The following is a 67644-nucleotide window of genomic DNA, read 5'->3' as shown; positions in this document are numbered from 1 at the left end:
ATGGTTTCGATCTAAACGGGGTTCCGGATGATATCAACGATGAAGGCACGAATGACAATGGAAATGCTTATGCGTCTTCAGTTGGGAACCTAAGTCGAGGTATTGTCATACACAATGATCTTGAGGCCCACATGTCGATTGTAGATCCCAATGCGACGCATGCATCTGAGTTCCCTGAGTGTCTCGATATACTACCTGCTCATCGATTGGCCATAGATCCTAAATGTGAGGAGTTGTTTGTGTTGGAAAAAGGGGTTTTGAAAACATAACGAAAAATAAATTTAGGGAAAAACTAGAGTTTTAAATTTTTTCTAAAACAAGATCTTATTTGTGATATTTAAAGTAATAAACACTTAATTAAAATTGTACACTTAATTAAAAATAATAAATACAATTAATTTTTTAATTAAATATATCTGAGTAATTTATATTATTTTCTAATTTTAATGTAACTTTTAAAATTTTAATCATGCTAAAGAACTAATTTGCATGCTATTTAACAAAAATCAACAAAATTAACGGCTTAGTGGTTAAAATGTTATAATGTAATAATGTAAATAACTAAAACGTAACATTTTAAACATAAGTAACTAAAATATAATCTGAGACAAACAAAATTAATTATTTTAATAGTTTAGCCCGTATGTATATATATATATATATATATATATGAAAGTTGAGTTTAGGTTTAATTTTAGGGTAAAAATTACATAAACCTTGATTTAAAACCGGACCGTTTGGGTTGAACTGCTGCAACGCTGCACACGTGCCTCGAGACATTTCCTTCCTTGCTAAGAAAGTTAGTGGAATTGCTTTTTCGTACATTTTCTTTGGAAAGAGGCAGAAAAGAAAAGAAAGGGATTTGTTAAAAGTAGTGTTGTCTACGTGGTAATTTAGGTTTGGGTTTGAAGAAGGTATTTTAAATTTAAATTAATATTTTGTTTCAATTTAAATATTTTAAATATTTCATTATAAAATAATTAATTTGTGTCTATCAGGACTTAATTTAAATTTTAGTGACATTCAACTTGACTTTTATTTTACCAACAATAAATCTATCAAAATATCTCATGATTTCAAACTACTTTTATTTTGCTCCTCTACACGCTTGACTTTTTTTATATGCTGTTCCTCCACACTCTAAATTTGAAACGTCAATTCCTTTTGTAGCTATCTAATTTGAAACTTTAGAGAAAGAAGTTGTCTTCTGATTTATTTTTTTTTAACAAAAGGATGGTATTTGCATGTTTAAATAAATGCTAATTTTGATCTTTTGATAACAATTAATTATATTTTTGCATGCATTTGATACTAGCTAAAAAATTTTGTGAATCGGGTTTAGGCCATATTAGTTGCTCCTGTTGTAATACATCATTGGTTGGGAAATTTTCCAGAGAACTTAAGGAAGAGACATGGAGTCGACTCAGTGGTCTACCCGTGGGAGAATGAGATACTTGAACATGTTATGTTTTTTTCCCCTTATGCAGAAGCTGTTTGGAAAGTTTTAAGGTTGGGTTACAGTCCAAGAGGGGTTTAAAGGATTCAGACATTGGTTGTTGGAGATTTTTAATTGGTTGGGAAAATGGGTTGTGATCTGAAGTTGGTTTGATTGCTAAAACTTGTTGGTCCCTTTGGAAGGCATGGAATGAGTTGATCTTTGACCATTGTGCTTGCTATCCGGTTGTGACTTGGAATGGGATTCGGGTTCTCAAATGACTGTTATTGCAGCAATTGCAAGAGATTCTAATGGAAAAATTCTTGACGAAGTCAACGCAAATCTGTACAAGTAGCTGAGGCTTTGGCTTTAAGGCTTGGTTCGGTTCTTGCAAAAAGATGGCAATGGGAATCCATTATCTTTGAATCTGTCAACAAGGAGCTGATTCACTCTGTGAAGAACAAATCTTTTTAACTGTTGGGGATCACTCGCCATTGAACAAGATATTGTCTCTTTGTTAAATTCTGTTTCTGCTTGCTTGTCTTTCATTCCATCGACTGCTAATAAAGCAGTGGATTGGATTGCTCAAGGTACTAGAAAAGGAATTGGCCCTCTAGACTGAGTTTCTTCTGTACCGCCTTTTCTTTCTAGTATGCTGGAAAGAGATGCTCTTGTTTCCAACCTATTAATGGAGATGTTCTTATGTCAAAAAAAAAAAAAAAGAATTGTCCTTTGTTTGTGATAGCATGTCAAGATACTCAGCTAGAAGATAGAATGAATTGCATATGTATTACTATGAGAACAATCAATCAGTAGTCTATTTAATACAGTGGAGTAACTCTTAACTAACCCTTAACTAATACTAACTGTTATAACAGACTAACTAACCCTTAATACTACTTAACTCTTTATTATTTACATATATCATAACATTCCCCGATCAACTTCTTCTCCCTGGTAAATTTCCATCTTCTTTGGACAAAACCCGAAGTTTGCGCCGAAACTTATCAAATAAGCCAATGGACAGAGGCTTAGTCAAAATGTCTGCAGCTTGATCTTGACCCGATATATGTCCCACTTGAAAAGAGCCATTCGCAACCCGTTCTCTCACAAAAAATAAATCTAACTCCACATGTTTAAACTTGGAATGCATCACAGGATTGTTTGCTACAGCAACTGCAGCTGAGCTATCACACCAGAGTAATGCTTTATGAGTAACCTCAATACCAAGTTCAGATAGTAGAGACTGAACCCACACAATTTCAGCCGTGACCTGAGCCAAACTCCTATATTCTGCCTCTGCGGTGGAACGTGATACAACAGATTGCTTCCTACTACTCCAAGAAATCGGATTTCCTCCCAGAAAAACACAAAAACCTGAAGTCGACCTGCGATCATCAACATCAGACGCCCAACTTGCATCGGAATAACCCTCTAGGAGCAATTTCACCATTGGAGTGGGGGATGGCTTTGATTTGGCCATGGAGGCACGTTGTATTAAGTCAAGAATATATTTCTTTTGACTCAAGAAGACACCATGCGACGTGCAAGTAACCTCAATACCAAGGAAGTAGCTCAACTGTCCCAAATCTTTCAAAGAGAAAGTATCATGTAGAGTTTTGACAAAATCCTCAATATCACCCGAGTCAGTTCCTGTGACTATAATATCATCGACATAGACAAGCACGTAAAGGAACTGAGTGCCTGTTTGTCGAATGAACAGTGAGCTGTCAGCTTTAGAAGCTACAAACCGCGTGTTTAACAAAAAATCCTTCAACTTATGAAACCAAGCTCGAGGAGCTTGTTTAAGGCCATAGAGTGCCTTGCGTAGCCTACAAACAAGTGGTTCCCCATCACCATTGTGCTGTTCAAACCTGTGGTCGTGCCATGTATATTTCTTCATGTAAATCTCCATTCAAGAAAGCGTTGTTGACATCCACTTGCCTAAGGGACCACCTCGAGAAGCAAAGAAGGGCCAAGATCACACGAACCGTTGTTGGCTTGACGACAGGATCAAGGTTTCATAAAAATCAACTCCACTTCTTGAAGATACCCTTTGACAACTAAACGACCTTTGTATCGGCAACCGACCCATCAAGATTACGCTTAACCTTAAAAATCCATTTACGACCAACAACCTGACGACCAGCGGGTAGAGGTACCAAATCCCATGTGTGATTCGATATTAAAGCTCCATATTCACCTTTGCGGCAGCAGTCCAAGCAGCACTTTGAAAAGCCTCATCTATAGTGGAAGGCTCCTTCTCATCTAAGACAGAAGAAAATACTCTAGGTTTGAAAATACCACTTTTCGACCGTGTCTGCATTGGATGACAGTTTGCAGGAGAAGATGATCGCTCAGGGACAGCAGATGGTACATCAGAAGAAGGTGATTGTGCATGAGATGGAGGCATAGTAACCTCTGCAAAGTCTTCTCCAGGTGAGGAGATCATACTTGAAGACCTCAAGACAGAAGGAGAGGCAGATGAAACTGGACTTGGACCAGGAACAATTTGTCTGGAACATGACAAACCAGAGTCGGAGCTAGTCACTGTAACTACTGGCACACTAGAATGATGATGACGGAACTGGACAGGACCATCCCCTTTTAAACAAGAAAAACCAGTTCGAAAGGGAAACTCCAGCTCATCAAATAAGACATGTCGAGAGATGTACACACGACCATCAACAGCAAGACACCGATATCCCTTTTGATGAGATCCAAAGCCAAGGAAAACACACTTACTAGAACGAAATTGGAGCTTGTGTGGTTGAAACGGTCTGAGATGAGGAAAACAAGCACTGCCGAAAACACGCAACTGAGCATAGTCAGGTTGAACCTTGTACAATTTTTCATAAGGAGAAAAATTCTGCAACACAGGAGTAGGAAGTCGGTTGATTAAATGAACTGCATGAGAGAAGGCATCAGACCAATATTCCAAGGGCATAGAAGCTGTAGCCAACAATGTCAAACCCATTTCAACTATATGACGGTGTCGGCGCTCAACGACCCCATTTTGTTCTGAAGTGTAGGGGCATGTGACTCGATGTTGAACACCAAGCCGAGCAAGTTCAGTTGAGAGAGCACGAAATTCACCTCCCCCATCGGTCTGCAACATTTTGATTGACTGGCCAAATTGCACTTGAATCATCTTGTAGAAATGAGAAAAACAACGGGGAACCTCTGACTTGGTCTTTATGAAATACAGCCATGTATATCTACTGTAAATATCAACAAAGGAGACATAATAAGAATATCCACTGGACAACACATGAGACGGTCCCCAAACATCTGATGTTACTAATTCAAATGGATTTGAGTACACTGTTTTTGAAGAAGTAAAAGGCAGCTTATGAGATTTGCCTATTTTACAAGGTGTACACCTAAGAGGCGCACCATTATTCTTGCAGGAATATTACACGACCAGTAAGACACGAGTAAGTACATTGGAGCGAGGGTGTCCAAGTCGACTATGCCAAAGATCGAGAGAGGAATGAGTTTGAACATTATACAGCAACGGAGAACCAACCTCACACGAACCAGCTCGAGACAGATCAAACCGGTACAAGCCATCATGTATGCGGCCCACTAGAAGAGTCTTCCTTGTCTGAATGTCCTTTACAAAACACAAAACAGGATGAAACTCGAAATAAACATTATTGTCCTTGGCAAATTGCCCTACATTTTTACACACTGTAGGCACATGTAAGACATCCCTTAGACGCAACAACCGAGAACCAGCCAGAATATTGGAAGAGCCTACGTTATCAATAGAAACCGACTCACCATTGCCCATAGACACTTGACTGTACCTATGTAGGGAGAGACATCGATGGGTTGGTCATAGTTGGAGTGACATGGTTTGTTGCACCGAATCGGGATACCGATCTTTGTGTCGGTAAAGCGGTTTGTAATGGTCGAACAACCGATGAAGAGCAAGAGGAAGATCGTGAAAATGTCCACAACATGGAGACGCAGAACAATGAGTGAGGATTCTCATCAAGATGATGATAGTTGGTAGACGGTGATAAATTCGAGCCAAGACCGAAAAGTCTCATCAAACCTATGATAACATGTTTGCACCATATGTCCGATTTTACCACACAACCGACATTGTGGTTTTGACCGTGACCACCTCGACCGTAACCACGGCACGACCACGGGACCATCCACGTCCGAGACTCTCGAACCTTGATGAGAGCCACGATTGGTGCCAAACCCTCCTTTCATAGAATCTCGATTACCTTCTTTGGGACACCAGATTAACTTGCAAAGGAATATCAGTTAACATTGCTAGTTGACGTGCTTCACAATCCAAAAGCATTTCAGTAACCAACTCAAGAGTCATGGGTGTAGCAGTAGCAAGAACCCGAATAGACTCAAATTCAATGGGAAGACCAGCCAAGATTATACTCACTTGCTCTTGTTCAGTGACAAGACTTCCAGCAGCAGTTAAACTATCACTGAGGCTTTTAACCTTAGACAGATAATCTTTGATAGAAAGATTAGACTTCTTGATCGAGTATAGGTTATGACGCATACTCGAGATTTTAATACTAGATTTGGCACCAAACCGTCTATTAATAGTTGTCCAAATATCAAGACTCGTTTTAGCTGTAGTCAGATGAACTAAAATATCATCCGTGACTGTGGACAACAGCCAAGAAGCCAAGAACTTATCTTGTTTCTTATGAACCAAAAAAGCTGGATTTTCAACAAGTTGAGCATCATCGCCTGATATAAAAGGAGAAGGAGTAGGAACCGTACCTAACACAAACCCTTCAAGTCCATAACCTTCAAGAATGAATAACAACTGATGTTTCCAAAGAAGAAAACTAGTTTCATGAGCTTGATAGTATCATGCTTGGAGAAATATCGCATGACGATAGAAGCGGTAGTACCAGACTCATGCGAGTGAACTGCTGTACCACCATTTGTAGACTGTCGAGGTGTATCAATAGTAGGAACACCCTCTGTTTCCATGAACACAGATGAACGAAAGAAAAGAAAAAAAAAAAAATTAAGCCAAAAGAACCTGGGCTCTTGATACCATGTCAAGATACTCAGCTAGAAGATAGAATGAATTGCATATGTATTACTATGAGAACAATCAATCAGTAGTCTATTTAATACAGTGGAGTAACTCTTAACTAACCCTTAACTAATACTAACTGTTATAACAGACTAACTAACCCTTAATACTACTTAACTCTTTATTATTTACATATATCATAACATAGCATACCCTATGCCACGTACAACCATAGACGTTACTGCTAAGCATCCATGGGCATGCGTCATCGAAGTGGGTGCCCTACTGTCTTACTATCATACAGGAATGTATTTAGAAAAATCTATTATCATTTATAAATTTGTCACATGATAAGGAATTACAAAGAAAGATGTTTCATAGGGATTACAAATGCCCAAAGAATAAAAGAATAGTTTAAACAAACTAAGCAAATAGATCTAAGTTTGATAGTGTTGAGCGAGTTGTTGTAGAATGGGTGATGATTACAAACCCCTTGAGGATGGCGATGAAGACGAAGATGGGGATGGCTCAACACCTTGAGGTAAATCGGAAATGGAGGCGAGAAGACGACGAATGGACAAGGAACGAGGGGGCTTGAAGCTTAATGATGTCATCATCAACTTGTTATTGGAGAAAACATTGGAGGATTTAGAAAGGATGAGATAGACCAGCGCTTGAACAATGAGGAACATGAGAACCTTGAGTGATGATGAATCTGCCATTGACATTTCTACTTCCATGGTTTCTTCAACAACTTAATAGGATTTGTGATGATGAGGAATTGGGATGTTTTACAAGGTGTTTAGAGTTGGAAAATGTGAAGATAAAATGGAAAGGAAGGGTGGATTTATAGTATATAGATAGGGAGGAAGCAGATTGGAAGGCTGGCATGTTTCACTTGTAGCCGACTCCTCCACTGGAACTCATATTTTGACTACAACCCCATTTGGTTGACCTACTTCTCACTTCCACGTTATTATTTAATTCAAGTAGACTGGTCATCGGTGCTTTCAGTTTCCTGCTGCCTATGAATGGTGTATTTATTTACTAGTATTGTAAAAATAAAGATGATTATGAGATTAAATAAGTTTAACATAATACTTAGAATGTGAACTTAATTTAAACAAATTTCACATTAGTGGTTAAAAAATTTAATCGAGAAAAGTTAGGTGACTAAAATAGAAATACTCTCATAATTGGATAACTATCTATATAATTTATCTAATTAATAAATAAAATTAAATAACGACAATTTAAAAACAAAAGAAATTCCACATCTTTTTCACATGTCAAACATATATACATTAGTTATTTCTACCATTCATAAAAATTAACATAGTTAATATATTGAAGTAATTTGTATTATGTTTGTCAAGTTTAAAATTCATATTGGAAAAAAAAGCCTTAAATATCAAATTAAAAAAAGAAAATGTTAAATTTATATATAAATATTATAAATGTTTTAAATATTGAAATTTGAATATAAAACTTACACTAAATGCTAAAATTTAAATGTAACTTGAATGATTTTATTATTTAGAAATAAAAGTATTAATCAATTAAATAGAAAATTAAAGAATGATTTATATTTAATACATTATACATGAGGATCAACCACATTTCAAAAAGTATGATTATCATTATTTATTTTTAAAGGGTATTAAAAATTAAAAAGAAAAATAGGAGTTAATGTCAAGGTTGACCATCAAAATCCCAAATTCAACACTTGAACAAGGTTTTAATGTAGACATCTTTTCTTCCATCGAACTTACTTGCTCTTTTTATTGTTTAACTTTATAGAAAGAAAATTCCATAAAACTTATCTATTGGTCAGCTACCACCGACTTAAAAAGTTGTCGGCAATTTATAAACATTGTAGGAGTATTGGTTTCTTAAATTTCAATCTTGACGTGCTAAGCTTTTAATTCTATCCCAACCACTAAAGGGCTAGGTTTCTATATATTGAGAGTGACTTTGATTAAATGCAAGTGTTGATATAATGTAAAATAAGGGAGGTAGAAAAGGAGATTGTGGTGGTGCAATGGAGGTCGATTTATTTAAAAGGGTGAGAACTGAAATAAGGACAATAGGACAAACTGATTAAGAAAATTGCTCAGAGTAATTTTAGGGTGTTGAAAGAGCAATCCCTTTTTTATTGTTTGTCAATGTATTTATAGGGAATATCCTTTTGTCCATTGGTATGACGTGGCAGGATAAGCATTCAATCCGGCCAAATGCGTAAAGGATATTCATTAGATTTTATTAGTAAGAGACCATGTCACCGCCAAACCCCCCAAAAAAAAGACGCCATTTTCCATTGTAGAGGTAGTAGTGGAAGAGATCTACTAGCCATAAAATGACTTCATGTTGTTCCAATAGGGTCGGAAGCGTGTAAATTATCGTACTAAAAAATCACACAAAGTTCAATTCCCAGGGAAGAGAGGTGGATCACATGGATCTCTTAAATACTAAGTCTTTCCTTAGTCAGAATATTCCTTCTATAGTAATTTAATAGCACAATTAAATACTACTATTATACCCTCAAATATTGAAAGAAAAATAGGACAAGAAAAAACACAAGAGTTTTAACGAGGTTCGGTAAATTATACCTATGTCCTCGGGCACTAACACCAGATGATAACTTTTTTATCTCCAAAATATTACAAACAAATAGAATTCATTAAGAATTCTCAAATGGGAGAAGAGAGAAAACTAAGAGACAAAGATTGGTTGGGATGATTGAAATGAGAAATGAGAAGGCCTATTTATAGTTGAGGTTCAAGGACCAAACAATAAATAGCCCATTATCTCAATGACCAAAAAAAAATTATCCCATGCCACTTTTTCAAAGTCAACTTTAGGGTGCTAAACTTGCACCACTTTGTATTGTTTGCCATTAATGTTGTCTCCCATTAATGTTAACAATCTCTACCTTGAAGATTTGATTAGGATAATCACATCTTCACACACTTCCTTCAACTCCCCAAATTCGATAAAGCTATCTTTTGTAGTGCCTACAAATGCGTTCTCGAACGCCATACACCTGAAGGTGCTCAAATTCTCAGGATGTTAATCAAGTTCAAACAATGATTAAACTTGATTGTTGTTACCTCCTTGGTCATCATATCTGCGGGATTATCTGCTATCGGAATCTTCTGAAGTAGAATTTTTCCTTTTTCAAAGACTTCCCGCACAAAGTGATATCTTACGTCAATATGCTTGGTTCTTGAATGATAGACTTGATTTTTCGCTAAATGAATAGTGCTCTGACTGTCACAATATAGACTAATGTGACTTCGAACAACTCCCAAGTCTTTCAACAATCCAAATAGCCTCCTTAACAGCTTCTGTAACTGCCATATATTCTGCCTCTGTAGTAGACACACCATCATGAGATCGTAAGGTAGACTTTCAACTCACTGGGGCTTTCGCAAGAGTAAACAGATACCCCGTAGTTGAACGACGTTTATCTAAATCACTAGCAAAGTCGGAATCAACATATCCAACTACAAACTGACCAAGTGCTTCATCCTTCTCAAAAACTAAACCAATGTCTATGGTTTTTTGAAGATACCGTAGAATCCATTTCACAGCTTGCCAATGTCCTTTTCTAGGATCGTGCATATACTTGCTCACAACTCCAACAGCTTGTGAAATGTCAGGCCGCGTACACACCATCGCATACATCAAACTCTCAACTGCATTAGCATATGGGACTTTTGCCATATATTCTCTTTCTTCTTCAGTTTTCGGAGATAATTGAGCACTAAGTTTCAAATGAGAAGCAAGTGGGGTACTTACATGTTTTGTGTTTTCATTTACACCAAAACATTGTAATACCTTTTTCAGATATTACTTCTGATTCAAACAAAGCTTGCCTCTCTGTCTATCTCTACTTATCTCCATGCCGAGAATCTTCTTGGCCTCACCTAGATCTTTCATCTCGAACTCTTGATTCAATTGAGCCTTCAACTTATCTATCTTTTTTTGGCTCTTCGAAGCGATTAACATATCATCAACATACAAGAGTAGATAAATGAAAGATCCGTCATGAAGCTTCTGCAAATACACACAATTGTCATATTTGCTTCTTGTGTACTTCTGCCTTTTCATAAAGCTATCAAATCGCTTGTACCACTGCCTCGGGGATTGCTTCAATCCATATAGTGATTTGTTCAGCTTACAAACCCAATTTCTACCACCAGCATCTGTGTATCCTTCGGGCTGAGTCATATAGATCTCCTCTTCTAACTCACCATGCAAGAAAGCCGTCTTAACATCAAGTTGAGCTAACTCCAAATTCAACTGTGCTACCAAGGCCAACAAATTCTAATGGAGGAATGCTTCACAACAGGGGAAAATACATCATTGTAGTCAATTCCCTCCTTCTGAGCGTACCTTTAGCTATCAATCTTGCCTTGTAGCGAACATCTTTCTTGCTAGGAGATCAATCTTTCTTTGCGAATACCCACTTGCATCCGATTGCCCTTTTACCTTTCGGTAATTGTGCCAACTCCCAAGTATTGTTCTTCTGGAGAGACTGCATTTCTTCATCCATGGCACTTTTCCATTTGTCACTTTCAAAACTTTGGATTGCTTCTTGATAAGTGACAAAAATATCATCATCAAGAACGGGAATGGCGTAGGCCACCATATCAGTAAATTGAGCAGGTCTACGAATTTCTCTCCGTGGCCTTGCAACTGCAACTGGTTCTGATGTACTTAACGGTTCTTGGGTCAGAACCTCTTCAACCTCTAATTCCTCTATTGTGGCTGAAGAATTAGACTTATTAATTGGGCAAATCCCCATCTGTTCAAACTCCACCTGTTTTGGAGTACACTCCACCTGCTGTGGAGTATTGTTCGTCTGAATATCTTTATCTGCTACCTTTTTCAATGTGGCAGATTCATCAAAGGTAACATCTCTGCTACAGATCATTTTCTTTGTGTCTAAGCACCAAAGACGAAATCCCTTCACTCCAGAAGTGATTCCCATAAAGAGAGCTTTCTTTGCCCTCGAATCTAACTTTGACTCCTTCACATGGTAATATGCAGTGGATCCAAACACGTGTAAGGAATCATAATCTGTAGCTGGTTTTCCAGACCATACCTCCATAGGAGTTTTTCTTTCTAATGCAGATGATGGCAAACGATTAACAAGATGGCCAGCGTATGTCACAGCCTCAGCTCAAAATTGCTTGCCTAACCCAGCATTGGACAACATACATCGAACTTTCTCCAGCAATGTTCGATTCATACGCTCTGCCACTCCATTCTGCAGTGGTGTATCCCTAACTGTGAAGTGTCGAACAATACCATACTCTTGGCACACATCGAAGAACGGATCACTATTATATTCCCCTCCATTGTCCGTCCTAAGCCGCTTGATTTTCTTGCCAGTCTGGTTTTCGATCATAGTTTTCCATTTAAGAAAAACTCCAAGCACTTCATCCTTAGTTCTTATGGTATACACCCAAACTTTTCTGGAAAAGTCATTAACAAAAGTAACAAAGTAGTGTTTTCCTCCCAACGAAGGTGTTTTGGAAGGTCCCCACACATCTGAGTGAACATATTCCAAAATACCTTTTGTATTATGGATAGCAGTGCCGAATTTCACTCTCTTTTGCTTTCCCAGAATACAATGCTCGCAAAATTTTAATTTGCAAGCCTTTGCACCTTTCAACAATCTTTGCTTTGCCAGAATTTGCAAGGATTTTTCGCTGGCATGTCCCAACTTCATATACCACAACTGCATTGGGTCCAATTCTTTGTTATCGGAAGCTGCAGCGACTGCTCCAATAACTGTACTACCTTAGTAGTAATACAAGTTATTTTTCCTGATGCCCTTCAATATCACAAGTGCGCCAGATGTCACTTTCAAAACCCCATATCTCATAGTAACAACTGAACCATTGGATTCCAAGGCTCCCAATGAGATGAGATTTTTCTTCAAACCGGCACGCATCAACATCGGTCGAACTCGGTTGATCCATCTTGATTCTTTAATTAGATTGAACCTATCCCAACAGTTTTACAGGCATTGTCATTGCCCATATAAACAACTCCTCCATTTAGTTCTACTAAATCAGAGAACCACTCCCGGTTAGGGGACATATGATAGGTACAACCCGAATCCAAAATCCACTCATCTGAATGGAACGATGATGATGATGCAACCAGTGATAGTTCAGAGTCACTAGTATCATGCTTTGCAACACAAGTATCTACAGCAGCTTTTCCCTTATTCTTCAGCTTTGGACAATTTTTTTTCTAGTGGCCTTTCTCATGACAAAAGGCACATTCATCTTTCCTGAGTCTGGATTTTAACTTTGATCTCCCCTTCTGAGTTTTCTTCCGAGTGTATGAACGACCTCGGACTACTAAAGCTTCTGTATCTCTGATTGAGTTTTTCTGTTTGTCCTTCTTTCTCTGCTCATAATCAGTATAAGGCCGCATGACTTCGCCGAGATATATCACTCCGCCATGAAGTAGAGTAGTTTCTAGGAACTCAAACTCCTCGAAAGTGACCCCAACAAAGATTAAAGCCAAATCTTCATCTTTGAATGTCTCATCCATATTTAGCAAATCAGTGACTAACTGATTAAATTTGGTGATGTGATCATTCATTGTGGTACTTGGGACGTAAGTGAAGCGAAACAATCTTTTCTTCAAGTGGAGCTTATTTTGACTGTTTTTCTTCAAAAAATTTTCTTCAAGTGCCACCCACGACTTATTTGCAGAAGTCTCCTTTGAAAAAGCATACCTCTGCTCTCGAGAAAGGCATGATCAAATTGTGCCACATGCCAACCGATTGATCGCCTTCCAATCTTTCTCCTGTACATCATGTGGTTTCTCTTCATTAATGGCAATGTCTAGACCCTGCTAAAAAAGGGCATTTAGAACCTCACTTTGCCACATACCAAAATGGCCTGTGCCATCAAAGATCTCAACGGCCAATCTTGCATTTGCAATTGTCGGTCTTGTCCACATGGACGATGTTGAAGCTCCTAAACCGACCGTTTTCTCCATAATCTTTCAATATACCTAAGAAAATCTTTTCTGATGTGGAAGATCAGTTTAAGCTACAACCACAGAGCATACTACGATTAACCTTCAGCTCTGATACCACTTGTTGTTCCAATAGGGTCGGAAGCGTGTAAATTATTGTACTAAAAAATCACACAAAGTTCAATTCCCAAGGAAGAGAAGTGGATCACATGGATCTCTTAAATACCAAGTCTTTCATTAGTCAGAATATTCCTTCTATAGTAATTTAATAGCACAATTAAATACTACTATTATACCCTCAAATATTGAAAGAAAAATAGGACAAGAAAAAACACAAGAGTTTTAACGAGGTTCGGTAAATTATACCTACGTCCTCGGGCACTAACACCAGATGATAACTTTCTTATCTCCAAAATATTACAAACAAATAGAATTCCTTAAGAATTCTCAAATGGGAGAAGAGAGAAAACTAAGAGAGAAAGATTGGTTAGGATGATTGAAATGAGAAATGAGAAGGCCTATTTATAGTTGAAGTTCAAGGGCCAAACAATAAATAGCCCATTATCTCAATGACCAAAAAAAAATTATCCTATGCCACTTTTTCAAAGTCAACTTTAGGGTGCTAAACTTGCACCACTTTGTATTGTTTGCCATTAATGTTGTCTCCCATTAATGTTAACACTTCAGCCATCAAATAAAAGTGTTTGGTGCAATGAAACCTAAGAACTATTGGCAACAAAGAGACAAAGCTACGACGACATCTAACAAGGAGTTCAGGGGCTTGCTAGCTATTGGTGGAGAGAGATAGCGTTGCAAACAAGTGAATGAGATATATCGGAAGAAGACGAAGAAGAAGACCGGAGCAAATTCAATAACATTGAGCACAATGGTAGGTGGTGGTTGGTTAAAATGGGAAAAAGGAAATGTGGTTGATGATAAAGTTCAACAAAGAAAACAAGTTGGGAGAATTTTAGAGAGAGCTTTGAGAATTAGAATGCCAAGTGCCAAAAGTCCTTTCACCAATTGTGAAATGCTCCTATCTATAGTGTCTCAAAAAATGAGAGTTACAAAGTTGACAATTAATAGGAATAATGGAATAAATTTTAGTTACAATTGCATTAATGGTTAAGAAGGGATGATGAAGAGTTTTGTTGGTGATGATGATGGAAAATAGTGAAGAAAAGCTCACTATGTTTCAAAAATGAAAGGAGAAACACTCAATATTACAAGAAAAGGTTAAGAGGAAAACTTCTTAACTACCTCCATATATAATCCACCAAGCCAGGCACTCCGAAACATTACAAGAGTGAAAATAACCCAATAATCTTGCCATTTGTCGGGGTTACTTCCATTTCTTCTACTTTGGTGAAACATACCATGTGAAACATTTTTCATGGAACATCTTTTGAAACACAAGATGATGGTTGTTTTTGGATAATGGTTATTATGACTTGTTCTAAATTTGAATTGTTTTCAACATAGTTGTTTTTAATGTAGAAGTTGTTACGAACTTTAGTTGTTCTCAAATAACAATTACACTGGATGGCAATCGTTCTAACTAAAGCCTTGTTCTGGACATAGTTATTCTTGAATAATAGTTGTACATCTATTCTAAACAAGAGTTATTGTTTCGGAAAATATATTAAATGAAATGGAGATGTTAGTAGTTCTATTTAGGTAGCCCAATTTTTTGAAATATAATATTATTATCTAAAATAAAATAAAATGATAATAGCCAAAACTGAAAATCTACACCGGTCAAAGCCAAAGCTTAAATAGAGAAACACTACCCTCTTTACGACGATGGAAGCCGAGGAAAAAAAAGAGGGCGAGAATTGTAATTATTATGCCGAGAATTAAAGAGGGAGTAATTGACTAATGAAGCAAGAATGATTGCTCTGCGAGTGCTTAATCACACTTAAGGTTGTAGATAGGCCGTTGCCTCTGCTACCAAAGGATTTACGGCGCTCTGGTTTTGATGCATGCATGCCGCCTTAAACTGCTCTGCTCTTCTCTTCATGCTCTCTGTCAATCATCCCCGCACTTGCTTTATATTTAAATTTAAAGGAGAAGACATCTACTTGTTCTTTTAATTACCAAGTAAAAGGTGTAATCATAATCCAACCATATATGTAACTATTAGTATAATCCCTACCTTAGTTGTTTTTAGTAGAGTTCCAACAACATTCCTTTTTGCATATATACCAAGTTTATGAAAGTACTTGGTCAATATCGACATACATACTAATACTGCGATTCATCGAAAATGATAATTTGTTCTAAAAGTCATAGTTACATTGATGTTTAGACATTGTTCCCATACCATTGGCTGCATGTTATTACCATTTCCATCTCTTCCATCAAAATTTGGCCTCACCTAGAGGTGTTCAAGGGCTGGGCCGAGTCGGGCCAGACTCAATTAAAAATTAAGGCTCATTTACTAGGCCTAGACTTAGCTCGAAAAATGGGTTTAAAATTTTACCTAAGTTCTACCCGAATAAAAATGTTAAAACCCGGGCTCGACCCAGCCCGCTCATATTAATTTTTTATATTATTTTTATATAATTTTAAATATATATAATACATTAAAAATACTAAAACTATCAAAATAAATATTTTCTAACAAATTAAAAATAAATTTTAAAAATATATAGACTTAAATAACACTAAGATAAATGTAACTTAACAAGCAAATGACTCTAAAATAGTAACAAAATTAATAAATGCCTTTAAAATAATAACAAAATTAACAAAAAATAAATTTTATACAATATCCAAACAATAACAAAAATAAATAATAACATAATAGTAAAATGGTAGCAAAATAGGAAGAAAATAACAAAAAAATAACATTAAAAGAAAGAGTAAAATTCTAATTGTCTTTTAGTGAATTCGGATCGGACTTGGCCTGTGCCAAAATGCCTTATCTGAGGCGATGCCTATTTTTAGAACGAATCTTTACGAGGTTTCTAGCACTATATTCCGAGTCTACATTTTTTTCAAATTTCGGCGAGTTTTCGAACCAGGCTAGATGGCCTGACCCATTATCAGGTCTAACCTCAGCAAACGCCCTTGTAACCTCAAGAGAAAGATGGGGGTTGCTAAATGCAAATTCTTCATACTTCTGCGACAAAACTATGCTCTTCATGTTCCGGACGATGAAGTTCAAAGTTGTTTCCTTCAGTTTCTTCTTCGAATGCAAATTCGATATATCTAAAAAATCGAGAGCGTTCGATGCATTCAAGGAATTCAGCATGTATCGCTCGCACGACTCTTGTAAGTACGGAATCTCATACTTATCAGCTGCAACACATAACGCATAAACATGCTTCTTAAACTTATCGGCAGGCAAATCCCCAGTGTAAAGAAACTCTAGGAAGGACTTGAGCTCTTCGGTGCTTAACTCTGATAGAGTGATCGTATCAGTATCGGTCAGTGGAGCCTTGCAGTCGTCTGAGTTTAGTATGTTCTTAAAGATTTCTGATCTTGCTGCCTACACATCGGTCAATCCATGATCAATGTTCAGTCCGAGGAGTCAAAGTAACATAATCTGAGAAAGAAATAGTTAGGGCCTGTTTAGTGTTTACCAGTAAAGATTTGTGCGCTGAAATGCAGGGGCCATTGTTAGGCTTAAGCTTTATATCAGTGTGAATTTGGTCCTTGAAAGCAACCATAAATCCACTTAAGAAACTTATTCTCTTTATCAAATCATCTTCAGTATCGATCAATGGTTTCTTGAAATATAGGCAGAAATAGAGTAAAACAAGATTGACAAGGATATTAATTATGTCGCAAAATTTGAAAAAGAGAAGAAGACATTACTACCTCGTTCACGGGTGTAGTGACAGTTGACTTTGCGCTGAGATAAGCGAAGAAAGAAGACAGTAAATCGCGGAGGGAAATCCCTTAAACACACTTTTTTGGACGCCATGAGGCAATTAGTTAACATTTGTGTTAGCTAACAAGCAACGCAGGGGGACTATCAAATATAGCAACAACAAAGAAAACAGACAACAGACATGGACAATTCAACAAACATAAGCTTATTAACCCCTTATATGCATGTAATTCTCTATTTCTTTCAAAAAAAAAAAATAGGGCAACAAGAAGAGGGTGACTAAAGCAGCAGCGAAGGGTTACAAAATGCAGCAGCAGAAAGTTAGAAAGTAGAAGGGTATAAATACCTTCTACTGGGTGATGATTGGGAAGAATCTCGAAACCCAAACCCAAAAGTATCAGTTGTTCCTACAGACATAGACAACATTAGCTAAAATAGAAGTTTATGAAAATTTTTGCAAGACATGTTGTGAGGTTGTAAGGCAAAACCAGAAAAGCTTGAAGTTGATGAAGGGGGTCCAGAGGCGGATGCTAAACCTGAAAGGCTAAAACCGGAGCCGGCAGAAGATGAAGAGCCGAATGATGGAGGAGGAAACATTTCTTTCTCTTTTTTATTTCCTACTTCCTTCCGATCGTTTTAGATTAAAAAACAATAACTCTTTGCAGTGGCTACTGCGGTTGTGGGGGCTTTTATAAGTGAAACTCCTAAATGGTTAAAATATGAAATAAGTTTTTGTATTTTTACAAATTTAGAATTTAATCATTATATTTTTAATTTTAAAATTTATTCTCATTACTTTTAAATTTTTAAAATTTAGGTTAAACTATTAACATCTTTTGTTTGATTTTATATTGAAACTAAAAATATGTCTTAAATTGCATGTAATATTCACAAATTTAGAATTTACTCACCTTATATAAAAAGAAGCATAATATACTTCAACGCATTCAAACCCACATTCTCCTATACTAACAATAATGTTGATTTCAATTGAGTCACCTTAATTGGTGTTGAGCATAATTGACATTATCATTATTGTCATTATAGGAGAACGTGAGTTCGGATGCGCTGAAGCACATTAATGCCGATGCTCAACAATAATGTACTCTTAATGAATTTTAAATTTAGTCACGTTATATATATTTGGATTGGATTAATTTCAATTCACCATCTTTTAATAGGTTTAATTTCATATTTAAATTAGAATACATATATTATCATAATTTTAGTTTCATAAATACAATTAAAATTTTTTAATTAAATAATTTTGAGTGATTTATATTATTTTGCTAATTTTAATGTAACTTTAAAAATTTTAATTATGTTAAAGAACTAATTTGCATGTTGATGTTTAAAATTATTTCATTCTCTTTATAGAATCAATAATTTAACCAATTTGATATGTACCAAATAACCAAAAATAGAAAGAAAGCGTTGTAATCCTGCCAGTCCTCTCTTGACTATCGTTAATAAAAATTAACGGCTCAGTAATTAAAATGTTACAATATAAAAACATAAATGACTAAAACGTAATATTTTAAATATAAATAACTAAAATGTAACCTAAAACAAATAAAAATTACTATTTTAATAGTTTACCAATATATATATATATGAAAGTTGAGTTTATGTTTAATTTTTTACATGATTCTAAACCGGACCGTTTGGGTTGAACCGCGACAACGGTGTCATGTGCCTCAGACATTTCCTTCCTTGCTAAGAAAGTTAGTGGAATTGCCTTTTCTTACTTTTTCTTCGGAAAGAGAAAGGAAAAGAAAAGAGTGAATAATTGATAGCTTTAAAGCTAAAAAGGGGATTTGTTCATAACTAGTGTTGTTGTATGTGGTAATTTAGGTTTGGGTTTGAAGAAGGTATTTTTAAATTTAAATTAATATTTTTGTTTCAATTTAAATATTTTTAAGTATTTCATTATAAAATAATTAATTTGTGTCTATCAGTACCTAATTTAAATTTTAGTGACATTCAACTTGATGGAGTTCAAAAGGAATTTTTTACTAAAAAATTAGTATTTCTTCAATCGTGAGTATATCAAAGACAATTTTAACATTAAATAATTATTATTTTCAATTTTGAATGATGTCTTTTTAATGGTTTAGCAGTTCTTGATAAGAAAAAGGAGAAATTTTTTTGTAGAAAAGGAGAAAACAAAGAAGAATTCACCAGTTAGTATAACATTAATTTTATTTTATTATATTTTTTACAAGAGAATCTTGTTTTTCAAATAATTATTGAGAAATTTAATAATTTTTACAGATTTAGTATTGAATATGGATAATCAATTCTTCATATGTGTTTATTTCAATTAAGTAATTTTAACAACAACAGTTGGTTGTATATTTGAATGTCGCCAACAAATAGCAATAAGACTTAATAGAAATGTGTTGGTTGATGATATAAAAGAAATGATCAAAGCAAAAATTGTTAGACGTTGTGGGAGAAGTATCTCAAAACTATTCTACAAATTCTCAGTTTCGTCAAATCCCATCAAATTTATCGAAATGAAACTTATAGACGATGAAGACGTGGAGACAATGGTCGCACTTTATTGCTAGAATCGAAGTGGCCATACTGAACTAATTTAATTGTTTGCTGAGTTAACTAATGTGGGGCCAGGTGAAGATTTCACTCCATGAAGTGAAGAATATAAAGTTTAAGATCCGTGTACAAAGATTCCGAGAGCGTTGATTGAGATCGATGCAGATGGTGAAAATGAATATGATAATAATGGTTCTTCTGATCACGAGGTTGAGGAATATAATGGTTCCGATCTAAACGGGGTTCCGGATGATATCGACGATGAAGGCACGAATGACAATGGAAATGCTTATGCGTCTTCAGTTGGGAACCTAAGTCGAGGTATTGTCATACACAATGATCTTGGGGCCCACATGTCGATTGTAGATCCCAATGCGACGCATGCATCCGAGTTCCCTGAGTGTCTCGATATACTACCTGCTCATCGATTGGCCATAGATCCCAAATGTGAGGAGTTGTTTGTGTTGGAAAAAGGGGTTTTGAAAACATAACGGAAAATAAATTTAGGGAAAAACTAGAGTTTTAATTTTTTTTCTAAACAAGATCTTATTTGTGATATTTAAAGTAATAAACACTTAATTAAAATTGTACATTTTCGATTCATCTAGGATGAGAGTTTTGACCGAGTTGTCTTCTCTACTATCTTCAAGCTCACTTTTGCTGAGTGTGGGCTTGCTTCGAATAAGAAAATTTTTCACAAAAATTAACAGTGGGGTAATTTTGTAATTTCTCTAAACTTTTGAGTCAAGCTGTAAATAAAAAAAATATCTCTAGAAATTTTTTGGAATAATCTCTTTAGAAAATTTTCTCTATATAACTTTTTTGAATTGAAGTGTGTGTAAATAAATACCCAAGACTCTTTTTATATTAGGAGAATTTAGAGATTGCAACTATTATTAAACTTAATCACTTTAATATTAAATTAATATAATATTTATCAAGATAAATATTAGAATAAATATTAGATTAAATTTAATATTAAATCTTATTAAAATAATAGAGTATTAATCTACAAGATAAATATTAAATTAACTTTAATATTAAGATAATCACTTTAATATTAAATTAATAAAATACTATTAAGATAGGTATTAAATTAAATTTAATATTAAACTATTAAAATAATATTATTTTTGAAATAGTTAATCTGAAATTAAATTCTCTAGTAAAGTCCTAGTAGGAGTGTAACTCTTTCATTGCTTAACCACATATTAGCAATCGCCCGCCGGCTATCGGAATGCTACCGTCACAGCCACCAGCTCCACATTGTCTGATGATGCAAATGCGACACCCTTATGACACCCCGAACTAATTCGGCTGCTGCCGGTTCGGTCCAAGTTAATGACAACCCGACCAATCCACTTTAGCCACTGGTTGGACCATCAATTGATTTCACATACCGAGCCTAGTTCGACTAGTTTTTGGGTCTCGGTCTCAATTTTGGGCTCTTGGATCAAATTTACGATCTCAGGTCCAATTTTCAAGTTCAAATGCCCATTGGGCCAATTGTCTAACTTGAAAATTAACTTCCAAAAATATCATATTAATTTTAATTGATTTGATTAATTTAATTTTACTTGATCAAAATTAATTTTTCTAAAAATCACTTAGATTTTCTAAATTAATTTTTGAAGAAAATTCTTTAATCAAATTCTCTAGTTGAACAATTCTTACGACCACCTAATTTAATTTCACATCGAATAAATCAACTCAATTAAATTATTTCTGAAGTCATAGAGTTTTCTTCTGATTCAAATGTAGTCCGATTGAACTTTTGTTGAGCTAGCGGAGGGACCAATCGAACATATATAATTAGGCTCTAGTGATTGCAATTATGTTCAGAAGTATCGTTCTGATAATTTGCAATTACTTAATCATGGAGTTAGTCCACGAGAAGTGCCATGATTAAAAACTGCTTATTGTATACTCTTTACGAAAGCAATTCATCCAACTGTTTTGTCCAATGACCTCGTCATGTGTGTTTTACCCTCATATGATATCATTGATTCATTTGACTTAAATCCGTTCACTTAATACAATCCTATTTTATCTTATTGTCACCATTGTGTCTTCTTAATGATTAATATGACCACTGTCAACAAATGACTATGATAAATTGCTCATTCCAGAACTAACAACCCGTGGCCATGTTCCATATTTATCAATCCACACAATACCAATGATAGGATATCATTAACTCTTTAATTGAGTTATGAATTCCACAGTTGCTAGTAAAGCTATGCCATACACAAGTCATGTACCCAACATATCGGCTATGGGCTCGATAATCTTTAGAGCATAAACCTCCACTTATATCAAAGCACATGAGTTGCATACGCATGGTTAGTAACTAACTTAGGATTTAGGTAAATCATACTATGAACGTCACAAGTGAATTAATTCACAAACATATTTAGAATTAATTCATCTTGGGTCCAGTCCAATGTATCATTCTACCAATGAATACATATATGTCTCTACTCGTGGAGTCAACTGATCCGATAGCCAAGACTAGTTATCTCTCCATTTGGAATTGTAGACGACATAATAATCCTCTCAGTATATGAATCAAATGCTCACTTTGATTCTTTTACGAGATTACAGACTCATTTAGATTATCTATTAAAGTACGTTATTTTTCTCGTAATGAAAACGTTCTTTGCAATGTCACTTATCTTCAGTTTGAACTTTAGACAATCAATGAGCTAATATTTGTTTGTCACAATTTCACCATGCATGCAAAATATAAAAGACAAAAAATACAAAAGACATAATAGTGAAATGTAAAACTAACTTTATTTATTTATTCATCATTCAAATAAACAGAAAACAATTACATGTTTACTACAATATGGATACATTTCCTAGCAGTTTGTGGGCTAAAAAATCGTGATCAAGGAAGACTACGTATTTAACATTAAGGGATATGGCATGAATGTGTCAATTGACTACAAAGTCGCTGTGTCTAAACCAACATTGTATTTTGGGGAGTGTTGGAGGTTAGCAGAAAGATGCAATTAGCGGGTGCGAGTTGTATTTATCTAGAAGACGCAAACGTGGAAGATTAAAAAATTTGTTAAGCCTTAAACATGCACTTCTGCACATATGACACAAGATCATTACAAACTTGATGCAAAAATTATCTGCAACTGTATCATGTCAATGATGAAGGACATGCCGACCATTCTTGTACCGCTACAGATTGCTGAAATACAAGAATAATTCCAATATTGAGTGTTATACCAAAAAGCATGGATAGCTAAACAAATGGTCATGGAGCAGTTATATAGATATTGGGATGCGTTGTACAATGAACTACAGAGGTGGATAGCCGTCGTGTAAGAGTACGTGCTAGAAATTGTCATTAAGTTGTAGACACGACCTTATAATAGCCCAGACGACCAACTACAACTAAAAAGAAGAATTTTTCATTGGATGTTTTGAACATTCGATCCATGCGTACGTGCCTTTCCCCATTGCAAGCTGCTTGTGCAGTTTGATGGAGCCTAACTATATGAAAAATATATGCAGATCCTACTTATTGCAGTTACTCAAGATGGGAATTGGAACTTGCTCTCAGTAGCGTTTACCATTGTGGACTCGGAGAACATGGAATCATGAGAATTATTCCTGACGAACTTGCGGACGTATGTTGTTAGAGAAGACAATATTTATATCATATCCGATAGATCGAATGGACTAATTACCACGATTAGGTGTTTTGGTGTTTCGTGGAGACTCGTTTATTGCATCAACCACATCACTTCCGACTTCCACCAAGACTACAAGAATGCGGACTAGTGCAAACAAGTAGTGAACATGGGCAAATTTTGATTTCAACATATATATATATTTAAAATATTCTTAATATTTCCACACATTATTTCGAAAAGGTAACATGTATTTTCGAAACACATATGCAGCATACGAGCTAGAACAACACCATTTCAGGCAAAAACTGACCAGATTTGAAGGTGATATGTAAGGTGAAATGAATAATCCTTTTCAAGAGTGGTTGGACACCATGGAGCTATGAAAATGGACTCAAAGTTTTGATGATAGATCTTGATATAGTCATATAACCACCAACGTGGCAGAGGCAGTTAACTCTATCTTGAAGTGAACACAACATCTTCCAATTTCATTTATTTTCTCAGCTACGTTCTACAAGTTGAAAACCTTAATGCCAAGAATAGGGCTGAAACAAGTAAACCATATAGAGGTGGGACATGTGTTTGTCCAGGAGGTCAGGAAGGAAATGAATGCGAACAAAAAGAGAGCAAGGTCGATGGATGTAGAAATATATTCTCGACAGTTAAAAACTTTTCGAGCTACGAAGTCTATCGACCGTCGACTTGGTATCCTACTTAGGTTATACGGAGTTGATCTCCGAAACAGGTAGTGCAACTGCGGGAAGTTCTAGACACTTCGTTACCATTGTACGCACGTCGTTGCAGCTTATGTTCATGTCTCGATCAATGTTGAACAATATATCGATGAGGTGTACACTTTGGAATACACATTGTGTATTTGGGGGAACGACTTCCCTGTCTTGTGTGATGTGTCAACATAGGAAGCACCTCTACCAATTTTCGAGCTTGTTCCAAACAAGGGGTTATGTAGAAAGCCGAAAGGTCGCTTGCACATCACTAGGATTCGTGGTGAAATAGAATTGATGGAGAAAATCAACCCTAAACGTTATGGTCTATGCAGAATAATTGGTCATAATCTGAATAAATATATAGTTTTTTCTACGTTAGGATATTAAATTTTTACCCTCTTAATAGTTTTTATGTACAATGATAAAATGGTAATTTCATATAGCGAAACAAGTTGGGGCAGGGCAAGCAATTACCATAACTATTCCAAACCCACTATCCAAAAGAAAAAATCCACCACATATCCACCTTTTCTAAAAAAAATTTGTGCTCCATTCGGAGCGGATTGATTCAAAATTCATCTAGTGGTTCGGGTTTTGCCATCCCTATAGCAACATTGCCAAAATGTAGAGGTTACCAATGAGTTAAGAGCAAATTGAATTCCCTTAGTATCAATGAGATGATGAGGTTGCATCATCACTCAACATGCAAAGATAACATCAAACCAGTCACCAGAATACTAGTTGCATATAACCATTCCCCAATAATACCATTAGACATTTAGGCCTTAAGGCCAGATGTGAAAGACATGGATTAGGTCTGTTGCTTTAACAACGTCGTGCCCTTAAGATAATATTGTTAAATTGTCCCAAAATTTTAAGCTCTCCAAAGAATTTTATAAAGGAAACAATGATCTATTTGAGTATTTGATGCAGTATATATATTACATTTGAATGCTTCTAACACTCTCAAACATAAATCCTTTGTCAAGACCTTGAAAACAAATGCAAAAATTAGTACTTGTTGCTCCCTAAAGATTCCATACATAATTTTAAGCAACTAGGTTGCCTATTCTTGGGGTGCTTCCGCATATATTAAGTGGTGTTAAAGATGCCTACTAGTCTTTGAGTGTTGTCTAAAATCATTGTAGTGCCCTTATGTGCCATATAAAAAAATAAAGCTCTTTTGGTGGATCTCACTCAATGGAGACACGATATAGGCCTTGGGGAACATATCAACAGAGGCCTCTCCCCACTTTGACAACATTGAATAAAATATGCTATTAAGTCCAACCAAGAGGTACCTATCAATTGCCTAGGTGCATTACCATATAAGATTAAAACATCTACGAGGAAGGGATGAAGAGGTAAGTGAAACTCTGCCTCAAACACGTATAATGAGAGTAAAACAATAAGGCGAACCTTCACCCTCTACTTCGCTAAAACGATGCCTCTCTTCTGGCACCAAAAAATTACACTTAAAGATTGTATTAATTTCTATACCCCTACACTACAGCAATGCTCCCATCTCCTCGGTTGTTGTAGTACACTCATACAAGTCACTTTCAGTGGTTGCATCCCCAGGCCTTGTGGGTGTTCTCTTATGCTTAGAAACACCTCTTAATCAAATGATTGATGGATAAAGTGAAAATCAAAATACCTCTATTTATATGATAAAAGATGACCTTTCCCATATCTAGGTTGCATAATGGTTAAACCACCACATACGTTTCTCAAAAATGTATAACGAAACCTTTTCTTAATCACCCACGTGAAAGATTCGTATCATTATCATTAATGATCAATTATCTTAGTTACTTAAAAAATGTGTCGCCTTTCAATGTATGTTTGTACATATTCATCTTTACGCTTAAACTTAAAACCCATAAAAAATCATAGTAACCCACATTTCTAAAATCAAAATTTGAATTACCTCCCACACCTCAAAATCTATTAGGCTTTTTCAAAACTCTAATGTCACCAACAATTTTAACAAGCTTATTAGAGGCCATTTTATAACCTCCCCCTTGCTTGGGGGGTGATTGTTGCACGACCTTTGTTACATCTCCACTTGCCACCCACGAGTGTCACATCAATAAGCATACCTTCGTTAAGGACCATCTTCACCAGAGGCACCTAGGGCTTCCCAACTGTAATAGGACACCCATTGATTGTCAAGCCACATGTCACGCCACCATCTACATGGACACACCGCTACCTTTATGGGGAGAGAAGATGTGACCTTACTACCAATAAGATGCTTACACATGACACTGCTATTATATCATGTATTAGCCCTCACACTTGAATAGTAAATGATATAACCCTCCAACTCCAACTCTCTCATCCGGTCCATCTCTATCTATCCCCTTCCTTTATAATCTTCTCTAGCGCAATTCGCGACGACTCTCTACCCTCTAACTCCACTAAATCTCCTCTTTGTTGATATCTTCCGTCAACCAATCGCAAACCAGATGGGTGAAACTCATATTGAGAATCAATAGCATTACTCTGCATACACCCACGTTGGTTGCCATACCTTCATAACCATTTATTTAGTAGTGCGGATTCACAAACCGCAAGCTCGCCGAGCTTCTCCGACCATTTAAGTTTCATCATTGATATTTACCAAAGTTGACTCTCAACTTTCCAGATCTAAATGCACTTTGTTCTTCTCCTTGTAGGATAAAAAGACATCGATCCATCAACCACTTTTCCTTGTCAAGCAAATTAATCTCCCATGGAATATTACTCACAAATACAATACACACTTTCTCTTTGAGAAAATCACTACTGTAATAACAACATATAATCTATAACAAATTATTTATGCCATACAAAATAAATATATATATATAAAATAAAGGATAATAAAAATGATTTTATTTATTAAAAAATTGATAAATTCTTTAAAATAACTTAACATATTTAAATAATATATAATGTATATGCTTACTGTTTAAATTTTTAAAAATAAAGATAAATTTTAATAAATAACTTCAACAATTAATTTTCATTCTCTTTTAAGCTCAAGCATGTACATTGTGATAAATATATGATTATAATATTCAATCATGTAAATGTGAATTTCATTACATTAGCAAAAATATATAAGTCTATGAAATTCATCATTAAACATAAATAAATGAATTTAAAAGTAAAATCATGAATGTATACTTAAAAAATTTATACTAACTTTAAAACCTAAAACCCAGTGCAAACCTTATTACATATGAGATGCAAAGGATCCCTGGTTATTCCCCATTTCTTCTTCAACATTACTTGCCTGAAAATCACTGATAGATTTCTCAGAAAACCCTATTTTTTTCTGAAAACCCATTACTCTAGCTCGACTAAACTTTTCATTTCTGGCATTCATAAAGAACTCCCTTGTAATCTGCATGCAAAGTTGAGGGTTCTTCGCTGCCAAAGCTTCATATTTATCCGATAAAACGACAGCTTCCGCATTGTTAAAAATAAAGTCTAGGGCGATCTCTTTTAACGCCGTGTTTGAACAAGCTTGTGATGTCTCTAAAACATCAAGAACATTGGATGCATTCAACGAATTCAACATGTAACATTGGCAAAACTCTTGTAAATATGGGATCTCGTATTTTTTAGATGCGATGAACAATGGGTGAACGTGTTTTTCCAGTTTCTCCAATGGCAAAATGCCATTGTAAAGAAACTCCAAGAGGGACTCGATCTCTTCAGAGTTTAGCTCGGGAACTCTAATGGTATCATTCTTGAAACAGTTCGTTTCCAACATATCTTTGAAGATCTCAGATCTTGTTGCCTACATCAAACATTATGAAACATTATACTTATATATATACGTACTCATATTTGATATTCATGGTAAAAAAGAAGAAGAAGAAGAAGAAGGCATTACAAGTACGACTCGGTGTGCTGGAATGGAAGGGCTGCCATCACTAGGCTTGAGCAGTGCATCAGAATGAGTTTCTTCTTTGAGTGCTTCAAATAGTCCACTTAAGAAACTTACTCTCTTCTCTTTCAAATCATCGATCCATTTTGTTTGATTTGCTTGTGGCTGAGCCTATCAAAATATAATTTCAATTTGTTTGAATAATTGCACACAGATCAAGAAATGTATGAAAAAATATATATACAAATTTGAGAGTGAAAAAAGAAAGAAATAAGATGGTAAAGAAAAGACCTCATTGACAGAACTATTGACCCTTGAGCTAATATTGGGAAAGCAAGAACAGCATACTGAGAATATATCCGAAAAGAAGGTAGAGCAGGTGCTGACAGCCGATGAACTAAATAATGTTCGTAAAAATGGTGGGGTTTTTTCCACTGGCATTTTTAGAGATCGACCCATGCTTTCCTTAGGTAAGTATGATTATATGTGTATATATTAAAATTGCTTTCTTTAGGTAAATATGCTTATATATATATATATATATATTTATCTTTTATAAATATCTATCGGCTATTTGAGGTATGAGTGGACTATTTTTCTTTAAAGATAGTTGTGATAAATGTTAATATTTAATATTTATCATTCTAACTTATAGGATAGAGACCGGATGAAATATAACCTTAAAAATTAAATATCCAAATTGATAATTGTTATACAGTGATAATAATTTATATATATTTATATTTTATATTTTATTATATAATAACCTGACTCGGGATCTGATCTGAAAAACCGACCCAAAAACTCTCCTAAAATACAATTTCAAAGATCCTTTTGAAGGGGGCTTCTTCCTCTCTGATCTGGAATAGGGGTGAAGTTAGAAATATTTTTTAAGGGGGCAAAATTAATTTGTGTATTTTTACGATAGTAAAAATAGAATTTCACTATTTTAATATTTATATTTTTATAATTTTTAAAGGATTAAATCAAATTTTTATCATTTTTACGGCCTCCAAAGTGTAATTTTATCTTTACTAATTTAAATTTTATAAACTTTAAAGGGACTTAAATAAAATTTTTTTCATTTTTACAGGGACTAAGACCCCTGCCAGCCTCCTGAGTACGCCCCTATCCTGAACTAGAAAATTTCTCTTTTTCTTCAGTACCGTTGATACTATGTATCAACAATAATCAACCTCAAAAATTAAAAAAAACCCATATACTAAAGAACATTCACTCTTACTATTAAATTTTAGCGTAATTAACAAGTAAATCAAGAGATCGTAAATTAAACATTGAATTAAATATGTAATTAAGTTTTATTGCTCTTTGAAATTCCATATTATATACTCAACACATAAATTAGGACTTAAATTATGTCATTTTTTCATCTTAATATTTAATTTTTTTAATCACAAGTGATATTTAAATTATATTTTTTTCCTTAAGTTGGTATTTCTATTAATCAAATTGCTAACATTTTACACCAAAATGTCATATCCGCTTAAAAAATTCAATTAATAATATTTTGTCACGTCATATAAACTTAAAAATATTTTAATTCTTCTTTCATTATTTTTTCATTTATATTATTTTCTCTTTATTTTTCTTCTAATTTTCCTTTTTTTTCTTTCTTCTTCCTTTATTCAAATTTGCCCTCCCGAGATCTAGACGCTAGTTATTAATTTTGCTTTCGAACTCCACTATCTACTTGCTCGACCTAACAAGATTGAAAAAGTTATTGCATCGATCCAATTCAATATTTTCAGAAGTAGACCAAATCGACCAGTTGAATCAAGAGCCAATTTGGTGACTAGTTCAGAGATTGGGGTTGAACCGATATAGATTAATAGAACCAATTTTTTCTATTTTATAAATTTTTAATAATTTATTTGATCAAACTGAACGAACTGGTTAAAACAGAAATTAGTGGCATAATTGGTTCAACTATTTATCCAGTTCTAAAGAATATATATATATATATGTAAGAGAAAATATTTTTTTTATTTTTATTTTGCCACAGGTCAATTCTTTATTGGTTAACCCTTTTAAATAAATATAATTACTTAATAAACCGTTAAACTAAACAGAGGTACCAAACTTAATCTTTGTTTTGTTGTGGTCACATTGGTTTTAATCTTTCTTTTATTTTTAATTTAAGTCTAAGTTATTATGATTTTTATCTATATTTTCGTAATTTTTTGTCCACTCTATTTTTTTAAAAGTAGTAGTAAATTTAGTTTTAAATTCTAATCATGTTTTAGTGTATATATAAGATTTGCTTTGATAAGAGTGTCGCAAATCTATTGAGAACCATTTTGAAGGAACTTATTATAATAGAGGACAAAGACAGTGTTTGTAAAATTAGAATCATGAAATGATAATAAAGAGGATATAATTTTTTTACGGTTTAATTAAAGTAATACATCTGCTATCGTTAGTGTCAATTTATTTTATCCTCTTTTAAAAGTATTCAATACAATTTATTGTTTCTTATTTATTATTTGTACAATCTTTATATTCTTATTATTAATGATAATATTTTCTCAAAAGGAATGGAGACTTAATTTGAAAGAATAATCCAATTTTTTATTTGGCTAGATCTAACAATTAACATTTTGCCAACTCAAGCAAGCTACATAATGCACTTTTCTTTAAACTTTAAAGAAAAAAAAGAAAAAAATTGTGATAAATCTGTTGGTATGATAACAAGACTGTTAACTGTTTCAAGTATGGTATAGATTCAAATTGTATTAGTTGTATTGTTGTTTGACTTCGTTTTATAATTAAAAAAAAAAAGATTTTTATATGCATAAATGAGAAACTAAAAATGGAAAATGGATTTTATTGCTTTTCATCTGTGCATAATTGCATGTAAACATGTATTCTATACATTAATTCCACCATATATATATATATAATTTTCTTCAAACTCCATTAATTCTTTTGGTTTTGGCATCCATTAAAAAAGCCCTGGTAATCTGCAGACCAAGATGGGGATTCTTGGGAGCAAAAATTTCATACTTAGGGGAGAAAACAATATCCTCCATGTTCCTAACGATGAAGTTCAAGGCAATTTCCTTTAATGCTTTGTTGGAACAAACATCCGAGATCTCTAATATCTCAAGAACATTGGAGGCATTCAATGAACTTAACATGTATCTTTCGCAGAAATCTTGCAAGTAGGTGATCTCGTACTTGTCGGCTGCCAGGAACAACGAATACACATGTTTCTCCAGCTTGTCCCAACCCAGGTTTCCACTGTAAAGGAACTCCAGCAGTGATTCCAGTTCTTCTGTGTTCAACTCAGGTAGTGTAATTGTATCACTTGGTGGAGCTTTGCACCCATCTGAGTCTAGCATGTTCCTGAATATCTCTGATCTTGCTGCCTATTTTTCACATCATACTATTTGTTAATTTTTAGTTTACACAAAACTTAAACAACCCTAACTAATATATATATATATATATACATACATTTGTGATTATAAATAAAATGTTAAAAAGAGTATAGAGACTAACAGTGTATTTTAACGTAATATAAAATAAAAAGCAATAATAAATGATAATAATGGAGAGGGAATTACATACAAGTAAAGCCCTGTGAGCTGGTATGGAAGGACCATCGTTGCCCGGCTTGAGCTGAATATCAGTGTGAATTTGATCTCTAAAAGCCACAATAAGTCCACTCAAGAAGCTTATTTTCTTGTTCAGATCTTCTTCTATCTCCTTCATGCTTGTCATCCATTTGCTCAGATTTCCAAGTGGCTGTTGCTATCATCCAAATAAAACAACACATACTTTTTTTATATCTTTCAAAATTAGTCAGATAATAATATATGGCCATTGAATTGTTATCTAATTTAGCTTATTAATCAATAATGAAATTGAAGAACAATAAAGGAAAAAGAAAATGAAAGAAGAGGTTGCTTGCCTTACAAGAATTGGGTGAAGAAGATGGAGCAGGAATGTTATGAGTAGTTTTATCTGTAGATTTACAATGATGATCAATTTCAAGCTTGTTCATCAAAGTGATTACATTTCTTGCACCTTCATAGCAAGTCCCACATATTGTATTCCTCGGAGGTCTTAAGATAAACGGCATTGAACTACAAATTGAACAATCCATTTTTTTTTCTTTTCTGAAGAACAACAAAGCTGCAGAAGAAGATAGAAGGCGGCAACGATTGAAGAGATTTTGAAGAAGAAGAAGATGATGATGATGAAATTCCTTAACTTCAACTTTAAATTTTAAAAAAAAAAATTGTTGAATGATAATGATAGAAGTTTGTTATACCATATTTTATTGATGTCGATTAATAAGATAAAGCAACTAACATATGACGGGGGCTTACCATATATATATATTTTTTATTTTATCTTATTTTAAGTCAAATGACAAATCCACCCTTCCAAAAGGTTGTATAAAAAGGGTGTCTAGAAAGATGGTTAATGATTACAACCAAATGCAGAACTGGTTAACCATGTTTCAATAATTCTATATATCATATTATATTTAAGTTAAAATCTTATTACGGGATATTAGATCAACACAGTTAGAAGTTTAAATAATAACAGATGAAATCAATAATTAGTATAAAAAATATTGGGTGACATCAAGTTATGAGTTAGACACTCAATCTCATATTCAAAGCTACTAAGTCAGTTCTAAATGCAGGTTAAATTAAATAATAAATTCTAAAGATTGTATTAGAATATAGAAAATGGAAAATGATGGAAGTTAGGGGCAGAAGAGTCAAAGAGGGGGGTGATTGATATTATAATGCAAGAAAGAACGGAAAGAAGGTTAAAGTGAGTAGTTGTTGTCAATCAAAGAATAGATGTGAAGCTGGTTGGAAATGTGTTTGGAGTGAGTTTCAAAGAAAGCCCTTCAAATGGCATAAACATTTGAGTTGTTTTTTAAAAATAAAAATAAAAAGAATGTTAGGAAGAAGAAAATGACTTTCCAACTTCACAACAGCAAGGAAGTGTTAGGCTATCAATCTTAACCAATATAGATTATTGGGTTTTGGTTTTGTTTTGTTTTGTTTTTTTTTTTTTGTGTAGGACAACCTGGCCAACTGCTATTACATTCATGTCTTCTGTTCTTCAAAGGGCGATCGCAATGATTAAATTTCATATGAAGTGGTGGCCATAAAGGTTGTAATTGCAACTTATCTACTAGTTATTAGAATTTTTATTTTATATATATATATATATATATATATAGAACCCCACTAATAAAGTGATAAGTAGTCAACTTTAAAAATATGTCATTTCATGTCTTGCCACAAATAAAAATTGTTATAATAAAATTGATAATGACAATAGAATGATTGTAATATATATATATATATATATAAATTTCACGTAAAAAACTATTCTAGCAAAAAGTTACGAACAAATAAGGAGAAATTTACTAATGTTAAAAAACGAATGATACAAAAGATGTTCTGACTATATCTATTTAAATGTTGAAAACCCTTATTTTAATCAAAGTCAAATAGAAGAAGAACAGTTCTATATGGATTCAACTTGTGCTTCGTACTGCGGGGGCTCCACCCGTGGTGCAACCCCAATCCAGTTTTGTGCTTAATAGATTCGGCCTTTCACCTCTTAGATCCCCTTATTTTGCCATTATATTTATTTCTTCAATAAGTGAGGGATTTGGGTCACACAATTTCTAATAAAATTTATCTATCCAAATAAGTTTGAATTTGGAAAAATGTTTATACAAATTTAATTTAATATTAAAAGGTTACAAATAAAACTAAAAGAAAGAGACAAACTATTCAAATTATAAAATACATAATTGAATTGGAAAAAAAATTTAATTTAAATTTTTTTCAAATTTTATTTTACTCAAAATCATAGTAAAACAATTACAGCTTAATGAATATAGATAAGGACTTTTTTACCTTGTCAACTGTCAAATTGGGTGATATCAAATCAAACCATCGATAAGAGTGATTAATCCTCTTGCCATAGAGGCTCTCTAAAGAAGTAAATGGCTGGCCATTAAATATGTTCGATTCTCATAAGGGAGGATTAAACCCCCAACCACTTGGTTAAGAGATGAGGTGAGTGACCACCACATCTCATGGTTTTATAACTCATATTATTCCTCTAACACATATAAACAAAATATGAAATAGAATCTTATAAGATTTCGAGATCAAGACTCCAAATCTCATTTGACTAATTAGTAAAATGACTAATTTTCATTTTAAGAAAAAATTGAATCTAGATCTGTTCAATAGTCAAGCTACCCACCTAAGCTTGAAAGTTTGTTTAAAACTTGGAAAATTTTGGACAAAGATATTAGGTATGAAATGTAACACCCCGTACCCGAGACCGTTGCCGGAGTCGGACACGAGGGGTTTGCAGACTTAAATCACTTGCTTTCACAGTCCATTTTAAATATTTCCAGGCAGTTGGCTAACTGCGTCACTGTCACTTTAAAAATCATATCTTGAGTTCCAAAACTCGAAAATCAGTTTCGTAAATTTTTTTCCTGAAACTAGACTCATATGCCCATCTACAGATTTTTTTCTAGGATTTTTGGTCGGGCCAATTAGTACAGTTTATTAGTTAAAGTCTCCCCTGTTACAGGGTGTGACTACACTGACCTTCATTCATTACGATTCGGATATCTCCCTGTACAGGGCTTCAATACTGATGCCGTTTGTTTCTATAGAAACTAGACTCAAAAAGGAATCTATACATATATGGGATGACTTCTAAATGTCTCTGGTTAATTTATAATGAATTTACAAAGTCGGAACAGGGACTCCAGAAACCGTTCTGGCCCTGTCTCACGAAGACTTAAATATCTCTTAACATACTGTCCATATGATCGTTTCGTTACTTTCCTATGAAAATAGACTCGTCAAGGTTCGTTTACATAATTTATTCGCTATTTAATTCCATTCCTACTATTTTTAGAGATTTTTCACATTCACATCACTGCTGCTGCCGGCATCAATTTTTTTAAGGTAAACTTTACCTATCTCATGATCCTCCATGGATCAACTAGAGTTTGTCATACATATACCAAAAGTGATCATGAATAACCATTCCCATGACTAACCGTTACCAACATTTCCATACCTCTCGACGGACGACATACAAAATGATTATAATGCTATGATCAAAGTATACTTAAAGCCATTTTCGCATGGCTTATATACATTAACCAAAATATCCTCCCACTACTAGTCTATTCTATACATGCCATAAGATAATCCAAAACATAGCAGTACCAAACAGTGGATAGTGATAGTGTGACTAGTTGCTGACGATCCCGAGCCCAGTAGCTTCCAAATGAGATCTATAAAACAGAGGAAACAAAGTAAACGGAGTAAGCATTACAATGCTTAGTAAGTTTTAAGCAGTGTCAACAGATACAACCAAATTATAACATAGTTGTTCGTATTTTTATTTCACTCTTCCTTCAGGCATACCATCCCTTTACCGAATATGCACATCTCATCATATATAATAGGCAGATAAATTCTCACTTGATAGTGATCTCTTGTAAACATAGGTACATTACATATTTTCACCTAACTTTCCACATCGACCAAATGCACAATAATCATAGAACAGTCTTATTACTTTACTCACATATGCATCATATAACGACCTTGTGATTTAGTCCAAATCAAGCTTAAATATAATCTCAAAATACATACCTGACCAACTTAACGCATTGAATGTATTTATTACCAATTGTTACTGTGAAGTCGTATAATCTTACGCTTTACTCGAATCTTCAGCGAAACCTTTAGTTCGGGGCTTACCCGGACAAAATCTCCACCCGTGGTCATCGGGTCTTACCCGGGAATAATCTCCACACGTAGTCATCGGGTCTTTAGAGCTCGGATATAGTACGAGCACGGAGCTTACGGACATTAATCAGGATAATATTCTCGCATAAAGCCTGCGGGGTTTTAACCCGGATATAGTACTGACACAAATGCTCTTCGGGACTTATCACATTTATACACTTTCACATCCATCACATTGGCCACTCGGCCTTATCACATATATACACTTTCACATTCATCACATTGGCCATTCGGCCTTATCACATATATGCACTTTCACATTCATCACATGGGCCATTAGGCCTTGTCACATATATACACTTTCACATTCATCACATCGGCCATTAGGCCTTATCTCATATATGCACTTTCACATTCATCACATTGGCCATTCGGCCTTATCACATATATACACTTTCACATTCATCACATCGGCCATTAGGCCTTGTCACATATATACACTTTCACATTCATCACATCGGCCATTAGGCCTTATCACATATATGCACTTTCACATTCATCACATTGGCCATTCGGCCTTATCACATATATATATCTCATACATATTTCATATTTTTCTTGTACATCAATTTCAGCAATAGCTTATAAGCAACTCAAATAGTTTCATCAAAGTTTACAACAAAATCACATATTCACTACAAGCAGTTTTCCTGAGCAACAGTCACTAAATTTTTTATAACTGGAGCTACAAAACTCAAAATCAATTGCCGTTAATTTTCCCCGAATGTAGACTTATGTATCTTTCATCCATAAAATTTTCAGAATTTTACGTGTGGCCAATCAATACCAGATTTTTCTTAAAGTTTTCCCCTGTTTCACTGTTCGACTAATCTGACCACTCCTCACTACGAATCAGATTTCTCATTGTACAGAATTCAAAATGTGTTATATTCAATTTCATTTGAAACTATACTCATTAAGGAGTCTAAGCATATAAATTTTACCTTATAACCATTTTTGTGCAAATTATAACGATTTTCTAAATATAAAACAGGGGATTTCGGAGTCATTCTGACACCGTCTCACACAACTTTAAATATCTCTTTATAGGAAATTTCTTTGCTCACACGACCTCTTTTATAAGGAACTAGACTAATTAAGCTTTGATTACATATTTTATTCAGCCTATAATTCCACACCAACAATTTATGGTGATTTTCTAAAATCACGTTACTGCTGCTGTCCTAAGCAAATTATTACAATTTGCTCTTAAATTTCCAAGTCCAAACACTTATGAACTTACCATTTGAGTTTAAAACATATCATGGCCACATCATATCTTATTAAATCAACTCATTATGTTCTATTATGATTGAATTTACTCAACGGTTAATCACTTAAAACTTACCTCGAAAGTGGTCGACGACTAGATATCCACGGCTATTCGCTTACTTCCTCTTTTCCCTATCCGACTTTGATCCTCTTTGCTCTTAAGCTTAAGTAAAACAATAGATTTGCTTAAGTACATAACTAATATTATTCACTTAACAATCACATTTGGCAATCACATATCATTTAATCTATATCTAAAACAATAGATTTCAATATGTATCATATTTATGGTCAAACATAGCAAGAAAACTAAATAGGCTTTACTAGCCACACTTAGTTCTATTATAACATAACTCCACTTACTTATATGCACATTCGCACAAGCAAACTTCATTTCAATTTTGCCACTCTTGAACTTATCCATAACATCCTAAGTTCATTTAATAGCTAGGCAACAATTATACAAATCAACAAGCATTTAACAACAATGTACTTAACCAATCCTTCAAGCATACATTCGCAATATATATATATGTTAATGACGAAAACACTTAGGCCAATTCTAAAACTTCCACAAATCTTCATGCTTACATGCCATAACCGTATGGTTCTTATCACACTTGGACCACAAAATGCATAAATTTCCCAAATTCTAATTACTATCATAAGCTCAATTTAGCACTCATTTAGCACTTCAACATAGCCGATTGTCATTAAGCAATTAAGCCACAACTATTCAATTTTTACCAAGCTCAACTCATCTATAATCAACCTTCAATACACTAAAGCATCAAAAACAACATCAAAAAAAATACAAACATCCATGACCAAATGTCATCTTCATAAATTTATAAAAACATTTGCCATGAGCTAGCTTCTATACTTGATGACCACTCCAAATATACAAAGATTTTCAATGAAAGAGCATTAACATACCTTAATCCTCTTAAAGGTGACCAAATGCCTTAACTTCAATTTCTCCCTTTTTCTCTTTAGGTACGGCAATGGAGAAGAGAAAGATGAACCAACTTTGTTTTTATCACCCATTTCTTTTAATATAAGTCCATACTTCATATTATTTATTCATTTAACATTTAATTTATTAATATAAAAGGCATAAAATGGCAATCATCCACTAGCCTTGCCGTCCACTAACTTGAGGGAGGGATATTTGACATGCAAGTCCTCATACTTTAAACCATACAATATTTGGCCACTACAAATCAACCTATCACATTTTCAAGTTTCTCACATAAGTCATTTTTAATAATTTCACATTCAAATGACAAAATTAAAACACGATACTTTCACACATGAAACTTTACATATAATAAACATAGAAAAGAAAATTTATATACTTTTGTGACTCGATTTTGTGGTCCCGAAACCACTTTTCGACCAGGGTCAAGTTAGGGGTGTCACATGAAAAATGGGTTTGAGTAAAAAAAAATTAGATTCATTTAAAATATGAGACGGGCTCGAGCTTTGAATATTGGAGCTTGAATCTGGCCCGACCTACTCATTTTTAAGTGTACAATATGTTGTTTTTCATTATATATATTATTTTTATTTGTTTCATATGAAAATTAAATATATCATACTATAATGTAAATATAAAAAGGAAATGATGAATATTTTATGTTTAGAGATTTAATAATTTAAAAAACAGTATATAATGGTAGTGAAAGATATTTTTTTTCTGAAAGTATCACTAGTACATAGATAATACAATAGAATTACAAATATATCTTCGACCAACTATAATATAGACAGCTATTTAGGTCAACTCGACTAGTTCCAGTAGCTAAAGCTAATGTCACTACGGATGTTTACTTATGTCAAGTGAAGTAGGTGGAATTAGAATTGTTGGGTTTAGAAAATGAGATTATTATTATTGCAATACTAAACAAAATATGATGATGATTGAAGCCAAAGATGTGTTGGGAAAACCTTCTTTCCCTCTTTGTGTAATTGAAATGGGCAATAATAGGTAAAAATTAAAGACAACAAGAACACACAAAATTTGTTGACATTAAAAACCCAAATGGGAAAAACCGCAAGAATCTAGTCCTGTGCAAACTTGCCTTCTACTATTATATGAGTAAGATTACATTTAATATCTCATCTAGTTAGGATGGTTTACAATTATCACACAATGGTGGCTCTCTCTCTATTTTTCTCTATTGGTGTAACTCACTTGTGATTGTGCTTGATGCTTTTCCCAACCTAAGCTTTCCCAAAGCCTCATATTTACAGTAGAGAAATAAGGTTCCCCAAAAACGTAATTCATAACTTTTAGACAAATCCACCATAAATGGATGAACTTTGGAAATGAAAATTTGAGTTAATAACATACATGAATGTGGATGATTCATCCCCCAAACATGTGATACACCTCCTTTGTAATAAGGTTCATCTCCCTAATTCCCAATTAAGGAGGGATGCACCCAACAAATCTCCCCATTCCTAACTTAATTGGGGGGAACAAGCAAACCGGATCCTTGACAATATTCTTCGAACTTTTTGGTCGGAATCACATTTGTCATTATATCAGACTAGATATGACTAGTGTGAACTTTATTTAGTTCAAGCAATTTTTCTTCTAATACATCTCATATCAAATATAATGAACATCAATGTGTTTTGTCCGAGAGTGATAGACTGAATTTGTAGCTAAATGAATAGCACTTTGATTATCACATTTGAGAACATACTATTCCTGCTTGTAGCCCAATTCTAGTAGAAAATTTTTCATCCATAACATCTCTTACACTCTTCAGTTGCTGCAATGTATTCTGATTCAGTGGTTGATAATGCCACGCATTTTTGGAGCTTTGACTGCCAAGAGACAACTCCCCCTGAAAAAATAGTCACATACCCTGATGTTGATTTTCTTGAGTAAACATCTCCAACATATCTGCATCCATGTACCCTCTAAGTTCTGGCTTCCCCCTTTTACCAAGCAAAAACATCTCTTTGATGTGGCACGGAGATACCAAAAAATCCATTTCACAACCTCCTAGTGGACTTTACCTGGATTAGAGAGGGATCGACTCACCATTCCAACAACATGGGTAATGTCGAGTCTAGTACAGATCATGACATGCATAAGGCTCTCAACTGTGGATGGATATGAGACTTTTCCATTTCTTCTTTCTCTTTCTCACTTGTGGGACTTTTCTTTCTGCTCAACTTGAAATGTCCAACAAGTAAAACACTAATTGGCTTGGACTTGTACATGTTGAATCTTTGAAGAACTTAATTAATGTATTGTTCTTGAAATAGCAATAATAACTTATTGGAACGATTTCTAATTATTTTAATTCCAATGATTTGTTTTGTTGGGCCCAAATCCTTCATGGCAATGGAATTTCTTAAGACCTTCTTAAGAGCTGCAATTTTCTTCTTATCTTGCCCAACAATTAACATATCACCAACATAAAGCAATACTATGATAAAAGTTCCACTATCAAATACTATGATAAAATTTCCACTATCATAACTTCTCACAAAGACACAATGACTAGTATGAGTCTTCTTAAACTGATGCCGAGTCATAAAAGAATCAAACTTATTGTACCATTTTTATAGTGTTTGTTTAAGACCATAAAGGCTCTTTTTGAGTTGGCACACTAAGTTTTCTTTTCCTGGCACTATAAACCTCTCAGGTTATTCCATATAAATCTACTATTCTAAATCACCATGGAGAAATGTCGTTTTTACATCAATTTGTTCAGTGTTTAAGTCTAGACTAGTAGCTAGACCAAGTATAACTCGAATAGATAACATCTTGACCACAAGTGAAATTTTTTTTTCAAAACCAATTTCATTTTTTTTATTGCAGCCTTTGACGATAATTCTAGCATCGTACTTGGTATTCTTGTTGTTCTCTCCAGTTTTGAGTTTGTATACCTAATTGTTTTTCAAAACACATCTTCCTATGGGTAACTTCATAAGATCATAAGTCTGATTATCATGCAAAGATTGTATTTCTTCTTGTATGGCTTTTAACAATTCATCTTTATGATCATCATACATTGCTTCATCAAAACTTTGAGGCTCTCCCTCATTGACGACTTTCATATACTCACTTGAAGGATATTTATCCGATGGTCTACTTTCGTACATCAATCTCCTCATTTTAGTTGAGGTGTAACTTCTGGTTCACTTATCTCAATAGATTGATCTTCATTTATTTTTATTGATGACTCCTCTACTGATGACTAATCATTTTCATTCTGGTTTTCAACATCTCTGTCTTCAGTAGTTTCGTGTCTTACCATTGTTAGTGGATCATGAATAATAAGAGTATTGACCTTAAACACAGGGCTCCCCGGTTGCATAGTGTCTTCCATGGTTTGGTCTTCGAAAAATACAACATATTGGCTTTTAACAATCTTGTAACACCCTATACTCAGTTCGGTCGTCGAACCCGAGCTATAAAACACCACATTAGCCACCAAAGTGACTCTCTATCAACACCCAACCTACCCAACCTATCCTCTAACACACCAATAGTTTATACATAAAAGATGCTTAAGTTATCAAAGTGTAGCGGAATATCATATAAGTACTTTTATAAAAAAAATTTAAGACTAGCTCACACACAAAATACGATGGTTTACAACTCTCACATAATAGTGGTTCTCCCTCTTTTTTTCTCTCTTGATGTAACTCACTTGTGATTGTTCTTGATACTTCTTCCAACCTAAGCATTCCCAAAGCCTCATATTTGTAGTAGAGCAATGGGGTTTCTAAAAACTGAAATTCATAGCATCTAGAAAATCTACCATAAATGGATAAAATTTGGAAATGTAAATTTGAGTTAATAACTTACATGAATGTAGATGATTTATCCCTCAAATATGTGATACACCTCTCTTGCAATAAGGTTCATATCTTTAATTTCCAATTAAGTAGGGATGTACCCAACAAGATGGTTAAAGTTTACTTAACATTTCAAGGTTGAAGCAAGTAAAGATCTAATGTTTTTTTAAACAATTCAAGTGGATCAAGAAAATCGAATGATAAAGTTCTTTTAGAGACATGGAAAAACAAGAATTATGATTTATTCAGATATGTTGTAGTTTTTTACACAACTTATAATACCAATAGATGAGATATGTTATGGTTTTTGTGGGGATTAATCATCATCGACAAACTATAATGTTTGGGTGGCCTTTTTTGTTAGATGAGACTATTGCTTCCTTTTCATGGTTGTTCAATTATTTCTTGTAATTAAAGGGTAATCAACCACCAAAAACTATAATTATTGATCAGGATCATGCAATTAACAAAGAAACCAAATAAGTCTTTCTTGGTTCATGCTACATCTTATGTTTATGGCATATTTCTAGGAATGCTCCTTTACATCTTCATAGTCATGATGAAAAATTTGATTTTCATGCTTTGTTTCATAAGTTCATGCAAGGTTGTGAATTAGAACCAAAATTTTAGAAAACTTGGAGAAAATGATAAATGATCGTAATCTTCAAGATCATACATGGTTGAAAGGTTTCTACAAATGTTGTGAAAAATAGAGAACTAATTTTACCATTAATATATTTTCTTCTCAAAGGTTGAGGTTACAAATAATGTTTTGCATGGTATTTATAAATCCACTACTTCTACCAAATTTATTTTTGAATTTGATAATTTAGTGGCAAGATATCGTCCTTCCGAAGTTGAAAAGAATTTTCGATGAAAAATTGCTCAATCACATATGAAATTAAAATTGTGGTAATTTGACTCATGCATCGAATATTTATACTCATGAAATATGCAAATGCTTTAAGAAAGAATTCCTTGCTAGTATTCCATTAATATGAAGAGAAGTTGCACAAAATGGTACAACTTATACTTTTGAAGTGATGATAGAAGAAAATAGTTCAAGAGTTTAAACATTCTAATTTAAAACAACTACTACGGAGATTTATTGTACTTGCAAGAAGTTCGATTTTTGTAGCTCTCTTTGCTCTCATGCTTTACATATTCTTAGTGTTAAAAATGGTAAGAAAATTTTTGAGCAGTATATCTTTCTGAGATGGGCTAGAGATGCTAAGAAAAACATGCATGAAGGTAATGTTGTTGAGTTTTCACAATAGTATAGTATAAAGGTTGAAGTTGTATTCCATAATTGCATGATTCAATTTGCTTATAACTTGATTATAAAAAGTCAAGAAAATGAAAAAAACAAGACAACTTTGTCAGAAGATTTTATATGAAAGAGACATAGAAGTTGATAAAGATTTGAGAAAGTTATACGTCTCCAAGAATCATGAGCTCAAGGAAAATGAGACAAATGCAAGAGCAGTCATTTGATCTAGTAAGTCATCAACGTAATCAAGAACTTACTGCTATATGTTTTTATTACATAAATGATAATTATTATTTTTGTTTAATTTATAAAATGTAAGGAGGTCAATATTGAATAAATATCAGCCAATGTTGTAAAAAAGGGTGAAAATAAAAGTTCCCCAATCTTAGGTCAACCATGCATTAGGTTAAAAGGGGTCTCCAATGTTAGACTTAAAGGTCATCTTGAGAAAAGAAAGCCAAAAGCATCCCAATTGTTGAAGCTTAGTAAGTAAGTTTACTGTAAAGTTACACTTTAAATCTTTAGATGTACTCGTTGGCTCTACTCCAAGTTAAGAAATTTTTGTAGGTGTAAAAATTAGTTATTTATCATATACTAGAAACATTTTTAATTCTTGCCAAGAAGTGGTAAGAATGCCTCAAATCCTAAGTTTAATCTTGAATTTTTATAAATTTTTTATCTAATAATAATCTTGCAATCGGTTAAATGATCTTTATCGATTTTTCATCGAATCTTTCGATACTCTTGACGAATCTTGAAAATAATTATTAATTCTTGTATAAATGATGTTTGAAGGACTCGATTTAGGTAGCCCAGACTAGATTTAAGCACAAGGAACAATGTTTGAGATCTCGGAGTCAAGTGTATATTCTTTTACAAGCGAATCAAGGAAAATTGAGCCTAGAATAGGGCTACATGGCCAGCTATATAGGCGTGTGGGCCACTCGTGTAGACCACATGACCTCTTACACGACCATGTTCCCTTAAAACCCTAGGTTTTTCGATTCTCACATGACTTTAGTCTGTTAAACGGCCTAGCCACATGGTCGTGTACCCCTCCAAACAGTCTAGAGCTTTCCAAACGGCCGTGTGTCCCCTATTTTTCAAATTTTACAGTTTTCCTCTACTTTTAAGATTTTACAGTTTTATCCCATATTTTACAAATTTTATAGTTTTACCTAGAATTTTATGATTTGTTTAGATTAGTCCATGATTGTTTCACGACCTGTTTTTAGTGTTAAATTTATTCAATTAATCCATTATCTAAATGACTGAAATAATATTATACTTATATATATTTTTATGAATTGTGAATAAATATGTTTAATGTATCGTATTTGTGATTGTTCGTATAACATACTTTATGATACAGCTAAATTGGATCCTTTGGAAAACATATGTGTTAGGCTACCGTATCGATTTGTTTAGATTAGTCCATGATTGTTTCACGACCTATTTTTAGTGTTAAATTTATTCAATTAATCCATTATCTAAGTGACTGAAATAATATTATACTTATATATATTTGTATGAATTGTGAATAAATATGTTTAATGTATCGTATTTGTGATTGTTCGTATAACATACTTTATGATATCGCTAAATTAGATCCTTTAGAAAGCATAATTATTGCTGCCATATTTTATCTGTTATAAGTATGTTATCCGTTTCCATTTTAATATGTTTTAAGCATGCTTTATGTTACTGTTAAACTGAACACTTAATAAGCATGACTTTTTCTACTGAATTGATCTGTTATAAGCATATTATTTTCTACCGTAATTTTCTATTAAAAGCATAATTAAATGTTACCATAGTGATCTGTTTGAGCTTGCCATATTGCATTGCATGGGGTGGGATGATTTGAACGGAGGAAGTAGTTGGCAGTTCATCTACTTGAGTAGTGGTTTATCCACAACGTATTCTAGTCGGTAGTCATCTACTCGACCAGTGGTTTATTCACAATGTATTTGCATCTTTTATCTGCAAAAATGGACGGTTCATCCACAAATATTCTAGTTGGCAGCCATCTGCTCGACTAGTGGTTTATCTACAACGTATTAATAGCTTTTATCTTCATAGACGAATGGTGTATCCACCAATATATTTATCATTAGCAGTTTATCTACAATGATATGTGGTTTATCCACAATATGGTGTGAAGGTAGAGGAGTTCTGGGAAACTCTTAACTATGGTGTGTAGAGTGGTAGGACCTTTCTACTGTTAAACCGAACTTGCATTGCATTCATAAGTAATTACATAACTATGAACATTGAAATATTATGTTGATTAGTTGTTCTAAATTAGTGGTATTTTGTATTGCTATTAATTGGGATTTATTCTATGAGTTGATATTCTGCATGACTTGTCTACTGTTTGCACTGGTTCCCGTGACGAAACTCACATTGAGCTTTATAGCTCACTCCCCTTTTTATTTCCATCTTTACAGATAACTCGCCAGGCTAGGATGCGGTCGCAGCATACAAAGGGCTCAGATACGTTTTATTTTTTTGAAAGTATTATTAGGCTTATTTTATAATTTATGTTATTTCGGAACCATACTGTTTTACTTATTTTGTGGCATGGGACTCACATTTAGGGTTTATTTAGCATGCATGACATTTAACTTAATTTAAGATATGCAATTTAATTATCTATGCATGAAATATAATTTTCATCAAAACTAAGTTAAAAATCACTTTTCCGTTGCTAAGTTTATAAATAAATTTTGAAAGAATAAATAAATTAACTAATTTTAAAAATAATAACCGTTACAAGAAAAATGTTACAATTAATTGGTTTTTTTTGTTAACTCGGGTGTTTTTTTATGAAAACTTGTCAAGTTTTCTTTTAAAATAAACAAATGTTTTAAAATGATTGTAGCGACGTAAAATTTTTAGTTTCGCTTGGTTGCTAATTGTGGCGATTTATTAAACATTTGAAAACCAACTTTCGATTTTATTAACAAAGGGAGTCGCCACCGATCCTTTTTATAGGTGTGATCGGTCACCTAATAAAATTATTTTTAAAATAAAAAGAAGGCCAAATTTAGGTTTACGTGAAAGTCCAGAGAAAAATTGGGGTTCGGGAGTCGGTTACGCGCGAGGAAGGTATTAGCACCCTCGCGACGCCCAAAATTGGTATCTCATAAACATGTGTTGACTTGATTTTCAAAAATACGAGTTCAATATAAGATTTAATCGTGATCCAATTGAAAAGGCGAGAACTTTCATTTTTTGATTTTTGAGAAGGATATACCGATTTAACACGAGCCGACAAATTCCATCCAACATAGCGATGAGATTCGATGACTTAATATTAAATCGGTACATTGCCTTGATTATTGAGATTAATTAGAAAACAAGAACACAATTTTTGTTGTAATGCAAGGCAAAGCTGATATGGAATAAAATGAATAACTGACATAACCAGAAATATATTGAAGCAAAATAATAATCGCGGCAATAATCTCAAAAAAACAATAATCATGCATGCTATATTAAAAATAATAATAGTATTAAACTAAAACATTATAAATATATATATGTATATATGAACATATATTAGCAGTGATAATAATAGTAATAATAAAAAGATGTGTATATATATATACCAACTAATACATAATTAAAAAATAAGTGAAAATAATAGTTATAATAATGAATGTAATAATATACGAAAATAATACTATATGTAAAATGTATATACAAGAATAATGAAATATGTGTCAATAAGATCGTATAAAAATATATAACTAAAATATTAAAGTATATACATAATATGTATAAAAACGTAGTATGGTGTTGGAAATATATACATGGGATAATATGGAAATATGTACATAGTATAATGTTAAGAATACATACTGATATAGAGTTAAAATATATATATACATAAGACAATATACGAGATCAAATGTAATACAAGATTCAAATATGCACGCACACAAAAATACAATACTAAAAAATACATATATGTAATATAAAAAAATGCATAATATAATGTTTAAATATTTACATAAACCTATACACACAAAAAAAACTACTAATAATGATACTACATAAGTATATACATAAATATACTAAATTTATATACTTATTATAGATATATACATAAATGATGAAACATATACTGATATTCGCATAGTAAGGATAAAATATATACGTAAGATAATATGAAAAAAGAGAACATATATGCACATATATATATACATATTATGGTATTTAACAACATATACATGAAACAAGAAAAGAAATATATTAACAAATAATATAAAGATATATATATATATATATATATAAAATAACATAGAAATATATGAATAGTACAATATTTACAAATATATGAAAATAATATAATGAGATATACGGAAATAGTACTATATACACATAAATATATACACATGTATAGTGAAATATATACATACTAATATTGATAACAAATATAGTAGGAATAAAATAATAAAATAATATATACTGATGTGTATAAAACGTATATACATATAATAGCATGTACATAACATAATACAAAATATATACACGAGAGGTTATAAGAAAATATAACTAATAATATTGAAAATACACATACATACATATATATATATAATATAAATTTTATATGTAATACACTATATGCGTATATTACAAACACATACATATATAATATTATACATTAAGACATATGATAAATACATTTAATATAACAAATATAAATATTGTAACTAATAAATAACAGAAAATGAAAACAAATAAATTAGAAATAAAGCAGTAAATTAACCAAAGAGGCTAAATTGAACTTAAAACAACATTTTGGGGAAAAATTCGAAATAAATAGCAGGAAAGGACCAAAGTGTCACGCGCACATAACTTGGGAGGACTAAAACAGAAAATATTCCCTTTCACCAAAATGCTGCGCAGTACGGAGGGACTAAATCGAACAGCATGCAAAATTATGGGGCCAAATCGAAAATGAGAAAACTTGATTGTAAAACCACAGAAAAGCGGAAGGCTAAAAGCGCAATTAGCCCTTCCGCTATAAAAAACACGCGGATCCTGTTGGAGCGGGTCGGTCGACCGACCGGCCTAAAACGGCTGCTTTTAATTTTAAAGGGGGACCAAAACGGTGCGCTATACTGCTTTAATTTTAGGGGGGACCAAACGGTGCGTTTTGGTCCCTATAAAAGCCAAATTTTTTTAAAAAAATTCATTTGTAACAGCTGAAGAAGAAAAAAAGAAAAAAGAAGAGAGAAGGGAGAAAAGAGAGAGGGGAGAAAGGAGAGAGGGATTCCGGCCAGGGGGTCACCAGCCGATCGTCGGCCGTCGTCCGTCGCCGGCGCCCGAAAAGGTAAAATTTTCTCTTTTTTTTTTTGCTTTTTATTTACGCTTTTAAAATTGTTATGTTTATTTATACTTTTGTATTTACAAATGTACAAGGAGTAAATTCGAGAGTAAAAAAAGAGATAAAAATAAAAATATTCACCTTAAGGTTTTGATGTTGGTATTTGGTTGCTGGCTCAATCTTATTTTCTGTATTCCCTCTTATATATTTCCGATCGGTTTGTGCTTGTATTGTTTCTGTTCTTTCTTTTGAATATTCGAAAAAAAATCCTCGTTACATTCGTTTTTTAGTATTAAGCCCCCCTATTACATTGATTCTCTTTCGGCTTTATAGCCGATTACATGTGATTTCCACTGCTCTCTGCTTGTTTTGCTTTTGCTTTGCATGTTTCTCCGTTCTTTTCCTGTCTTCTTTTGTTTATTTGCAGGTGTGGAGGTGCAAGTGATGGGAGTGTCAAATAGTATGGGCAGTGCCTGGTCTCGGGCAGAGGAGGAAGTGGTTTGGCACTGCGCGTGAAATGAGTGGTCGCAAGACATGGTATCATGCCTGTAAACCCTAGGTTTCGGCTTTCCAAATTTTTTTAGGGTCTTGGGCCTACCGGGCTTCACAGTTTTGGGCTGGTGTTGGGTTTTAAGTATTTTGGGCCTATATTGGGCTGTTGTAATAGATTTGTAATGGTTTATTTATTTATTGGGTTTTGGGCTGTTGGGGTTATTGGGGTGAAGGGTTGAGGTTTAAGAGTGGGCAAAATTGGGCTATAACAATGATTATTTCATAAACTCCAATCGTATTAGGTCATCTTGGTGGCCGATATAATCTCCCAAATTTGAATCTAAATCCAACATCTAGACTGGGTCGAAAAGGTTACAAAACTTAATAAATTTATGATATTTGAAATAAAAAAAATAACACAAGCATGAAAATTACATTTCGAAATACGTTAATTTATTTTTATAATCTATAAAGAATAGCTGATATAGCTAAAAATCAGCTCAATTCAATGTTGAATTAAATTTTTATAGATAGTTAAAATAGATTTACATTAATAAATTTGAACTCTGTGATTGGAACAATGTCTTAACCAGTCTCTTACGCTTTTGACCTTTCTCTTTATTATATAATATATATATAAATAAATAGAAATTTATTAAAAAATTAAAAATCAAGTCTAAGCACATTTTTATTGGCATAATGACTTATTTAGTTCTCTAACTTTAAAAAAATATTTTAGTCATCTATTTAATTGGCTAGAATTTGAGGATAGTCATTGTATTTATCAAATTGTGTGAATTTAGTCTCTCTATTTTTATTTTCTCAAAATTAGTCTCTCTACTTTTCGATTTGATCATTTTAGTCCCTCCGTTAGCAATTAATTAATTTTAAAAATAAAATAATTTTAAATTATTATTTTTACAATTTTTAAACTTTTTAACAAAATAATTTTAATATTTTTTTATTTTTAATAATTTATATATTTCTAATTTTAAAATTTTAAAATTAATTAATTGCTAACGTGACTTTCACATGATAATCCACATGAATGGCCATGTTAACAAAGTTAATAGATGTTATTTTTTCCATTTATTTTAGGGTGATTTGATAAACAATACAAATTTAAGAGTTAAAAGAGACAAAATTAAATGAAAAACTAAAATAATTTTTTATAGAATTGAAAAGACAAATAAATCATTATGTTTTCTTTTCCTTTCTAGACTCAATTTTAGGCTAACTTTGCTCAATTTGAAAATCTGAATTCACTATTCAATTAATATTAAATAATTAACTTTTTTAATGATTAAATTTAAATAAAATTTAATTAATAAATAATTATTCCAATCTGTTTAACTTGAAATACAAAATAATTAATCTTAAGTTGACCCAAACGAATGAACCCTTAAATAAATCTACTGGACGGCATCCAAATTAACATGGGTTATATAAATTTGTCATCCTCATGAGTCATGGCCTAGAAGAAGGATTGGAAAAGTCAAGTTCAATATTGTAAAGAGTAGTAGGTTACCTAATATTCAAAACCCAACCCATTTAAAATGGGTCTCTTTAATTATTTTAAAATTCATTTTAATTCAGCTTGATTGAATCTTTAATTCGATTAATATGAATATTGTTATTAATACAAGAGGATATAAGTTCGACTGCGTTGAAGTGTATTATCCTCCTATTTATGAGTTGGGAAGAGACTTATATGTCTAATTCTAGGTATTATCTACAAAAAAATATATATAATTAAAATATATAATGAGATTATTCAAAAAAATTATCTTAGATTTTATAATTGGTTAAAATATATCAAAAGTTTATGTATTCTTTGAAGATTTAGAATTTAGCTTGTGTATTTTTATATTTAAGAATTTAATCTTTTATTTTTTATATTTTAAAATTTAGGCTCAACTGTTAATATTGTTAAATTCAAATTCATTATAATGTCAATTTTTAATTATAAAATTATTAAATAAATATATTTTTATTTCAAAATATTATATTAACAAACTTAATAAAAATAAATTTAACAATATTAACTGTTAAACTTAAATTTTAAAAATATGGAGAATAAATTAAGAAACCAAAGTCCTCAGAGAAGTATGTATAATTCCAGGCATGGCACGTGAAAATTTTGGAATTTTGTGTCAAGATTTAACTATTTTCTTGTGGTTGTTGATAAACATGTAAATTGTAAAGCAACAGGTCAGCTCTATTTTGTCTACAGGCTTCTTAGATTTTACTATAAAGAAATAGACGTGTTTCACTAAAATATATGTGTGGGAACTGCCCACCACTAGTTAAATGATAATTTTTGGGTAGATTTAAAATTTATGTGTACAATTTTTTCCTTTATTATTACAATGTAAATATTTATATATATTAAAAATATTCTTGTGAAATTTAATTAATTAATAAATTTATGAAAATTATTACTTTTATGGGATTATACGTTGAAGATATTTTCTATATTCATAAATTCTTTTCTTTTTAAACACATCTTTTTAGTTTTAGATATTACAACTATATTAGAATTTTACTAACGTTGCCATAATAATTTTTACGACATATCCTTAGTTAAGTGAGATGTCCGATTAACTTGTTTTACCTATAAAATAGAGTTCTTTTTGCCAATTCATATTTCACAATCGTTGCTGCTCCATTGTTGACTTGTTTACTTGCTTTATCATTTTTCATAGAAACTTTAAATCTAAGTATCTTTCTCTTTCTTTTGTTTGATTTTCGTATACTAGTCCATGATAGAGTTGTTTGCTGAGATTGTGGGTTCTCTTAGTCGGGTTTACTTTCTTGTTTTGCATTTATAACTATAAAATTGATTCGCCTATATCGAGTAATAAAGTTTGAATGTACCACAACTGAGGAGGAGATGCTTTGTGCTCTACATTTGAGGGGCGTTCAATTTTCTGTTCACCAAGGAACTCATCATATTATTGAATTCTAAGTAGTGTGAACAATGACTGGTGACCTTTGAGACCCATGGATCAACTAGCCCCAATAATAATGGGTAGATTAGTTGAGCCCAAATATTTTTTTGAAGAAGCATAGGGTGAAGTCTCTTGCTACTATCATAATAGATCCCTTGGGTGGATTTGCTAGAACGAGTGAGGGTATGGAGTTAGATGCACCTTATTACGACGTTCCTGTTACATATCCTATTAGCGAGGTGGCGAAAATTATTTGTCTTAAAATAAAATGAGTCACAATGAAAATTTATTAAAGTCAAACAATAATATTAAAATAATAACAAGTGACCAAAATAAAAACGGTTTATCATTTTCCTCAATGATAAGACATTGATGTCCAAGATTCCTATAAGTGCTTTGACCAAGGAAAAGTACATATATTCACAGGCATAAAGCAACGTGTAACTAGAAAACTTAGCAAAAGTTTATTGCCAATCTAAATTAATCAAAGCCATCAATGTAAAAGGAATCAGTACTGTTTTGAAATATTAGAAAGATTTCATTATCTTAATTTCTCTGTCTACAATCTAAATTAATCTCACTGTGTATAGTAAATATTATAGATTTAGGAAAGCTGTTTCAGCCTAACATTAAAGAATACTTGAATGATTCAATAGCATACACCAGCTCTGATCCTTTCTCCATTTCTTTTTCCTTTTGACAAAATGAAAGCTGGTAATAGAAAAATAATTTATTTCTATTAAGATTTGTATATTTTTCTGAATTCTGATCATTATCTATTCTTTTTTGGCATAATGTTTAGAATTATCTATAGTTCCTTTTCAACCCATAAATTGGAGGATAATGCGCTTCAGTGCACTTGAACCCATATCCTCCTATATTGGTAACAATGCTCATAACAGTCAAGTTAAAACCCAATTAGTAAGTTTTGCATCTTAAACTTGATAAAATGCTACAACTAATTAAAGTGATTATATCGTTTCTCTAAATTAAAGGTGTGGTTTGATTTTGTTTCTAATTTATTTACTTAAACCACAATAAACGCTCATGAATACTATTAATTATTACTACTATTTAGGGACAAAAATTTAAGGTTTCAAAATTAAAGGAAATCGATTCAACTAATCCATATCAAATCATCTAATCCCTCTAATCGAAATGATGCTAGAACCAATTTCTGATCCTATTGATTTGAACACTTAATCTAATCCGATTTAAACAAAATTGAAAAATTATGAATTCCAATCCTTTAATGCTATGGGTTTACTCATATATTCTAATTAACAAATGATTTCAAATTTCAAATTCAACACCAAATATAAAAATGATTTCTTTTGACAAAATATAAAAGGTAGTAAAGCTATTAGAATTTTTAAGTTTAAATACATTATTTAATTCTGGTTTGGGACATAGTTGAATCTGAACTCTCAAATTAGTTCATATATAACTCTATAAAATTCAATTTTTGAATTTTATATTATTATTGGATAAACTTTAAAGAGATGTGTACAATTTAGTCAATGGTAGACTTTAAGATGGCCCAATGATTATATTGATTTACATAATTCATTGTATATGATGTAATTTTGGTGTATATAACGAAAGTGATCCACTGGTTATAATCAAGAACTTAAGAGCTAAGCCATGCAAATGTAGATTTTCTTTCCAAGTAATAATCATGAAGATGAAATTCCACATTACCCATGAATTGGCAGACATTCTGGTAAACCAACTTTTCCTTTTTGATAAAATTGTAAACCAAAACTTTTGACATCTTTGACAATTGGCACCGACACTAATTAAAGAGAAAAATGATAACAACTCAAGGCTTTAATATAACCAGGCTTTTACTTAGCCTTAATTTAGATAAACAAAATTAAATCTCGATTGAATTTTAATTTGATTAGTACGGGCATTATTGTTAATGTAGAAAGATGTTGGTTCAAGTGCGTTGAAGCGTCTTATTTTTCTATTTATGGGTTGAAGAAAGATTATAAATAATTGTAAGCATTGTGTCAAAAAATATGAATTAATTTGTATAATCATTTTTATTGTGCTTATTTATTATAATTGTTATTTTTATTCATGCGTGTAATTCATGAAAAAAATAGAAAATAAAAGAAATATTTTAAATACAATAAATAATTTTGAGTGTTTTTATTTTAGTCAAAAATAAATTTTACAATTTTGTTTTAGTCACTGAAAAAATAGTTTTATAAATCTTAATCTAGATAAAAATTAAGAATTAAAGTAAAAAAACAATAGATATTAAAATAATATATTAAAAATTTGTCAAATTGGGTTCAATGACTCTGTAGGTCCAACCTGTACAGGTAGAATCTGGGACAATTTTTTTTTTTTTTTTGAATTGGACTGGAAAAAAATATTCTTTTATTCAATTTTAATTATAAAACTAATATAAAAGTATTTTTCTTATTATTTTATTATATCTATATTATTATTTAAGCACTTGATTGAGTAGGTACCACGAATCAATTTGGAACTAATTCGTGAGAAAATTATGAAAATATTCTTTCGTAATTAAAATAAGTTATATTATTCGAGTTACTTTAGTTTTTTATTTAAAATAATAAAAATGTGCATATGTAGAAATTTTAACCCGCACTCAATTGCATTGATAAAATTTTAAATTTACCACTCAACCAAATATTTATTTTAATTTTTTATATATTTTAATTTTATTATGCATTTTATTACCTCCAATTGTATATATTAATAATATTATTGATTGAGATGATGTTACAAATTAACTCGACACCAACTTAGAATTAGTGAAAACACTGACAACATCATGATATACGAGTGTATTTATTAAATATTCTCAATCTGATGCATTCATGTGTTTAAATTTCGTTTTACTTACAATTTAATTTATTTTTATTTTAATATTGTACATATTTCATGTGTTATTATTAATTAGTTTCAAATCATACATTTCATTATCTATTGTATGTTATTTTTAATATTGTATGTTATTATAATGTGATTGATTGGTGTCACTCATTAGACTGGTCATAACCCAATTGTAAATCTGTAAAAGAAATTCACTACTCGTACAAAGAAAAGATTTATTTTGGGGATAATTATACTTTTTTATATTTTGATAAATCAATCAATGGGTATTTCTATATTTTTATTTTAATAAAAAAAGTACATACACATAACGAGAATAATGAGATTTGAACCAAAATCATCGCAATTTTCAATATTATCTCAACTTTACCATTTCAACCCAGATACATTTGATTTTTATATCAATATTTTTATAAACTTGTTACATAAACTTTTGTACCATAATCTAATTATATATTAATAGTGGATCCTAACACAGTCATTTTACAAAGCAACAAATATTTTTTTTATATTTTTGTGAATCAAGAATAATACATAAGATTTCTTAGGTTATGGACCTGAAACTATTAATATGAAACATTTAAGCTTAAGACATTATCATCTTCACAATTTCTATTTCAGGTAAATCATAAAATGTGCTGAAATATTTTGATTTAAGCAAAAAATTGGAAAAAATTTTCAAACTTTGGATTTAGTTTGCTTGTTGTTGAAGAGAAGTTGCGGTCATTAATCACAAGTGTGGACCAAATCATAAAAGATTTATCGTAATTGAAGTGATCTGAATTGGGAAGCCTAGAAATTTAGCTACCGGTAACACTGTCCCCTCATTAACGAATAGATGTAAAACACATAACCAATTCGTTAGTGAGTGTCAAACAAATACGCGTCTTCATCTTTACTTTTTCTTATCATATTAATATGAACACAAATTAAACAGAATATCCTACTTGAGAACGTAAAAGTAAAAATGCCATGCAGATTTGAAGAGTCTACGTGTTAGGTAACCTGTCGAGAATGGTAGCTTTGATTAGGGTGGAGAAATATGTGTATATAAAGGCATGAGTTTGGCACAGTTAGTTTCCAAGCCAAAGACATTTTCAGTTGTTGCATGTATATGTTGGGTAATACTAAAATGGGTTCAGCTTCTAGTTTTTCCAAGTTTTGTTTGACATTGCTTCTCCTTGTGGTTGTATTGGGGAGCACCAATGCTCAACTTTCAACCAATTTTTACTCAAAATCATGCCCCAAGTTGCTGTCAACTGTGAAATCTACTGTCACCTCTGCTATTAACAAAGAGGCCCGAATGGGTGCTTCTCTGCTTCGATTGTTCTTCCACGACTGCTTTGTCAATGTAATTCTTCTTCTTCTTCTTCTTCTAAATGATGCGTAGGATGGTAAAGTTAGAATTTTCTAATGAATTTCAAACTCATCCTCTGCATTTTACTAGTAATAATGATTTAGGAAAATGGCCTCTTTATTTGACTTCTGTCGAAAAGGACATCAACCAAAAACAAAAAGAAAAGAAACCGACAAAGTTGACCATATTATGATGCCTTATGATGCCTTATGATGCCTAACTTAGTGACTTTAACTTTGTTCTATTTCATGGTAACTACTAAGTATGTGCCTTGATTTATCATGTTGTTAATAAGAGTTTCATGATAGGGTTGTGACGGATCAGTGCTACTCGACGACACATCTTCCTTCACCGGAGAGAAAAATGCTATCCCGAATCGGAACTCGGCTCGCGGATTCGATGTTGTTGATAACATCAAGTCAGCTGTTGAGAATGTTTGCCCTGGTGTAGTTTCTTGTGCTGATATCTTGGCCATTACTGCTAGAGACTCTGTTGAAATTGTAAGTCCTAAACATATATACATGCATGCATATATGCGCATATTTAAGCAACTTGGTGAGATTTTCAAATAAGCAAGTAATTGAAAGAATACCTTTATTTTTTTTTTTAATTTTTAGTTATTATTTATTTGTAGTTGGGAGGTCCCAAATGGGCTGTGAAACTTGGAAGAAGAGATGCAAGAAGTGCTAGCCAGTCTGCGGCTAATAATGGCATTCCTGCACCAACTTCGAACTTGAACCAACTCACTTCCAGGTTCAATGCTCTTGGACTTTCCACCAGGGACTTGGTTGCTTTATCTGGTTTGTTCTCTGTCCTACCATTACACTTGTTTGTTTGGTTCTGACATTTCAATTTTCTTTTGAAGTATCTATATCTAATATCCGTGTTGGACTCACATGTAAACACATGACCCTTTAAGAAACATATATGAACACACCAGTATCTGACTAACATGAATTCTAAAAATTGGAATTCGATCCTGACAGCCTCAAGTGTAAATTGTGCAGGGGCACACACAATTGGACAAGCGAGATGCACGTCATTCAGGGCCCGCATATACAATGAGAGCAACATTGACGCTTCCTTCGCTCAAACAAGGCAAAGAAACTGCCCAAGAACAACAGGCTCAGGGGACAACAATTTGGCACCTCTTGATATCCAAACTCCAACATCTTTTGACAACAACTACTTCAAGAACCTAGTCAGTCGAAGAGGACTTCTCCACTCTGATCAACAGTTGTTCAATGGTGGTTCCACGGATTCCATCGTTCGCGGTTACGGTAACAGCCCAAGCTCCTTCAATTCGGATTTTGTTTCTGCCATGATCAAGATGGGAGACATTAGTCCCCTCACTGGATCACGTGGCGAGATCAGGAAGAACTGCAGAAGGGTGAACTAATTTGTGGGGTTCTTCATGTGCATTTGCCTATAGAAACTAAACTATAAGAAAATAAAAGCAGTGGAAATTTTGTTTCCTTAAATGGTTGTTTGTTTGTATCAGTAGTTAAGATTATGAAGTAGGAGTTGTGTGTTTTTGATGTTTAATTTCTTCCAAATTGTTCAAGGGCTTAGGTCATGTTGCTGAGAAAGTAATAGTATGAGAAGTATTCCTATTTCTCTCAGTACTATTGTGGTGTGGATACTCCAATTATCAAATCTTATTTATGCAGCTTTTAATCCAAGCCCATTCTCACTAAATGCAGATCACGACCCATAATTAACCCGCTCAAATTGGATTAAGCTAGAATGAACCAAGCCTAGCAACTATATTATCAAGTGCTGTGTTTACTTACTTATTTTTCAAATTTCACTATATGTTACGAATTAAAAGAAAAATAGCAAGAAATATAGAGAAAGAAAACACTACGGAGAAAATATATATAGTAAATTTTTTGGGGATTTTAGAGAATTGAACGTGAGTGCTAATACTTGTGGTTAAACTATTTTATCAATTTACTTTTAAATTTATAGTTGATCTTAAATGTATCGGATATAACATAAAAGATTTGGAACGATAGTTTTAAGTAAATTAAGCAGTGCCAGAATCAGTGCCAACAATTTTAGATATTGATGAAGAACAACAATAAACACACTATATGTTCATGTAGTTCGGTTTCCCTATGTCTATAGGGTTTTACCTAGAGGAATAATTCACTAGCACCTCATACAATAAATGATTACAAACTTGAATACTTGTCAAATTAAAATCTCACTTTTATATCTAAGATTTTCTAATTTCTAAAAGGATTTTCTTTTCTAATTTCTAATTTATTTTAAGATGATGTATATGTAAGGAATTACTCACATATAGTTTCAGTATTCTTAATTGACCCATACACTAAAATTTATATATGGGATTAATCTTTATGTTGACTCGCAACTGAACTTAAAATTCATATTTAATTAAAACAGTTAAAATAAAATTAATTTGGCATAATAAATTATTTCGCCTCCAAATTTATAAAAAGTTATTTTAGTCTTCCATTTAATTTTTCATCTCTTTTAATTATTGAATTTGTATTGTTTGTCAAATCACCCAAAAATATATAGAAAAGTTAACCTCTATAAACTTTATAGACATGGAATTCATGTGGAAGTCCAAGTGTACGTCAAGTTAGAAATTAAATAATTTTAAAAAATAAAAAGACTTTTAAATATTTTTTATACATTTTAATGATTTTAAAATATTTAATGCTTTTTTTTTGAAGTTTTGTATTTAAAAATTATTTAATTGCTAATGTGGTGGCATTCATGTGGCGATCCATATGTATGTCACATCAGTAAAGTTAACAACTGTTAAATTTTTATCTATTTTTAGGGTGATTTGACAAACAATACAAGTTAAAGGGCTAAAAAAAGCAAAAAATTAAATGGAGGGCTAAAATAACTTTTTTTATAAAATTTAAAGGTTAAATAAATCATTATACCATTTTATTTTCATAAATAATCAAATATTAATATTACTATAATCTAAAGATAAAAATTATAAAATAAAATCCCCAGCAAAAGGGGGGGGGGATAAATCTAGTTAGGCTTAAAACCATCTTGTAATTTCTCAAAATGTCCCCAAAATTCAAGATTTAATAGATTGAATAACACACTTAAAATATTTAGTACTAGATTCTTACTGCGCATCATGGGCAGAATTAGCCAAAACTGCCAATTTTTTTAAAAGATATTGAGAGGATAAGCCAATTTTTGGTATTTTTACCAGAATAAGTTAATTTTGGAGAGAAAATGTGAAAACACGTCTATCTGGAAGATATTTTATTTGACTTTGTAGGAAGACGTGCCTAACACGTTTTCACCTTCTCTCCTCGATCGGATTTAGGGTTTTTAAGGTTTTGTTAGAGTTTTATTGGGTTTAGGATTTTTAGAGTGGTAAATGGATTTTAGGATTTTGTTAAGGTTTTTAAGGGTATAGGGTTGATTTTTGGGTTGTAGGCTTTAAGGTTGGAAATAATGGGAGGCCGATTTTTTTGTGTTTGTGTTTGAGGTAGACATTGTGTAATAGCCTGAATTTCAACGATGTCGAAAATAGTGGTCGAGACCATCAAATCCGACAAATGAACTTGTAGATTATATTATTTAATATTTACGAGCCAAATGTAGTTTTTAAAAGATTTTTGGAATAGTAAATTGTGTTTTATAAAGATTTATTTGGTCAAGAAGTTGAGAAAAAGAGGTATCGAGATCTCGATGTTATAAACCGAGCTATAAATATTTTTATAAATATTTATGGAATGTCAATAAGGTAGTATTAAAATTTCGTTAGAAAATTTTGACGTTTGGGAGGTCAATTAAATAAAAGGGATTAAATTGGAAAATGTGTAAAAGTTGCTAAAAGGACTAAATAGCTCAATTGTCAAATGAGGAAGGACCTAAAGTGAAAATAAGCCCAAAGGAGATATTTTGGGCGGCAATAGCTGAGAAAAATCAGTAAATGGGTGAAATAAGGGCAAAATTGGAAAATTGCCAAAATTTGCTAAATAAAAATGGAACTAAATTGGAATATCTAGAATTCTCTAAATTTCTCTTCATATTCATAAGCTGAAAAACAGCCATGGAAGGGGGTTCAAGCTGGTTTTCAAGCTCTAGCTTCATGTAAGTTTAATTCTTGCTTTCTCCTTGAAATTTCTATGTTTTTGGAATTTTACAATTGGGTCCAACTTACTATTTCATTAGTTTTTGATTCCATGGCTAATTTTTAAATTTTTTATGGATGAGTGCTGAAATAATATGATGAATAATCATAGAATTGAAGCTTTAATTTTGGTATATGATGATTTTATCAAGTAAAATTGATGGAAAATTCATTTTAGAACCTAATTAAGAAAGAGTTTGGAATTAATGTCTAATGCTAAAGTTTTGATTTTTAGGGGTTATGAAGAAGTTTAAAATGATAGACTAAAGTATTAATTGAGAAAAATTTGCTCAATTGAGGGGTTAATTGAGCAAGGACTGAATTGTATAAACTGTGAAATTTGGGGCAAAATGGAAATCAACATTTTTCATTAAAACTGTTTTGGACAGCAGCAGTAGTGTAACTTTGAAAAATCACCAAAAATTGTATAAATCGAATTAGAGGATGAATAAAATATGAAATTAAAGCTTATTGAGTCTAGTTTCTTATAAAATAAATTATGTAAGCAATGGAATTGTGAATCATGAGATATAATAAATTTTATGAGACAAGGTCAGAATGATTTCGGGTTCCCCTGTTTTGACTTTGGAAAATCATAAAAAATTGGATAAAAATAATTACGGGCTTAAATTTATATGTTTAGAATCCTTAATGAGCCTATTTTCCATAGAAACAAACGAAAACATCATTTGAATCTTGTACGAGGATATAATTAATTTTTCGTGAAGAAGAGTCGGAACTGTTAGATAGTAGAACAGGGGTAAATTTAAAGAATAAACTGTACTTGTTGGCTAAACAAAAAATTCTGAAAATTTTATGGTAAGAAGATATATGAGTCTAGTTTCAGGAAAAATTATCAGATATTAATTTGGAGTTATATAGCTCCCGATATAAATAATTTAGTGACTATGACACAGATGGACAGCTTGAATATTCATAAAAGTAAATAATAAAGATTATAGATAATGTTACTTACAAGTGTGTTATATACATTAAGGATGTGGAATGGATAGGAGGAGGAGGAAAATATATATGAATATCCAGCTAGCATGGCTAATTTGCATGTTTTAGGCTTAAGGACTGAATTGAATAAAAGTAAAACTTCAGGGGGTAATTTTGTAAAAATGTCAAAAATGACCAAATTGAAGGAAATGATTTTTTTATTATCTAAATTAATAAATTGAATGAAATTTTCAATTTAAGATCGGGTGAAAATTGGGGAAATGGTAAATTACCAAAATGCCCCTTAATCTTGATATTTCTGCAATTTCGCTAATTAAGTTCGTGTAACTTGAATTATATTCTTAAATGCTTGAAATGCATGTTTTTATATGAATATGATTTGAATGTTCATTATATGGAAATTTATGAAACATTGATATATTTGAAAAAAAAAAAGGGAAAAAAATCACGGTTGAATGGAAGGAAAATTCGATGGATCTCTGAAAAGGAATTGACGGTAAAAAGGATCTAGCCCAGACAGGTGATCCTATCCTAATATAGCCCTCCCGAAGAATATGTGGAAAATGGATTTAGCCCGGACGGGTAATCCGAATTAGGGTCTGAATTTAGCTTTGGACTGTAATTTAGATCCAAGCTTATTAGAGTAATTGTCGCTGCGAGGATTTAGCCCGACCGTAATCCCGACAATACTCTATGAGTTTATATTACTGATTTAGCCTGGACCGGTAATCCCACCGTAAGGATGAGGTTCAGCGAGTGTGCTCTCGATATGGAATGTGTAAGACCATGGTTGAAAGATACCATGGCAACTCGATATGAATGTGTAAGACCATGGTTGAAAGATACCATGGCAACGTGATATGGAATGTGTAAGACCATGGTTGAAAGATACCATGGCAACCTGATATGAAATGTGTAAGACCATGGTTGAAAGATACCATGGCAACCTGACATGAAATGAGTAAGACCATGGTTGAAAAATACCATGGCAACATGACGGGAAAATGAATAAGACCATGGTTGAAAGATACCATGGCAACATGACAGAAAATGAGTAAAACCATAGTTGAAAGATACTATGACATCGTGTCGAAGATAAATAAGACCGAGGAAGAGAAACGCCAAGATATCTATTGAACAATCGATATTCAGGTAATATGTATAAGATGGAATGGTTATATGAAATGGTTGTGTGAAATGTTTACAGGAATTGGTCATATGGAAATATATGTACATAATAGTTGAATGAAATAATTAAGAAGATAGATAAATGAAATAAGTATGGGTACATGGAATTTAATTTATGTTAATTTTAATACGAACTATTACCGAAATAAATATATACAAGATATAAGGAAATGAAATATTGACATAACGAAATGAATGATATATGCTTATGAAGAAACAGTAAGAGAGTAATATATTTTGTGACATGTACATATATAATTATCTTTGATATGTTGATACAAGGAAATTATGTAAGTTGAGACTATTATTAAATTCAAGTGTGATATGTTGAGAAAATAGGTATATCAATGTTGAATTTATATGAAATATGTGCAAGTATACTAACAATGTTGTTGTTTGACGCTTAGACAAGTGCCAAGCTATTGATCGAATGGTAACATGTTTAATTATAAGGAGCATTGAAATGGTAAGTACTTAGATGGAAATATAATTTAAGATTTTGCAAAAATTTTTATGTTCTCGATTTTATTCAAGTTGGTTTCTAATGTATGTTTTGGACTTCGAAAGCCCAACAGAGAGACGTTATGATTATTTCAAAATATGAATAATAAATGACTCAAAATTATCTGAAAATATTCAGTAAACTCCGGTAATGCCTCGTACCCTATTCCAGCAATGAATACGGGTAGGAGGTGTTACACATTGTGAAAACTCAAAAGTATGCGACAGTGCTGGGAAAACTATGCATTTCTGTTGTCGTGTTGAGATAGAACCATTGCCTTAGAAGCCCATTGCATTGCAAATCAGGCTTCGAGTTCGCAGTGCTTATACGATTACGGGTTGTAGTATATCAAAGGGCTCCTAGTTGACAGATGTTAATATGGGGTCACGGTTTGGAGTATAACTTGGGAGTCCACTTGACAATGGTTATGCGGTCAGAGGTTCAAGTTCCACCTCACCAGAAGAGGATGGTCTGTAAACCCGATACATAAGTTTGAGATGATAATTGTAGGGAAAAACTTAGGAGCTTTCCAGTATAACCAACTTATTTTTTTTCTCCATCTCCACCAAAAGCAGAATCTATAACCTCCTTATTACCAGAACCAGTGATAGAGTTAGATACAATAGCACTGTCAAGAGAAGAATTACTATTAAAAATTTCTAATTAAATCTCTAAGTAAATAAGTTTTACTATATACATAATCATTATTATCATCCACAAAATTTCTAATTAAATTGTATTTATTTCAATTACCATGAATTTTAAACAATTTTCTTTTTAGTAATAAATTTTTAAATTGTAATAAAATAAAATAATAATAAAATTACACAACTTTAATTTCTTTGAAGTCATAACTTTAAAATTATAAATAATAAACACTATTAAAAATTTAAACAAATATTATAGTTGAAACATTTTTAATAATTTTTATTTCAAATTAAGTTTATTAATTAAATAAAATTACAAAAAAGGAAATCCCTAGAGGAAGGAGGTAATTATAGCTAGACTTAAAACCATCTTGCAACTTTTAAAATGTCCCAAAAATTTCAAGATTTAATAATGTGAATAACACCCTTAAAATATTCAGCATTTGGAAAAATATAACAACAATTAATCATCCATTAGAGGGAAAAGAAAGAGTAGTAAGAAAAGTGTTATAATAGATGTCGATAATGACAATTGGATGATTGTACGTAAAATTAGAAAAATAAGAATATATAAATTTTACGTGGAAATCCTTTCGGGTAAAAATCACGGACAGAAGAGAAAAAATTGACCAATGTTGAAAAATGAATGATACAAGAGGCGTTTCGACTAAATCTATTTAAAGATTGAAAACTCTTTTTCTAATCAATGTCAAATAGAATAAATGTAATCCTATACAGATTCTACTTGTGCGGCATGGTCTCTTTATTCAAACCTTCGGCGCTTTACTTTTCGCTCTCACAGATCCACTTATTTTACCAATATATTTTATTTTTTTAACAAATGATAAAATTCGATTAACATAACTCTAACATAAAACAAACTATTTATTGAAGAAAGATATATTATTTACATGCTTTATCTCTTAGAAATCTCTTTTAATTAACCTATATGGGGATGGTCACGTGTACCTTTTGTCTCCCTTTCCAACATGAGGTAACTATAAATCCTTCAATGGCACAGAATAGCATGTGCTCACACTCTGCCTTTTCACGTGCAATCACTTCATATTTTGCTCTAAAATTCCCCCAATACACAATCAAATACTCAACTATATCATCTACCATCTTTACTTCACAAAACCAAATAATTCTCACTTCTTTTTAATTGTGAGTGCTACTTGATTTATTTCTAGGGTAAAAATTCTCATTTTCCTAGTGTTTTCTCCTCAACAAAGAAAGAAAACTAAAGTAAAAGCTTATCTAACATTAAGCATTTTATTTTAAAGTGAACATATATAATGCATTCTATGAGTCTCAAAAAAAGAAAAAAGAAAAGGAGAAGCCTATACATATATATATCTTTTTATCTCTTTAGTATCTCAAATCATAAGGTAATGTTTAGGAACTAAAATTTCAAAATTTGAATTTAGATTTTAAAAATAATGTAAGTCGAGTAGAAAACTATTTAGAAATGTACTATTTAGTAATGATTTTGAAATTCTTAAAATATTTTTGAATTTGACAATCCATGTTTTATACTTTTCTAATGTCTATTATATCTTTTTTTTTAATGTATCCACTGGAGTAAACCCAGTGACTAATTATCCGCGTTCTGTAAACCCATTAATAAGTTAGACGTTGACAATAAATTTTAAAACTGCTCCATACCCAAAGCAAGAATCATACCCTTAACCATCGGTTAAGGTAGGATAATCTTAACTAATTTTACTGTAATATATGCGTTTAATTCTTACCATTTATATCCAAAATTTTAAATCCAAATTCTCAAATTCATTAAATTTAGAATCGAATGAGGTTAAATCGGTTCAACACCTACAATACTCAAATATGGGAGCTTACATAGCCAACTTTAAGAATGCGAAACATATGTAAGGGTTTGACAAACAAAAATTCTAGTGATTTTCATATTGTTACGGCTCCGACATTAGTAAATTCCTTGAAATACTACCGCAACAATACGCTCTTGACACCCCCAACTACGACACAGCAATAAAATCTGTGATCGCCAATTTAAAACTATATGCATGTCAATAAGGAAAAGTTCATTTAATTCTCCATTTCCAATATGGTTGTAACCACATTATTGATTGAGGAAAACAGTAAAGTGAAGTGAAAAATAAGAAATTTAATGATACATGATAAGAAAACAATATGTACAAGAAAGAAACACATCAACCAACCATTATAGGTAAAGGCGTATATAAATGGACTACAATTGTGGAGCAAGCTAGAGTGAGTAATATTTGAGTGACTAATTTTTTCTTTTGGTTTTTCTTTTTTTTTTTAAAAAAAAGAAGAAGAAGAAGAAGAAGCGATTAAAACAGGATCTTTCGTCTCTTTCTTTCTTTCGTTTTATTCCATATTAATTGTTTTATAATATAGAAAAATAAACTATAAATATAATAATTATCCAAAGTAGGAAACATTTTCATTAGAAATGGTGGTATAGTCTGCAGCAGTGGTAAGTTGGGTATACATGGAAGATGTGGAGGTAGAAGTAGTAGGAAGAGGAGGAGGAGGAGGAGGTTGCGGTGGTGGTGGTGGTGCTGCAACTGAAACAGCCCCAGAAGAGAGCAAGGCTACAAGGGAAGAGGGTATAAAGTTAGCTTCCCTATACTTATATTTCAATATCTCAGCCCTTACTGCATGTACTTCAGCTTGTAAAGATTGAACTTGGTGTTGCAAAGCTGAAATTGCACCCATGCAGCCATAAACAGGATCTCTAAGCCTCACGTTAGCCTCATAAACAAGACTGTTTGCCGCGTCAGCTCTTTGGCTCTCCGGTACCTCCTGAGATATTACCCCCATGAAAGGCATCACAAACAATTAAATCAAAACTGGAATTGATTCAATAATAGCTTTGCTTTGAAGGGATTAGAGTTTTGGTTACCATTAGCATCTTGGAGACATTGCTAGCGCCAAAGACTTTGTGAACGGAAGCAAACTTTTGGGGTTCATGGGGAGAGAAATATGGTGAAAAAGGGCATTCTTGAGCACACCTCCGCCTCAACAGTTTGCAGGCTGCACATGGTGTTATGGTATTTAGGGTTCCTGGAGGACTCAATATATGTCTTCTTCCCATTTGCTGATGACATGACACACCTCCCTCTCTCTTGATCTGCTTGCCTAATTCATCAAATCTCTCTCTAAAATATATATGGAATAAAAAAAAAAAATTAATTACTTTATATATATACATACCAATAAATGTATATACTTAAATATTAATCATAAGAGATTAAAATAGGGTTTAAATTGTGACTTCAACATCATGATTATTTCTTATGATTTATCTTTCGTCACTGTTGATATTAGGGAAAAATAAGCTGAAAAAGTAGAAGGAAGAAAATGAAGACGTAAGTTATAGGTATGTGTATATGTCTAAGCTCTAATGATTAAACAGAGAAATAGAAATAAGATTTCTACTTCTTACCTTTCTCTGGACATTCAAGCATGCTCTCAAGTATGGAGGAAAATATTTTCTGAGAGAAACAAAGATGAAGGCGAAGAGAAAAGAAGCAAGAAAAAGAAAATGAGAGAAAGGGGGCAAAGAATGCTTAAAAGGCAAGATATACATGTTGTCCATTGTTTATCTATAGAATGGAATATAAAATAAGATTTATGTTACAATCTAAAGTTTGAGAATCTAAATCAATTCAACTCAATTTTGTTGTCTTCATTTTATTTTTTTTTAACATGATGTACGAGGATTCATTTAATTTAATTTGTTGATCCACAAAAAACTAGAAAATGCTACTTTTATGGAAATTTATAGTTAATTTTTTTAGAAATGTACATTATTAAGTGATTATATT

At 32.4% G+C, this 67644-nt stretch overlaps 4 protein-coding genes across 7 annotated transcripts; 1 reads left to right on the top strand and 3 right to left on the bottom strand.

The window, feature by feature from the left end:
- Positions 1–16199: 16199 nt before the first annotated feature.
- LOC108459483 (BTB/POZ domain-containing protein At1g01640-like) lies at positions 16200–17998 on the bottom strand. 4 transcript variants are annotated; one of them, XM_017758858.2, is made up of 5 exons: positions 17850–17998; positions 17660–17720; positions 17301–17334; positions 17063–17209; positions 16200–16968 (listed from the first exon to the last, which is right to left on the bottom strand). In XM_017758858.2, exons 1-5 carry the CDS (start codon positions 17908–17910, stop codon positions 16399–16401), a joined length of 873 nt encoding a protein of 290 aa, XP_017614347.1. In that variant the 5' UTR covers positions 17911–17998; the 3' UTR covers positions 16200–16398. The 4 variants fall into 4 exon arrangements, with proteins under 4 accessions (XP_017614347.1, XP_052883046.1, XP_052883044.1 ...); XM_053027086.1 differs by having other exon boundaries at positions 17063–17134; XM_053027084.1 differs by having other exon boundaries at positions 17802–17992.
- Positions 17999–30934: 12936 nt separating this feature from the next.
- Positions 30935–32376, bottom strand: LOC108459575 (BTB/POZ domain-containing protein At3g56230-like). The gene is made up of 3 exons (XM_017758965.2): positions 32068–32376; positions 31725–31907; positions 30935–31522 (listed from the first exon to the last, which is right to left on the bottom strand). Exons 1-3 carry the CDS (start codon positions 32260–32262, stop codon positions 31061–31063), a joined length of 840 nt encoding a protein of 279 aa, XP_017614454.1. The 5' UTR covers positions 32263–32376; the 3' UTR covers positions 30935–31060.
- A 23685-nt stretch (positions 32377–56061) lies between these two features.
- On the top strand, positions 56062–58046 carry LOC108459350 (peroxidase P7-like). The gene is made up of 4 exons (XM_017758709.2): positions 56062–56358; positions 56673–56864; positions 56999–57164; positions 57372–58046. The coding sequence occupies exons 1-4, from the start codon at positions 56116–56118 to the stop codon at positions 57761–57763; spliced, it is 993 nt and encodes a 330-aa protein (XP_017614198.1). The 5' UTR covers positions 56062–56115; the 3' UTR covers positions 57764–58046.
- An 8098-nt stretch (positions 58047–66144) lies between these two features.
- Positions 66145–67407, bottom strand: LOC108459646 (LOB domain-containing protein 15-like). The gene is made up of 3 exons (XM_017759049.2): positions 67263–67407; positions 66720–66975; positions 66145–66619 (listed from the first exon to the last, which is right to left on the bottom strand). The coding sequence occupies exons 1-3, from the start codon at positions 67274–67276 to the stop codon at positions 66236–66238; spliced, it is 654 nt and encodes a 217-aa protein (XP_017614538.1). The 5' UTR covers positions 67277–67407; the 3' UTR covers positions 66145–66235.
- Positions 67408–67644: the final 237 nt, after the last annotated feature.

The sequence above is a fragment of the Gossypium arboreum genome, chromosome 4 (genome assembly GCF_025698485.1).
Source record: "Gossypium arboreum isolate Shixiya-1 chromosome 4, ASM2569848v2, whole genome shotgun sequence".
Lineage (NCBI taxonomy): Eukaryota > Viridiplantae > Streptophyta > Magnoliopsida > Malvales > Malvaceae > Gossypium > Gossypium arboreum.
Note: the sequence above shows the minus strand (reverse complement) of the source record. Positions and strands in the feature narration are given on the sequence as shown.

What these genes read in the sequence shown, in the direction of transcription:
- LOC108459350 (XM_017758709.2), top strand. Translation starts at nt 56,116, where the DNA reads ATGTATATGTTGGGTAATACTAAAATGGGTTCAGCTTCTAGTTTTTCC. An exon ending in TCCACGACTGCTTTGTCAAT is followed by an intron (nt 56,359 to 56,672) that starts GTAATTCTTCTT and finishes GTTTCATGATAG; the next exon opens with GGTTGTGACGGATCAGTGCT. An exon ending in CTAGAGACTCTGTTGAAATT is followed by an intron (nt 56,865 to 56,998) that starts GTAAGTCCTAAA and finishes ATTTATTTGTAG; the next exon opens with TTGGGAGGTCCCAAATGGGC.
- LOC108459575 (XM_017758965.2), bottom strand. Translation starts at nt 32,262, where the DNA reads ATGGATTGTTCAATTTGTAGTTCAATGCCGTTTATCTTAAGACCTCCG. An exon ending in CTTCACCCAATTCTTGTAAG is followed by an intron (nt 31,908 to 32,067) that starts GCAAGCAACCTC and finishes TTTGGATGATAG; the next exon opens with CAACAGCCACTTGGAAATCT. An exon ending in CAGCTCACAGGGCTTTACTT is followed by an intron (nt 31,523 to 31,724) that starts GTATGTAATTCC and finishes TGTGAAAAATAG; the next exon opens with GCAGCAAGATCAGAGATATT.
- LOC108459646 (XM_017759049.2), bottom strand. An exon ending in ATGTCTCCAAGATGCTAATG is followed by an intron (nt 66,620 to 66,719) that starts GTAACCAAAACT and finishes GTAATATCTCAG; the next exon opens with GAGGTACCGGAGAGCCAAAG.
- LOC108459483 (XM_053027084.1), bottom strand. Translation starts at nt 17,910, where the DNA reads ATGTTTCCTCCTCCATCATTCGGCTCTTCATCTTCTGCCGGCTCCGGT. An exon ending in ATCAACTTCAAGCTTTTCTG is followed by an intron (nt 17,721 to 17,801) that starts GTTTTGCCTTAC and finishes CTATGTCTGTAG; the next exon opens with GAACAACTGATACTTTTGGG. An exon ending in CAATCATCACCCAGTAGAAG is followed by an intron (nt 17,335 to 17,659) that starts GTATTTATACCC and finishes CGCTTATCTCAG; the next exon opens with CGCAAAGTCAACTGTCACTA.